General features: G+C 52.0%; 3 protein-coding genes and 1 long non-coding RNA gene across 4 annotated transcripts; 3 read left to right on the top strand and 1 right to left on the bottom strand.

Annotated features, from left to right (window-relative positions):
- The first annotated feature begins 3868 nt into the window (after positions 1–3868).
- On the top strand, positions 3869–6112 carry LOC135187462 (uncharacterized). Its single transcript, XR_010307337.1, has 3 exons — positions 3869–3951; positions 4590–4764; positions 6035–6112. It is a non-coding gene; the product is annotated as an uncharacterized LOC135187462 (long non-coding RNA).
- Positions 6113–12964: 6852 nt separating this feature from the next.
- LOC135187461 (nuclear pore complex protein Nup98-Nup96-like) lies at positions 12965–25631 on the top strand. Its single transcript, XM_064166188.1, has 9 exons — positions 12965–13087; positions 13763–13893; positions 15471–15658; positions 16833–16949; positions 18322–18563; positions 20018–20131; positions 22533–22671; positions 23696–23873; positions 25103–25631. The coding sequence occupies exons 1-9, from the start codon at positions 12991–12993 to the stop codon at positions 25160–25162; spliced, it is 1266 nt and encodes a 421-aa protein (XP_064022258.1). The 5' UTR covers positions 12965–12990; the 3' UTR covers positions 25163–25631.
- An 11922-nt stretch (positions 25632–37553) lies between these two features.
- On the top strand, positions 37554–38622 carry LOC135187509 (C-C motif chemokine 3-like). Its single transcript, XM_064166273.1, has 3 exons — positions 37554–37682; positions 37986–38094; positions 38248–38622. Exons 1-3 carry the CDS (start codon positions 37610–37612, stop codon positions 38336–38338), a joined length of 273 nt encoding a protein of 90 aa, XP_064022343.1. The 5' UTR covers positions 37554–37609; the 3' UTR covers positions 38339–38622.
- Positions 38623–40415: 1793 nt separating this feature from the next.
- CCL13 (C-C motif chemokine ligand 13) lies at positions 40416–41844 on the bottom strand. Its single transcript, XM_064166403.1, has 3 exons — positions 41750–41844; positions 41472–41586; positions 40416–40883 (listed from the first exon to the last, which is right to left on the bottom strand). Exons 1-3 carry the CDS (start codon positions 41823–41825, stop codon positions 40778–40780), a joined length of 297 nt encoding a protein of 98 aa, XP_064022473.1. The 5' UTR covers positions 41826–41844; the 3' UTR covers positions 40416–40777.
- Between the last annotated feature and the right edge of the window lie 19104 nt (positions 41845–60948).

Genomic DNA, 60948 nt, shown 5'->3' with positions numbered 1-60948 from the left:
AGAGCCACAAGGATGATTTGGGGACTTGAGCATCTCCCCTATGAAGAGAGACTGAGAGCTCTGGGGCTGTTTAGTCTGGAGAAGGCTGAGAAAAGATCTGATCAGTGTGTACAAATCTCTGAGGGGCGGGTGGCAAGTGGCTGGGGCCAGGCTCTTTTCACCTGGTCAGCAGCAATAAGACAAGGAGCAATGGATACAAACTGGAACAGAGAAGGTTTCTCCTCAACATGAGGAGAAACTTCTTTAGTGTGAGGGTGATGGATCACTGGAGCAGGCTCCCAAGAGAGGTTCTGGAATCTCCTTCTCTGGAGACTTTCCAAACCCAGATGGATGCAATCTTGTGTGGACTATCCTGGGTGATCCTGCCTTTGCAGGAAGGTTGGACTGGATGATCTCTGGAGGTATCTTCCAACCTCTCATGTTCTGTGATTCTGTAGCCTGATGTTTTTGCTAGGAGAGAGGCCATTGGAGTGAGGTAGCATTACTAAATGTACCTGTAAATAAAATAATGAATAGTGTAAAGGTACTGTAGGCCCCTGCCTGACAGGGGTAGAACACCCCTGAAGAACTATTTAGAAACAACAATTTTTGAAGAGCTAAGAAGACTCTCATGTAGCTCTGTAAGCAATAAATGCAAAGCAGATGGAATGTGTGGCCCTGCAGTTCTCGTTCAGGGAAGTTCCACATTGTGCCCTGTTTGAAATGGTTGTCAAATAAGATTTAACTGAAAGGCAGTCATGGCAAATGCTGGCAGCTGTGGCACAGTGCAGACCCCCGTGCCTATTCTTGGAGAAGTGTTCTGCAGGGCAGAGTCTTTTGGGTATTGAGAGGGATGGCTGCACAGAAGTGAGTCCCTGTGGCCTGGTGTGGATCAAAAGGGACTGGGGACATAATTAGGAGTGGAAGGCTTGTCACTAAACGAGCAATGTCACTAAATGCTAAGTGTCCGTAAATGACAGTGTCACTAAATGAGCAGTGTCACTTAAGAGTGACGTTTAGTTTAATGACACTAAAGTGTTCTTGGTCTTTCTCAGGGCTCTGCCTGTGTATTAAATTGCTTAGTGTAACTTTATAAAATCATAGCATCATAGAGTCATAGAATCAATCAGCCTGGTTGGAAGAGGCCTCCAAGCTCATCCAGTCCAACCTAGCACCCAGCCCTATCCAATCAACCAGACCATGGCACTAAGTGCCTCATCCAGTCTTTTCTTGAGCACCTCCAGGGATAGTGATTCCACCATCACCCTGGGCAGCCCATTCCAATTGCAAATCAAGCTAGGAGCAGATGTTGATCTGTTGGAGGGTAGGAGAGCCCTGCAGAGGGACCTGGACAGGCTGGAGGGGTGGGTAGAGGCCAATAGGATGAGATTTAACAAGGCCACGTGCAGGGTTCTACACTTTGGCCACATCAACCCCAAGCAGCACTGCAGGCTGGGGACAGAGTGGCTGAGAGCAGCCAGGCAGAGAGGGAGCTGGGGGTGCTGGGAGAGAGGAGCTGAAGAGGAGCCAGCAGTGCCCAGGTGGGCAGCAGAGCCAATGGCATCCTGGGCTGGCTCAGGAGCAGTGTGGGCAGCAGGACAAGGGAGGTTCTTGTGCCCCTGTGCTCAGCACTGCTCAGGCCACCCCTTGAGTGCTGTGTCCAGTTCTGAGCTCCTTAAGTCAAGAGAGATGTTGAGGTGCTGGAATGTGTCCAGAGAGGAGTGATGAAGCTGGTGAGGAGCCTGGAGCACAGCCCTGTGAGGAGAGGCTGAGGTAGCTGGGGTTGTTTAGCCTGCAGAAGAGGAAGCTCAGAAAGATGCTGTCATGCCTTTTGTAGCATAAGTACTCAGGTGGCTTAGGTCAAACTTGAGGAAGATGAAAAAGAGGAGTTTCAAGATAAGCTTTAAAATCAAAGCTGAATTGTTCATTTCAGGTTTAGGGGGAATCCCTGAGAGGTCCTAAAAATGTTTAACAGGCCCTTTGGGGCTCCATTTGGAGGCAGCAGTGGCTTTAGGACAACTTCAGTTTCTGGACAAAGTAAGTAATACATCTAAACTGCCTTTTTAGTGCTTAAGGTATTGAGGTGCAGCTTCTAGAGCTTTGTAAGATTATTAGTTGTGCCAACACTGATGTGGAGGTACTGCTGTTTCCTGGGGTGGAGAGTTAGGGGTGGTCCTCTACAGCAGAATATTCTGTTACCAGCCTGCTGGCTTCCAGCTCTGCTGTTAGAAATGACATTTTTTTCCCCTAGAGTTTTCTTCCCATTTCCAAGCCATTTGCTAAATGAAATAAAGACAATTATCACTTAGTCAAATATTTGGGTTTGAATTTTTAAAATCAGGTTTGCTTTAGTACTGACCTTGTTGTTTTATTCCTTTTTTAAGCCTTTGGAACTGGTACTAGCATTAACACTACTTCCAGTCCTTTTGGGAGTACGACTGTCCCTCTTTTTGGCCCTCCTGCTTTTACTGCTCCAACTGGCACAACTCTTAAGTTTCGTGTAAGTCCTGGATTTGCTTCTTAATTGATCTTGCTGACTGCAGGAAACATCACCTTTGGCAGTTACTTGTGTAAAGCACTGTCTGGATCACTGAACTGAAAGAAAAGATGAGTAGTTCATCTGCAAGGCTCTGCACAATCTGATCTAGTGGAGGATGCACTTGCTTACTGCAGAGGGAATTGGACTGCATGACCTTTGGAAGTCTGTTCCAACCCAAACCATTCTGTGATTCTGTGCTTCCATGATTCATCTGCAAGTGCACAGTGTTGTGAAACAATCTGAAAACTTCCCCCTTAGTGGAACTGTTGCAGGGGAGGTGGAATGTGTAGTGAACTGCCACGAAATTGACTTTCTCTGTTCTGAGTTTTGTTGGCTTCTCAAACACGGTGGAGTAATGGCCCTGTTTAGACTTGCTAGGTTTACAGCTGGGTTAAAGCTGAAGAGGTAATGCAGCTCTTAAAATTGAACCCTGTCAGAAAGGTAGGAAGTGCTACAGAACTCAAGGGGATCAACACCAAATGCTGACAGCTAAGAGGCATCTTGGAACGGGTTGGAATAAATAAAGCTCTCTTATAAACCATGATGGCTTTGGAAATGTAACCTGAAAAGTGGAGACTGATCCCCTGTGTTTCCTGGATGAGTTCCCTTGAAGAGAGGATGGGATAATGTGCTGAAAGCTCTGTGGCCATTGAAAATGGAGGGTGGCTCAGAAAAGAAGCCATCATGGAAATGGGACAACTGATATCTGGTGGAGAGAGGTCTTTTCCCCAAATACTTGTCCAGGCAAATCACAGCCTTTTTCCTTTCTGCATGCAGCTGATTCAGCAGACAGAGACTTTGTTATTTTTGGGGCGTAGGCAGGACTGTGATGATAGCTGTGGCAATCCAAGTGCCATTGATAGACACTTTCATAACACAGAAAATGGGGGAGAATGAAATCCATGCATAGCTGGAGGATTTGTATCACAAATTTAGGTGAAGTCCTTTTAATCATAGAATCATAGAATCATAGAATCAACCAGGTTGGAAGAGACCTCCAAGATCATCCAGTCCAACCTATCACCCCGCCCTAACCAATCAACTAGACCATGGCACTAAGTGCCTCATCCAGTCTTTTCTTGAAGACCCCCAACTGAAAAACGACTTGCACTGCCCTAAGTGTTACAAGGTTAAATTCCACTACTCATGGCTGCTGAAGGTGCTTCAACACTGCTGAGACCACAGCTGCACAGGGAAAGGGAATACACTGTGTCAGGTGCCAGGCTAAACTTAGCCTTTAAGAGGGTCTGCTGGGAGCATACTAAGTGTGCTAATGGAATTTTCTCTGGATTTTAAGCATGATATCTTTACTTCTTCTCTTGCAGCTACCAACCAGTATAGATATTGTGTCAGTAGGTGGACTTAACACTACGATTACTATGAGGCATCAGTGTATTACAGCTATGAAAGAATATGAGAAGAAGTCTCTGGAGGTCAGTCAGCATGTACTCAGGCTTGCTTATCTTGTTTGCTGTTTAATGGAGGTTTTTTGGACTGTGGTAAGTGTATTCTATGCTCCTTCGTGCAAGAACAGCTTTCAATATCTGCAATGCTCACAGGAAGGTGACTTCAGCAAGTAAAACGTTTATTGCATCACCATATGGATTGTGTTTGGTCTTAAAAACTTAACAGTGCTGTTTGTGAAGGGCTGAAATTCCATCTCACCGTGTACCAGCAGGGTGAGAGACCCTGTTAGGAGCATTCCTGCACTGCTGAGAAGGTGGCAGAATCTCTGACAGAACTCAGATGTTTAATAACAGACTCACATTCCCAAGGATTTCACACTGAAGCCTTTCTGTTCAGGTTGACTTTCGTGATACTTCAAAACAGATTTTCTTCTCAAAAGGTCTGAAAAAGCTCTAGAAAAGTAAAAGTGAAGTCCAAACTTAAATCCAACTTTAGGTCCTGTTTGTGGTGTCCTCTTCTTTTTAGGAATTTCGGTGTTGTAGCTTTTCTTGACTCCTTCATCCAGGAGTTGGCTTGAATGCTGTATAAGCATGGTGATGGCACTGTTCTCACCTCATCCTGTGTGAAAAGAACATGTAAAGAGAGTTGGCTTCTCCTTTGCTAGGAACTCCGTTTAGAAGACTACCAGGCAAACAGGAAAGGGCCTGTAACGAAAACAACAGGAGCAGATGTGGGCTTGTTTGGACCTTCTGCTACAAGATCAGCTACAGGGCTTTTTGGCACTTCTACAGCTACCAAAGGCTTTCCACATGGACAGAGTAAAGCAGCTTTTGGAACCAGTAAGTACTGTCTGTGCCCTGCCATTGCTGTGGCTGGCTCTGCAAGTAACTCTGTTAAGCTATTTAAAATTCTATGATGAAAAAAAGATGAGGAAACACTGGTGGGAGCCCAGAATTTTACTAGCTTTATTATCAACGTTCACTGATTGGGTTCTTTGCCATAGAATTTTCTGCTGACTTACTCTTCAGGGACTGCAAGCTTCCTCTGCATCCCCAAGTTTTGCTGGAAGACAGCATCTGCAAGTCAGCTGGTTCACATGGACAAGTAAAAACCATTGGAAGAAAAAAACACTGGGATGTTGCTAATGATCAGCAGGATGATGGCATCAGTTGGTTAATGGTGAATCATTCTTCTCCTGCTAACAAGAGACCATAAATTCCCTGGAGACTTTGCCAGGAGCTCTTCTCCTCAGTAGACCAGGGTTGGGATGTGGACATCTTCTGTTTTGTGCTTTCATGCTTAGTTTTGGTATCCTTAGTCAAAAAGTAAATCCATGTATGAAATAACTAAATGTTTGTGGGGTAGTTGCAGGCCAGTTGCATCAACCAGTTAGCATGCTTTTTTGAGCTTAGTCTAAAACAGAGGTCAAACAAATTCTAATGCCTTCTGCTGCAAGCCTAAAGGAAGTAGGTATTTGTAGTTGTGGAATGAAGACTGCAAACAGAAGGTCAAAATCCTAGGAACAGAAAGGCTGCAGTGTTGGGTTGGAATTGTATCTGTCCTTAGTGACCAGCACTGCTGGTCTTAGTCTCAGGGCTTGCCTGAGGCCTGCGTGGGATGAGCTGAGCTGCCTCTGCTTGGGAAAAGTCCCACATATGGGAGCCCATCCCATATTCCTCTGCTCCCCACAAAGGTGTGGTTCATTCACAGGGAGAATGAACTGACCATATGAAAGCTGGCATCTATTTGGGCAGACATGTCTGTGAGGGAATTCTTGGGTGTTACGCTCACACTGACCTCAGGACAAGGAGAACCTGGTGAAAAATCTAAACCAAACTGCATCCATCTGAAGCAGTGTGCAGCATGTGGACCTGGCACTTATGGACTCGTTTTAGTGTTGACCCTTCATTGCTGGGTTGAAGGTTGGGCTGGATGATCTTGAAGGTCTTTTCCAAGCAGATAGATTCTGTGAAGCCTGTGTGGGATTGATGACACTGGGTGTTTTGCTGTTCCATTGAACAAAGCATCTTTTTTCCTGTTGGAATGTGGAGTGTGGAGATGTGCATGAATCCTTAAGTGAGTTTTATCCATTGTGTTTCCATGTTGTAGGTAAAGCAGGCTTTGGATCAGGAACCACAGGGACTCCTTTCCACCAGCACTCTCAAACTACAAGCCTCTTAAGCAAACCATTTAGTCAAGCCAAACCAACTCAGAGCACTGCCTTTTCATTTGGGAGCACCTCTTTAGGGCAGGCAAACACAAGCACAACGGTAAGATAAATTGTTTTAACCCTTCAAGGTGTAAGTTGTGGTACATCTACTGCAGCTAGACACAGGAGGCTGTAGTAGAGTGAGCTCCAATTGCAGTGTGGCTTCAGGAAGTGAGGGTTCAGAGCTTTGAATGCTGCCCTCTGAGCTGGCAACATCTTGCCAATGCAAAAAAATTCATTCATGGTAACTGGACAGCAATACAGCTTTTGAAAAAGCAGTCTTCTCTCTATCCATTTAGATATTTCCACCTCTGTTCCCATGGATAACAAAGCAGTTCCATTATTGATACCCTGTGAGAATTCACTACATGTTCTGTGCTTCCTGGTGACTAAAGAGCAGCATTTCTGGAGCTTTTGCTAGAAAGATGCCACAGAAGTGTAACTTACTGCATAGCCTGGGGCTTTGGCTCCAAATAGATTATATTCTTTCTGAGTGTGTTGTGACTTCTCCCAGAAAATCCTGTGGCATGTTTCTTCATCTCCCTTGTGCCAAGTGATGAAGAAACTCCTTTTAAGCTTCCAGCATAACTTTTAACTATTTTTTTTTTAATTCCTAGTTCTTTTTTTGGCACTAATTTCTTGGAGCATGGCTAAAGCTTCTGAAATGCTTTTTCTTCCCTCAGCAAAAGAGATAATGTTGTAGCACCATTTTATTAGTCAACTTTATGTGATTCTATCAGCACTAGACTTGGGAAAGCATTGCAGGTTTGTCTTAACTTAGCATTTGTTTGTAGGGTCTCTTTGGGGTCAGCCAACCCACACAGCCTGGAGCCCTTTTTGGAACACTTACCAGTACTACTGCTGGTACTGGATTTGGAGCTGGAACTCGTATTTCAGGACAAAGCTTTGGTGCTGGCAGTTCGGTATGTCTGTGCCTCATCAGTAAAGCAGCTGCAAGTCCTCTAGCTGGAGTCTCACCACCATGAAAAGTGGTGTTGCTTTAAGAGTTAAGATGCCTAAGGTGCAAAAATGGTGTGGTTCTGTGTAACCTGAGGGACACAGTATAAGCATGTGTGGTAGAAGTAGTGTTGCAAGAATGATTTTCATTAGCAAATAGTCTCCAGAGTGGTAAAAGAGAGCAAAAGAGCTAGAACATCTCACTGCTGGTGTATTGCTAGGTGTGTCCCAGCCTGAGTTGTGGTGGTGACTTAACAAAAAATGACTTATTTTTTGATATTCAGTCATTTTGGTTGTGATAGAGTGAAAATTGTGGAATCATTTAGGTTGGAAAAGGCAACTTAAGATTTTTGAGTCCAGCCATAACACTTGTGTTCAGAAGGCACTTGCTGTGTACTAGAGTGTGTGGCCTGCAGGTAGCGCAGCTGTTGAGAGTCTGGGTTGTGTGCCCTAGGTTGTGGCTGGCTTTAGTTCTGCTTTGTTCCCTACAGTGAAATGCTGCTCATTTCACAGAATCATAGAATGTTAGGGGTTGTAAGGGACCTTGAAAGATCATCCAGTTCAACCTCCCCTGCCAGAGCAGGATCACATAGAGCAGGTCACACAGGATCCAGGTGGGGTTTGAATGTCTCCAGAGAAGGAGACTCCACAACCTCTCTAGCCTGCTCCAGGCCTCCAGCAACCTCACAGTGAAAAGGTTTTTCATTATGTTCCTGTGGAACCTCCTCTGCTCCAGCTTGCACTCACTGTCCCTTGTGCTGTCATTGGACATCACTGAACAGAACCTGCCTCTGTTCTCCTGACGTTGCCCTTCACATCTTTATAAACATAAATGAGGGCAGCCCTCAGGCTCCTCTTCTCCAAGCTCAAGAGCCCCAACTTCCTCAGCCTTTCCTCAGCAGGGAGCTATTCCACTCTCTTCAGCATCTTTATGACTCTGTGCAGTTCCTTGAGGCCCTTCTTGAACTGAGTCATCCAGAACTGGACACTGTATTCCAGATGTGGCCTCACCAGGGCAGAGTAGAGGAGAAGGAGAACCTCCTTTGACCTACTTGCCATACCGCTTCTAATACACTCCAGGATGCCATTGGCCTTCTTGGCCACAAGGGGACATTGCTGGCTCATGGGCATCCTTCTGTCCACCAGGACCCCCATGTCCCTTTCCCTTACACTGCTCTTCATCAGGTCAGCCCCTGACCTATACTGATCCATGGGGTTGTTCTTTCCCAGATGTACGACTGCACTCATCCTTGTTGGACTTCATAAAATTTACCCCTGTCCAATTCTCCAGGTCTTGGTGAATGCCAGCACAGCCTGAGGGGGTGTCAGTCACTCCTCCCAGTTTGGTGACTGTCCTCTGTGCCCTCATCTAGGCTCCTGATGAATATATTGAACAGTACCAGTCCCAGTACCAGTCCCAGTACTGACCCCTGAGGGACTCCACCAGATGTAGGCCTAACTGAGTCCTCATCAGCCAAAGCAAACTCTTCTTTTATCCTGTCTTGCTTTGGGGCTTCAGGGGTCTGGGGCTCCTGAGGACAGTCTCCAGCAGTCTAGGTATAGGCTTCATTCAGTAGCTCTGTTTTTTTATCCTCTGTCACTAGGGCACCCACCTCATTCAGCAGTGAGCCTGCACTGCCTCTAGTGTTAAGTGTTGCCTGCAGTGCATTTGAAGAACCCCTTTCTGCTGTCTTTGACTTCTCTTGCAAGGTTTAATTCAAAGGAGGCCTTATCTTTCCTAGTTGCCTCTGACAACAGTCATATTCCTTCCAAGTGGCCAGCCCCTCCTTCTGTGATCTGTAGGCTCTCTTCTTCCACTTGAGTTTGCCCAGCAGTTCCCTGATTAACCGTGTGGGTTTCTTGGATCCCTTTCTTGATTTCCTACTCATTGGGATGCGGTGATCTTGACTTGGAAGAATGGGTCCTTGACTGTTAACCAACCATCTTGGGCCCCTTTAACTTGTAGTTCCCTGTCCTGTGGGATTTCTCCTAGCAACTGCTTGAAACTACCTGAAGGGAGGTTGTAGCCAGGTGGGGGTTGGCCTCTTCTCCCAGGCAACCAGCAATAGAACAAGGGACACAGTCTCAAGTTGTGCTGGGGGAGGTATAAGCTGGATGTTAGGAGGAAGTTCTTCACAGAGAGATTGATTTGCCATTGGAATGGGCTGCCCAGGGAGGTGATGGAGTTGCCATCCCTGGAAGAGTCCAAGAAAAGACTGGATGAGGCACTTAGTGCCATGGTCTAGTTGACTGGATAGGGCTGGGTGCTAGGTTGGGCTGGATGAGCTTGGAGCTCTCTTCCAACCTACTTGATTCTATGATTCTATGAAAAGGCCAAAGTTGGCTCTGCTGAAGTCCAGAGTTGTGAGTTCTTGTACTGTCAGTCTGTCAGGTTTCCAGATTGATGTTTTCTCCCTTTCAGACCCTGTTTGCAAACAAGCGTGCTGGATTTGGAACCACCACGACGAGTGCTCCCTCATCTGGGACAACCACTGGCAGCAATGTCCTTGGTAACAAACCATCTCTGACTTCAGGAACCAATACAAACCCTTCCCATCTTGGTACATATGCAAAAAGTGAGACTCAGTCACACAAATTACATGGCATGTACCCCACCTAAGTGATGGTGATTCTCAAGTGAGCAACTTGCAGTAGGAAAACCTCTTTGGCTGCTGTTCTCTTGCCGCTAATCCCTGACTGAGAAGGAAGGGAGCAAAGTGCCGCTTAGAATGAGCACTTAAGAGGAGGTGGAAGCTGTGACTGAAAATTGCTGAAACCACAGAACTGGGAGAATGTAGAGTTCTGTTAAGAGGCTATAAATGCCCTCTGGCAAGGAGGGCATCTGTGAAGGAATGCTGAAGGACCTAGGGTAAAGCCAGTGATATCTGTAGCTTGATGACAGAGATAAGGAGATTTTGCACTGAAATGAGAGTAAAATGAAACAGTTTGACTTTAAGTGGTAGCTTAAAGTCCTGAAGAATTGGGTCTTACACAAATGTTGGCCTCTGACAATAGTGTTGGGAGAAGTATTGTGGGATGTGTGTGACTGAGCAGGGTGAATGTGCAGTGACAGTTCAAATCAATGAGAGTCTTCTTGGCACTTCTGTTGAAATCTGCTGTGGTGTTTTTTCTTTACTTGGAGAGCAATAAAACTGTATTCTGGCAAGTGAGCAGAAGTGGTTGTAGGACCTGGCATCTGTCTTTAAAAAAAAAAAGTATTTTAATGTTAGCAATCAAGTCTAAAATGCAATTAATCTGCCATAGCAGCCTGCTGGCACAGAGAAAGGGGAGAAATTGTCATGCTCTCAGGCTGCCAGGGCAGCACCTCAGCAAAGGACAGTTTGCTTCTGGTTATCAGCCCTGGGCAAACTGTTACCACAGGATTTGTGAAAGTTGCTTCTAAGTCCCCTGTTCGTAGAATCATAGAATCAGCCAGGTTGGAAGAGAGCTCCAAGCTCAGCCAGCCCAACCTAGCATCCAGCCCTGGCCAACCAACCAGACCATGGCACTAAGTGCCCCAGCCAGGCTTGGCTTCAACACCTCCAGCCACACAGACTCCACCACCTCCCTGGGCAGCCCATTCCAATGCCAATCACTCTCTCTGCCAACAACTTCCTCCTAACATCCAGCCTGAACCTCCCCTGGCACAACTTGAGACTGTGTCCTCTTGCTCTATTGCTGGTTGCCTGGGAGAAGAGACCAACGCCCACCTGGCTCTTCTGTTCTCTCCAAGTTCACTGCCACCTCAGTGTTGTATTTTGATGCTGTGTGATGGAAAACAATGCTGACTGTGGTGCATGTTTGCAATTTGCCTGTGCTTCTTGCAGGCAACATGGAGTTTGGTTCTGATGTGCTCCTGCTGGTTCATGACTGGAGTTCTCAAGATGAATTCTATCTTTGCAGACTAACCAGCCATAGGATGGTTTCATGGTCTTTAGTTTCAGAAGTACTCTGTCTGATATTAGACTTGGATTGTACTTAGCTACAGCCAGAGATAGGTCTTTATGCTTATGTGAGCCTGAGTGAAGCTAGTGATGCTTATTTATTGAACCACATTAATGAACTGCTGGATCTGCTCTTGAAAGTTTTGGTGTCAGCACTGCTGGAAATAGTTGATGTGGAAATAAGCTTTGGAATAGGGTTTGGAACAGGTGAACAGTTTAGCAGATTACTTCCCATTAGACTAGGCAGAGTCCTCAGGGTTCTGCACTTTGGCCACAATAACCCCAAGCAGCACTATAGGCTGGGGACTGAGTGGCTGGAGAGCAGCCAGGAGGAAAGGGACCTGGGGGTACTGATAGATAGTAAGCTGAAGATGAGCCAGCAGTGTGCCCAGGTGGCCAAGAGTGCCAATGGCATCCTGGCCTGCATCAGGAACAGTGTGGCCAGTAGGACAAGGGAGGTTATTCTTCCCCTGTACTCAGCACTGGTCAGGCCACACCTTGAGTACTGTGTCCAGTTCTGGGCCCCTCAATTCAAGAAAGATGTTGAGGTGCTGGAACATGTCCAGAGAAGGGCAACAAAGCTGGTGAGGGGCCTGGAGCACAAATCCTATGAGGAGAGGCTGAGGGAGCTGGGGTTGTTTAGCCTGGAGAAGAGGAGGCTCAGAGGTGATCTTATTACTGTCTACAACTACTTGAAGGGGCATTGTAGCCAGGTGGGGGGTGGCCTCTTCTCCCAGGCACCCAGCAATAGAACAAGGGGACACAGCCTCAAGTTGTGCCAGGGTAGGTCTAGGCTGGATGTTAGGAAGAAGTTCTTCACAGAGAGAGTGATTGGCATTGGAATGGGCTGCCCAGGGAGGTGGTGGAGGCACCATCCCTGGGGGTGTTCAAGCAAAGCCTGCATGAGGCACTTAGTGCCATGGTCTAGTTCACTGGATAGGGCTGGGTGATAGGTTGGACTGGATAATCTTGGAGGTCTCTTCCAACCTGGTTGATTCTATGATTCTATGATTCTATGAATACAGCCTTGGTATCACATGCTAGCTCTAATGCAGTAAAAGCCATAGATGTTTTAGTTGGAAACCCTGCATATCAGTCTCAAATCAGAACCCAGCAGAGTGCTGAATAACCTTTCAGAAGATGTAGGCAGCATTGCTTGCTGTGCTAGTTTGAAGCTAGCTAGAATGTTTTGGTGAGAAGAACTAGATTACAGGCTGTGAAAAGGAAACAATGGTGATGTCTACTTCCCTCATAGGCTTGCTGAGGTCTATAAGAATAAAACCAAAACATAGATAAGGGAGTCTTCTCTCACTTCTGCTGGGGCTGCTGGCTGAGCTGCATCTCAATCTCTAACCTCACCCTTCATTTCTTTTCTAATCCACTTTGCTTCCTAACCCCCTGGCTGAGCCTGCATTCTTCCTTGGGACTGGGGTAAGGTTGAGAGGGGTAGGGGGCAGGTGAAAGGGGTGGTTGAGAGCCCCTCCTAGGGGCTCAGGTTTCTGGGAGGGCTGTTGTGTTTCTGTATTACCTTTTTCCCTTGTCTATTTCTGTCTATGACTGTCTGTACTGTAAATCTCTGCTTGTATATTGTGCTAGCTGTAAATATAAGCTTCATTCATATTTCCAGAGCTGGCTGAGTCTAGCCTGGATGATTTCTATAAGTGTGGGGGGGGCAGGGAACACCCAAACCATCACACTTGCAGTGGTGGCTGATGCCTCAGGAAACTGATGGTGTCCTCTGTGTTCAAAGCCTCTCTTCTGCTCCTGTGAATCTCAAGTGTCTGCAGCATTCATGAACATGTTGAATGTGTTTTGCAATTCAGTAAATATTTGCTCTTTTGTTGTGGGATAAATTGGATTGTAAGATTGTCAGAGTGCTGTAGTAACTGCCAATCATCTCTCCTGCAGCAGCTTCTGGGGTGGGACAGACGTCTTTGTCTGGAAACACCCAGTCTATGCTTGGGGTAACACCAAGAACAGGAACCTTTGGAGCACCAGGATTCAGCACATCAACAGCTGCTCTGGGCTTTGGAACCCCTCAGCCTGCTGTAGGTAAGTGTGCATTATCCTGAGTTTAGTTGCTGTCTCTGTGGTTTCAGATGTGCCTAAATGTAAGAGCACATCCCACCCAAATGCTTAGGAAGAAAACAAAGTGCCTGAGCCTTTACTGAATCACAGAATCACAGAATTCAGTTGCTGTAGGTCGCTCAAAACACTTCAAAGTGTGAACACTTACAGAATGTTAATGGGAATTAAATTAGATGCTAGAAGACAGAAGACAAAATAAAGAGACCTTTGTTGTAGAGAGAACTCTGGCCCAGTAGTTTCGATTGCTATAGCAAGGATAGCAAAACTTTGCATCACAGATGTATTTTTTTTCTCTTCCTTGAGGGATGTTTCCTAAGTCAAATGTATTAGTTGAAGGTGTTGGCAGGCCAGGCTCATTCTGCTGATGTACACATGGCCTCAGCTTTTCACCATTAAAACCTTCCTGAATTGGGCTGCAAATTTTAATGAAGGAATAGAATCTGATTTTTAACTTGAGACTGCTGCAGAAATGGGGACTGAAGAACAGGGGAAAGGAATGCTGAAGTTTGTCTAGAGATCTGAACTGCTCTGAGGAGAATCTCTGATGGGAGGGATGTCTTTTCTATCCATGGATGTCTTTCTTTCTTGGTTGCAGCAGTAAAACTGTTGAGATGTTAAAGAATGATGTTGTTTTTGTAGCACTGCCAGACCCAAATGTCTCAGCTGCCCAGCAAGCCCTCCTTCAGCAATATCTTTTTACCTTGATTTACTCACCTTATGGAGATTTGCCACTCTTCAGGAGCCCCATGCCAGGCCCAAAGAAGGAAGAGGTGAGAACATGTAAATATGAAACTCACTTTCTGGGTGAGATTTAAAATGACTTTAACTTAATCTGTGCTCACAGTCTTCGCTGGAGTGTGCAGTGAGTAGCAAGGTCAGTTGCCATCTGTGTACTCTGCTGCTGCAGTGGCTTTTTCTGCTCTCCATGACACAAAGTGCTTCTGCTGTGGCTTTGTTTACTGCTTTTGGCTGCTTCAGGGCATTGGCTTTGGAGTTCTTGTTAAGGTTACTGCTGCTAGCTGGGAATAAAAATGGGTAAATGCTTGGATTATTTTTGGTGCTTGACTTGACCTTTGTTTATGGCTTCTCTTATGTCAATCTCTGGCAAACCATACCCTGTTGATTTGTTTTAAAATACAACAAACACTTTCCAGACTTCTCAAGAGCTAAGGCAGGTTCTCAGTGGCTGCTGCCCCTTGGACAAATTCTAGGGGCTAGAAATTACTCCTGTCCAGCTTCTGGAGTCCAGCACATTGTTCCAGAGAGACCTAGGGGATCTGCTTCCCACACTGATGGAGGTAGCTGTTACTTTCCCATATGCAGGAGTTATCAGTGCTGAAGGTGAGCTTGTACCCCAAACTCAGGGTGTGCTGATGCAGCCAGCTGTGTAGACACAGGTGAGGAACTGCCATCAGCAGCACCATGGGGAGCACTGCAAGGACTGTTAGATCCTGGCCTGTACAGCCATATTCCCTTCCTCCTCTTTGGCTAAAGGTTGAAGTTCCCCAGTGAAAGCACACATGGTCACTCTCTAGACATGCACATTTGTGGCTCTCTTGAGCATTAGCATGGCCCCTCTGTCCATCCAATAGCCCTGCCCACAGGGCAGGCTGGTCTAGCTTGATCCTTGCTGGATCACATAGCAGCAGGTGCTCATACACTCGTTGCCTGGGCATGGTGTGCTCACAGATCCCTTGGTATTGGCACAAGTCCTCTGCCTCTCCCAGATCCATGCCAGCACCCAGAGCCTCCTACTTGTAGGCTAGTCCATCTTGAAGCTTGTCAGCAGATTACATGAGCATCCCTCCTGCATGAGCTCTGGAGACAATGCAGGTGCTCTGCCTGCCCCCCACCGCTAAGCAACTGCACCTAGGCACAAAGGCCATTGAGTTGTGGTCCTGTTCCAGTAGATATTGCTGAGACTTTCACTTGCTGTAGTTAACCCAGTAGCTACAGCTGGGGCACACACCAGTCCCAGCCTGGAGGCTGGAGCAGAGCACTTGAGGCTTTCTCTTGCTCCAGCAGAGCCCTGGTAGACTCCAGCAGCTGTCCGCAGACTCACTTAGCCTGGACAGGAGGTTTGGGTTGGTTCTCTGCAGGGCTGTCTCTGTAGGTTGCTAGTGGCTCACCCATGAGTGACTGGAGACTTTGGGCCTTTGGCATTGTTTCCATTACCTGTTGTCAACCAGCTCTGGGTCTCTATTTTGGTTTATGGCTCCCCTCTTTATTCTGCTTTGCATTTAAGAGGTCCTGGAGTGGACAGCCATAACAAAACAGGCATCTCACCACCCACAAACCCTTACAGGAAGTGGTGTGAAAACTCCAATTCTATATCTTTTTATTTCAGAGGCTGGTAACAGCTAACCCAGCAGCTGAGAAGGCCTTAAAGACATGCACTACCTACAAGCTGAATCCACGTCCGGAGCCCAAAGTGAGGCCAAAAGCTTTGCCATCATCTGCCTTTGCTAAGTCTTTCTCTGATGGTCTTGATGATGATGATGAGCCATCCCTAGCCAGTGGTTCATTCATGCCAAGGTCAGTTTTGCTTTTGTGCATGCTGGAGGGAGGAGGTATTAACAAGAATCTGATCAAATTAAGTAAACTCCTGTAGAGTGTCCTGAGTTCTAGGACTGTTTTATGGCATGGTTCAAATGTAAGTGGTGATAAAGGTTATACACAGGTTTTGTGTAAAATGAGAGTAGGAATGTTGTCTTCAACTGCTAAGGCCAAATAAGGTGTAAAATGAGGTCATCTCTCTGCTGGAGCAGCAAAGCTTCTATAAAGCCAGGAATATTACAGGGAAAGCTAATACAGTGTAATACTTCCTGGTGCTAAAGTAGAAGTACCTTGAAATTTGCTTATGACTCAGGATGAGGGCAGATTTCTGACTTGTACACAGCTTGGTGCTGGCTTTAGTTCAGATCTTTTTGTGAGGAATGAGTAATGGTGCTGTGCATCTGCCTACTGAAAGCTTTTGGGTTCAGTCCTGAAGGAGCACCAGTGGCAATCCCATTGAAGAGGGGATTGGAAAGCTTTGGGGGTTTAGTTTGAAGTGATAAGAAAACCCCCAACGCCTGGAGAAGGTTGCATCAGTTACTGCAAGTACTTCTAAGCATAGGTTTAAATAAAAGGTTCTGTAACTTTTGTGATCTTGATTTGTCTTTAACCTAGCCTGAACCATCTGTTGCTTTTCCAGGCTGAAAGCAGAGAATGACTGTGTTTTATTGAAAAGCATCACAGGAATAAAAGCACAGAACAAAGGCACACTTAACACTCTAATGGCATAGATTTGGAGAGGTCTTCACGTTGCAGGCAGTGAATCCTGGTCTGGTTTTTGATTTGCTCCTGAAGTGACCCTGTAGGAAAGAAGAACCTGCAGCTTTGGGTCAGACTTTCTTTGCAGGGTTCTGTGCTTCTGGCTGGCAAAGCATTGGTTTGTAAAACAGCTCATACTGTGTTTTGCTAAGCTCAAGTTTTAGACCTTTCAATGACTTTCACTTTTCACACTTAGTATCTGAATGGAAATTCCAAAAGCCTTGAGTGGAATTCCAAAAAGAGTATCTCAGAAGCTGCAGGGCTCTTCTAGAAGACTTCCTATGTCCTGAGTGTGGGAGCAGGTCTTCTACAGCTGATTCCTAGTCTCTAGAGCATGTGAATTAAGCATGCAATGAATATATCCATCCAAGCTTCTCTTTGGTGCTTTGTTTAGGAAGAGCATCAAAAGACTGATTTTGAAGAATCTCAAGAGCAGGAGTCTGTTCTCACCTGAGAACCATGAGAATGAAGATGTGGCTTCTCCTTCAGAGTGTCCAGAGAAGGGAAATGGGTATGGTGATCATCATCCAGGTGTTCATACTTAGGAGGAATGCAGTGCCTGTCTCTAAATTACCTTTCATAGAATGACTCTGCTATTTTCAGAGGTGTCGTCTTAGATGTTTGCTGGAAGTGGGTTGACTTATTGTGATACTTGTTTCCTCTTGAACTCTTCATCCTCTGTGGTCACTTCCTGATTCACTCCATACTAAATGAGGAGTTGAAAGAGGAACAGTTTCTTTTCTGGATAAGACTCTCTTTGTTCCCTGTAGCAAGAAGCTAGGCTGATTCTTCATGGAAGTGATAAACCTGACCTTGAGGTGAGAAGAACCTCTCTGTCTGCTCAGTTCTCCTCGGGGAGGAGGGAATTGCAAGGAAGCTCCACTCATCCCAGTGTTTCATAGCAATAACTGATTTTCTACATGTTAAAATGTGGAATCTCTAAGGCCTTCTCTTCCCCTCAAAAGCCTGAAAAACCACTTCCTCTAAAAATCTGCTGCTGTACTTCAGATGGACTTCTTTCTTTTTTTTTCACTTTTTCCTGGTAACCACAGAAAACCTCCTGACCAGATCAGTATTTTTGTGTTACTAAAAGCTCCTAGGAGTAAGAATGGATTATAGGAGTGGGAAACATTAGGACCCCTTAGTCCTGACCTGGTCTTTTGATAATGGGGAAGAGACATTTGTTGGCTGTGTTACCTGCAACTAGGTACAGCAGGCAGCTCTCTGAAGGTGGTGTTTTGGAGTGCTTGTGGCAATAACGTGCTCAGGTTTGACTCAATCATGTTCCTGCAAGAGCTTGTGAGGTCTCTGTTCCTCAAGCAGTCTCAAGGCTGAATTCAGACTTGGTTATTGGGAGACTGTGTCCAGTTGGCTCTCTCAGAACTCCACAGAGGAAGATTCTGCAGCCTCTCTGGATCATTCTTCCAATGCTTGACTGTGCTCATTGATTTCCCTGTTTCCCTCAGACTCTTATTTCTTGTCCTTCTGCTATACATATCTGTGGAGAGCTGGAATGTTGCCTTGGGTGTTGGAAGGCTGCTACTGCACCTCATTGCAAGCCTTTTCTCCAGAGTGAGCAACACGTTTCTCTCAAGTTCTCCTCACAGAACACATTCTCTAGTCCCTCAACCATGGTAGTACCCCTCTACTGGTCTTACCTCGCTCTGCTTTCTTGTAATGGGGGCCCCCAAATTTGATGCAGAGCTGCAAAAGGGGCACAACAGCTTCCCTCAGTCTGCTGACTGCAGTTTGTGTGATGGTCCTGTTTGCTTTATGTGTGAAAGGACAGCAGAATTTGAATGTTGACATGAGCCACTTCAAACTCAACGATTCAACTTTCTCCATCTCTTCATGTTCTCTTTGTCCTTTCCCCCCAATGAAAGCCACAGACAAGATGATGAGCAAGTGGAGGAAAAGGAGGAAGATCATCACGAAGTGACTGAGCTTTACACTAACCCCATTGTCAAGCCCACCCCACAGACCCCACAGAGCACAGTGCAGGATGCCTTTGTGTCTCTGAGTGCAGGGCTGGAAGGCTGCAGTGTAGAGGCCCCATTTCCTGATGACCACTTTCAGGAGGAGTGCAGAGAGCAGCCTGATCTTGTGCGTCGTCAGCATCCTGCAGGTTAGCCTGTGAGGGGACAGTGGGTGTCTAGTTCCTGACAGCACTTTGTGCATGCCTCATTGAAGTTCTCATTTGCTGGTTTAGACTCCCAGGCTTTTCCCTTCAGAATATAAACACTGCTTTTCTGACTCTGAGCTAGTATAATGTGGTTTTCTGCTGAGCCAATTTGCAGTTACATTTCATCCCTCAGTTTTCTAGTAGATTGATGTGGTGAGATGCATGACAGGGAGGAGGAGAACCCAGCCTATCACTGCTCTGCAGTAGCAAGAGTTAGAAATCTGATGCTTGGTAGTTACCAAGGTGCTAACTGCATCATAGAGTTTGCAGGAAAGGACTGGACTGCAGAATGTAGCTGTGTCTCTCTAGACACATCATCTGTGTGTTTTTAGTTCTCCCATTTCCAGCCTGAGGGCTTAGTGAAACTGAAAAAGGTGAAGGAGGGGGGAGGTCACAGGATCACAGAATGTTAAGGGTTGGAAGGGACCTCTGGAGATCATTGTGTCCAACCCCTGAGCCAGATCAGGACCTGCACAGGAGTGCATCCAGATGGGTTTTGAAGGTCTCCAGAGAATGAGGCTCCACAGCCTCTCTGGGGAGCCTGTTCAGGTGATCCTTACAGTCAAGACATTCTTCCTCATGTTGAGGTGGAACTTCCTGTGCTGTAGTTTCCATTCATTGCCTCATGTCCTGTCACAGGGCACAGGTGAGCAGAGACTGTCCCTGTCCCTTCCTTCCTAACCCCCAGCCCTCAGATATTTCTAAACATTTATTAGATCCCCTCTCAGTCTTCTCTAGGCTGAAGCACCCCAAATCTCTCAGCCTTTCCTAATAAGGTCTTGACTACCTTTCCCTTAACTAAGACTTTGTAGCTGATGAAGAGGTGGGGCTGTATGCTAAGAGTGATCTGGAGAAGATGTAAAGATCCCTACAGACCACATGTGACATCTAATCAAACTAGCAGGTGATGTGTTCAAATGAACCATCTTCAGAAGCCACAGTGGCAAGAAGTTGTAGATGCAAAAACCCTAAAATTCATTAAACAGATGAATAGAGAAAAAAAGTCTTGGAGGCTGTTAAATACAGAAGATCCTGCATCATGCTCAGCAGGTGCCTGAGCCCCCAGATTGTTAAAGCAGCCTGAGTGTTTCTGTCAGGTGTGGCTCTATGTGTCTGCAGTTCTCTTTTCACCCACACCTCTGCTTCTGGCCTCTGATGACAGGTGCTGGGCTGGAAGAATCAGGCCTGGCAGTTGTCTTAAATCTGCTGTCAAGGCTTAAATCTGCTGTGGAGTTAGGGCACTGATTTCTCTGTTTTGGGTGCACTGATTCTTGGCTCATTTAGGACCTTCAGTGGTCCAGACTTACAAAAGGGATAGCATAAAACTAGGGGGAGTTGAAATGCTGAAGTTGAGAACTTGCTGTCCAACCCAGCTCTCACTGAGTTTTCTGTTCTAGGGATTGTTCTAACAAGAAGTGGCTATTACACCATCCCCTCCTTGGAGGACCTTGCTGAACTGACCAGTGACAGCAATGAATGTGTTGTGACCAACTTCACCATAGGCCGCAGAGGTCAGCACCAGCAGCTTTGCCAGTAGCTGCAAGCTCAGACTGTGATTTTAAAGCCATGAAACCTAACTCTTGAGTTCCATGCCCTCAGCCTTATAAGCAGTGTCTTGGCATGGTGAACAACTCCCATCAAAGGCCTGTCACGTTTTAGACTGGTGGCACTAACAACCTGTGTTGTGGGGTTACTTGAGAAGCTTCAGTATCACACAGAGTCACACAGAATTAACTAGGGTCCTCTGAGATCAAGTCCAACCTATTACCCAACACCTTCTAATCAACTAAACCATAGCACCAAGTGCACATCCAGTCTCTTGTTAAACACTTCCAGGGACAGTGGCTCCACCACCTCCCTGGGCAGCCCATTCCAGTGCCAGTCACTCTTGCTGGGAAGAACTTCTTCGTAACATCCAGCCTGAAGCTGCCCCTGACACAGCTAGAGGCTGTGTCATCTCATTCTGTCCCTGGTTGCCTGGGAGAAGACTAACCTCCACCAGGCTCCAACCTCTCTTCAGGTAGCTGTAGACAGCAGTAAGGTCCCCCTGAGCCTCCTCTTCTCCAGGCTAAACACCCCCAGCTCCCCCAGGTACTCCCCATAGGGCTGTGCTCCAGCCCCCTCACCAGCCTTGGTGCCCTTCTCAGGACATGTTCAAGCACCTCAAACTCTTTCTTAGACTGAGGGCTCCAGAACGGGACACAGCACTCAAGGTTTGGCCTAACCAGTGCTGAATATAGGGGATATGAATATGAAAAGAACAAAAGCACCTGCAGCTTCGTTGCTGTTCTTAAATCTCCAAGCTGTGAAATCCAGACTTGATGAACCATTGGTGCAAACCTGAATTGTGGTTGCTTCCATCTTAGTTGCTGGCTGCACTGGAGCTGGGTGAGCTCTAGCAAAGAGCCTTCAGTCCAAACTGCATTTCTTGGTGCTTTCATGTATAAAATATCAACAATCACAGGGGCTGCACTGGTTTTTAAAACACTTTTTCTGAATAGGATAGAATCCCAGAGTGGATCTCCAAAAGTCATCTAGTCCAACCCCTCTGCAGTCAAGCAGGGACATCCTCTGCTAGATCATAGAAGGGTTGGAAGGGACCACAAGGATCAGCCAGTTCCAACCCCCCTGCCATGCCCAGGGACACCCTACCCTAGAGCAGCCTGGCCAAAGCTTCATCCAGCCTGGCCTCAAACACCTCCAGCCATGGGGCCTCAACCACCTCCCTGGGCAACCCATTCCAAGCTCTCAACACTCTCATCACCAACAACTTCCTCCTCATGTCCAGTCTAAATCTCTCCACCTTCAGCTTTGCTTCATCTCTCCCAGTCCTGTTGCTCCCTGATAGCCTAAAAAGTCCCTCCCCAGCTTTTTTGTAGGCCTCCTTCAGATACTGAAAGGCCACAGTAAGGTCACCTGGGAGCCTCCTCTTCTCCAGACTGAACACCCTCAACTCTTTCAGTCTGTCCTCATAGCAGAGCTCCAGCCCTGTGAATACCCTTGTGGCCCTTCTCTGGACACGCTCCAGCATCTCCACATCCTTCTTGTAATGAGGGCTCCACAACTAGATGGGGTCTCAGCAGAGCAAAGTAGAGAGGGAGAATCACCTCTCTCCTCCTGCTGGCCACACATAAGATCAGGTTGCCCAGAGCCATGTCAAGCTTGACCTTGAATATCTCCAGGGATGGGGCCTCAACTACCTCTCTGAGCAACCTGTTGCAGTGTTCCAGCACTCTCATGGTGCCCAACCTGTTCCTAACATCCAAACTAGATCTCCCCAGCTCTGGTTTGAAACCATTGCCCCTTGTCCTATCATAACAGGCCTTTGGAAACAATCTCTCTGCAGTGCTCTAAGTGCTGTAAGTACACTTTGTATTTGTGTGAGCAGTGTGAATAGTGAAATGAGAACAAAAAAGCTTTCTGTGCCAGAGAATTGCCTATAACAAAGCTGATAGCACATCCCCACTATTTTCACAGTATCATCAAGGTTGGAAGGGACCTCACAGATCATCAAGTCCAACCCTTTACCACAGAGCTCAAGGCCAGACCATGGCACCAAGTGCCACGTCCAGTCCTGCCTTGAACAGCTCCAGGGACGGCGACTCCACCACCTCCCCGGGCAGCCCATTCCAGTGTCCAATGACTCTCTCAGGGAAGAACTTTCTCCTCACCTCCAGCCTAAATTTCCCCTGGCACAGCCTGAGGCTGTGTCCTCTTGTTCTGGTGCTGGCCACCTGAGAGAAGAGAGCAACCTCTTCCTGGTTTCCCACTGGGAAGGAGAAGTCTCTGAAACCTTTGTTCTCAGACATGCTGGGGGGAAGGTGAGGAAAGCAGGAGCCTAGCAGGAACGGAACATCTTTGGCATGCCATTTTTTTCGTGGACAAATTGGGCTATTTTGGGTTGCTTTGCAGGTTATGGATCAATTTACTTTGAAGGAGAAGTCAACCTGACTAACTTAAATCTGGATGACATTGTGCATATCCGCAGGAAGGAGGTGGTTGTTTACCCCGACGATGAAAGAAAGCCACCTGTTGGGGAAGGATTAAACAGGTGATGTTTGCCTGTGGCTTGTGTGGGGACAGTGGCTAAAATGCTCTCTGTAATGTTCAACAAGGACAAGTGCAGAGTCCTGCACCTGGGGAGGAATAATAAACTGCAGCAGTCCAGGCTGGGAGGTGATCTGCTGGAGAGCAGTCCTGTGGAGAGGGACCTGGGGGTGCTGGTGGCTAACAAGTTACCCATGGCACAACTATGTGCCCTTGTGGCCAAGAAGGCCAATGGCATCCTGGGGTGGATCAGGAGGAGTGTGTCCAGCAGATCAAGGGAGGTTCTCCTGCCCCTCTACTCTGCCCTGTTGAGACCCCATCTTGAATACTATGTTCAGTTTTGGGCTCCCCAGTTGCAGAGGGACAGGGATCTGCTGGAGAGGGTCCAGTTGAGGGCTATGAGGATGATGAGGGGACAGGAGGACATGGCTGAGGAGGAGAGGCTGAGGGACCTGGGGCTGCTTAGTCTGGAGAAGAGAAGACTGAGAGGGGATTTGATCAATGTTTATGAGTATCTGAGGGCTGCCAGGAGGGGGGGACAGGCTCTGCTCACTGCTGCCTGGGATAGGACAAGGAGCAATGGGTGTAAGTTGCAGCAAAAGAGGTTCTGCCTCAACACAAGGCAGAACCTTCTTGATTGGAAGGGTCCCAGAGCCCTGGCACAGGCTGCCCAGAGAGGTTGTGGGGTCTCCTTCTGTGGAGCCTTTCCAGGCCTGTCTGGATGTGTTCCTCCGTGATCTGTGTTAGATAGGATTGTCCTGCTCTGGCAGAGGGGTTGGACTGGATGATCTCTTTGGGTCCCTTCCAATCTCAGACATCCTGTGAGCCTGTGAATGTAGACAATCTCCTGTGTCTGCAGGCAGCTACCAAGAAAAGTCAGGGCTGTGTGTTCAGTTGGCAGCGTTCTAGAGTTAAAGGTTTCTTAACTGCTTTGAGCTCCTCCCTTCTATTTTCAGCTCCTCTCTGTGACCTTAATGGCTTTGCCTCAAAGCCTCATTGTCTTTTACTCTGTTGTCTGGCTTTGACAGACGAGCAGAGGTTACCTTAGATGGAGTCTGGCCTACAGATAAAACATCTCGTTGTCTGATAAAGAGCCCTGAGCGACTGGAGCAGATAAAATATGCAGGCAGGTTGGAGTCCTCCTGTCGGCGGCAGGGAGCTGAGTTCGTGGAATACCGCCCAGAGACTGGATCCTGGGTGTTTAAGGTAACATTTTTGCTCTGGTTGTAAAAAATATCTGAAGTTGTCTGAAGTTAGAATCATCTGACAGCTTAGAATTCTGCTGCTGTACTCAGCACTGCTCAGGCCACACCTTGAGTGCTGAGTCCAGTTCTGGGCCCCTCAGTTTAAGAAAGATGTTGAGGTGCTGGAAGGTGTCCAGATGGGACATTGTAGCCAGGTGGGGGGTGGCCTCTTCTTCCAGGCTACCCTGCAATAGAACAAGGGGACACAGTCTCAAGTTGTGCCAGGGAAAGTATAGGCTGGATGTCAGGAGGAAGTTGCTGGCAGAGAGAGTGATTGGCATTGGAATGGGCTGCCCAGGGAGGTGGTGGAGGCAGCATCCCTGGAGGTGTTCAGGAAAAGACTGGATGAGGCACTCAGTGCCATGGTCTGGTTGACTGGCTAGGGCTGGGTGCTAGGTTGGGCTGGATGATCTTGGAGGTCTCTTCCAACATGGTTGATTCTATGAAGGGCAGCAAGGCTGGGGAGGAGCCTGGAGCACAGCCCTGTGAGGAGAGGCTGAGGGAGCTGGGGGGGTGCAGCCTGCAGAAGAGGAGGCCCAGAGCAGATCTCATTGCTGTCTACAAGTACCTGAAGGGAGGCTGTAGCCAGGTGGGGTTGGGCTCTTCTCCCAGGTGCCCAGGGACAGAAGGAGAGGACACAGCCTGAAGCTGTGCCAGGGGAGGTTTAGGTTGGATATTAGGAGGAATTTCTTGATATAGAGAGTGTTTAGCATTGGAATGGGCTGCCTGGGGATGTGTTGGAGTCCTCATCCCTGGAGGTGTTTAAAAGGAAGCTGGATGAGGCACTTAGTGCCAGGGTTTAGTTAATTAGAAGGTGCAGGTGATAAGTTGCACTCAACGATCTCCAAGATCTTTTCCAACCTGCTTAATTTTTCTGGTTCTTAAAATCCAAAAATTTGCTAAGCTCCTGTAAACTGTCTCAGATCTCTCTGTAAACTGTCTCAGATCTCTCTGTAAACTGTCTCAGATCTCTTTTCTGCAGTGCAAACAGTCCTCACCCAAATGAGCAAATCTGCTTTGCCTGAAGCCCTGCATGCAGCAGCTGTTCTAGACAAAAGCTGAAATTTTAGCAGGTGTCACAGCTGCTGTGTCAGGTGGATGGTTCTGCCAGCTCGTGGTTTTCAGGCTCTCAGAAATGGATTCCTGAGATCTCTTTTGCAAGGTGTGATGTTTGCATTTCTCATCACACAGGTGCCACACTTTTCCAAGTATGGCTTGCAAGATTTGGATGAAGAAGAACATCCTTTGTAAGCAGACACAAGGAAGGCATCCTGGCACTGCTGGGAGAGAATACACTCTTAAAGCCAGGTGTTAGTGGTGAACATGTATGAATTTTTTGAAGAAACAAGTCATAAAGCAGAAAGCTTTTTACCAAAACTGGGTTCTTGACTGCCTTGTTCCTGAAAATAAATGTTCAGCTCTTGAGGTGTGCTGGAAGGATGAGCAGGGGGAGTTAGATGGTTGAGATGGGTAGGACATACTGAGAATCTTTTGGTGTTGTACATAAGCAGGCTTTCAGTTTCAGCCTTAGGTGATCTGTGACTGCAGGGAGAGGCTGTCACGACCCAGGAGGTGGAGATCATATCCATGTCCTTCTCGTACCAGTAGATAACCCAAGGAGCAGTGGTGTTGCTTTACAGCTGTTTGTGTTACTTCAGTTCTAATGCCCAATGACTTGATGATTATTTGAATGGCATTAATAAATTTCTGGACTTCACAATTTGGTTGTCCAAGTGCCAATTGAGTTTGGAGTAGCCCAGACCACGAGGGAAATACAGTTTCCAGATATGCTCCACCAATCTCAGCTGCAGTATATACACTTTGAGTGTGAATCATCCATGTCTGGATGTCATAGTAGTGTTTGTCATGGTTAACGTAGCTGGACAGTGTGGCCAGCAGGAGCAGGGAGGTCATTCTGCCCCTGTACCCTGCACTGGTTAGACCACACCTTGAGTGCTGTGTTCACTTCTGGGCCCCCCAGTTTAGGAGGGACATTGAGATGCTTGAGCGTGTCCAGAGAAGGGCAACGAGGCTGGGGAGAGGCCTTGAGCACAGCCCTACGAGGAGAGGCTTAGGGAGCTGGGATTGGTTAGCCTGGAGAAGAGGAGGCTCAGGGGAGACCTTATTGCTGTCTACAACTACCTGAGGGGTGGTTGTGGCCAGGAGGAGGTTGTTCTCTTCTCTTCTCTCAGGTGGCCAGCACCAGAACAAGAGGACATAGCCTCAGGCTGTGCCAGGGGAGATTTAGGCTGGAGGTGAGGAGAAAGTTCTTCCCTGAGAGAGTCATTGGACACTGGAATGGGCTGCCCGGGGAGGTGGTGGAGTTGCCGTCCCTGGAGCTGTTCAAGGCAGGACTGGACATGGCACTTGGTGCCATGGTCTGGCCTTGAGCTCTGTGGTAAAGGGTTGGACTTGATCTATGAGGTCTCTTTCTACCTTGGTGATACTGTGTGATGCTGTGACAGAGCAGGAGAATCATAGAATGGTCTGGGTTGGAAGTGACCTCCAAAGGTCACCCAGTCCAAACCCCCTGCAGTCAGCAGGGACATCTTCAACTAGATCAACTTGCCCAGAGCTCTGTCCAGCCTCACCTTGAATGTCTCCAGAGATGGGGCCCCAACCACCTCTACAGGAACCTGTTCCAGTATTCCTCTACACTCATGTTGCAGAACTTGTTCCTAAAACATCCAATCTAAATCTCCTTTTCTCTCATTTCTCACCATTGCCTCTCATCCTATCACTACAGGCCTTTGTAAACTGTATCTCTCCATCCTTCTTGTAGGCTGCCTTCAGGTACTGGAAGGTTGTTATTAGGTCTCTCTGGAGCCTTCTCCAGGCTGACCTACCCCAGTTCTGTCAGCCTGTCCTTGTGCTCCAGCCCCTGATTATTTCCATGGCCCTGCTCTGAACCCACTCCATCAGTAATAAGCCTCCTGTACAGCTGACACTTGATTTCCAACCAGAATATCTGCTCTGAGCTTTTCCACTGTGCCAGGTCCACGCTGTTCCCTTAGGAGTGGCTGCTGCCTGTTTGTTGGAATGGATTCTCTTGGTATACATTAGTGGAGTAGCACATGCTCCGTGCCTGGGAGCTGGTAGGTTGCAACAGATACATCCAAAATGAAAAGGTACCTCTGTAAGTGGAGAACATGGCTGTTATTTTACTGCATGATAATTGAGATATATCAACATGAGTGTCTTGAGATCAGTGCTTGATCCCAACTGCTGCCAATTCCTCTGCCATGGCTGTGTTTGGAACACAATGATATTAACGTCTGACTGGGGCAATCAAAGCAGTGTCAAACTTTATCAAACAGCTTCTAGAACCTTTAATTAATGAATGAGTTTGCTGTAGCAGTTTTTAAAGTGACAGTATAGCATTGTCCTCAGCCTGATTTAATCATTGGATATCACTTTTCCTCCTTAAGAGAATCCATTTCAAAGGTTAGAGTCAGTCAGGATGCTAATTCCTACACTTGTCCAAAAGAATTGTGACCAGACCATCATCTACACCACCATAAGCTAAAGAAGAACAGGTCCTCCTGTTTGGTAGTCATAATTTCTCCTCTTCCTAAGTAAAATCAAAAACTCCATCTGCTGTATCTCCTGCTGCCCACTGAGGTCTTGGTGTTGCCAAGGACATGGCTTCATCCATGTGTTTGTCAGAGGCACTGCAACCAACTCGGGTGGGTGGACAATTGTTGTCAGTGATCAAATGCCATTCTGAGACACTGCCTCCTGAGTTTAACTCCTCAGGACAGTCAGGTGCTAGGAGTAGGAGATTGCAAGCTGGTGAAAGCCTTTCTTGGTAATCTTCTAGAAAAGCCAGGATGAGGCACTTGGTGCCATGGTCTGGTTGACTGGATAGGGCTGGGGGATAGGTTGGACTGGATGAGCTTGGAGGTCTCTTCCAACCTGGTTGATTCTATGATTCTATTCTATTCTCTTCAGATCAAATCAGTGGGCAGCCAGTCACCAAACTCATATCATTGGCCAAGTTGCAAGAACATTTGTGACAGGGAGTAGGATATTGGTCAGCAGGCACCATATAAATTCCACTTGTCCTGCACAGGATAAATCTTCAACATGTATGAGTTTCTTGTTAAATTAATAAGCTTCTGAGCACCTCTGCATCATCTGCATCTTCTGCCAGGGCAAGGAGACAGCTGGTGGCACTGCAGACAGTGGCCAACAACAGCTTGTCCCATCTGCTCAGGTCATCCAGCAGCAGGATGGACTGGAACAGGGGGGACAGCAGCAGCAGGAGGTGAGGAGCAGCTTTTCTCCCTGACGCAGTCATGGTGGAATGTCAGTTGAGTGCCAAGGACAGGATGGGATGGTGTGGGACAGGACAATGAGCTTCCCTCTGCTGGGGCCAGCTGCAACACCACACAGCTGCAGCCTCATCATCACCCTGTGTCAGAAGCTGCTGCTGGCAGGTCCACAGCACACATCTGCTGGTGGGAGCCAGGCTACCTTTACAAATCCCCCTCTCAGGTCTGCAAGGTGAGCTTCTTTTGCAACGTGTGGCAGCCCCCACTGACACACTTGGTGCACCTGAAGGATGGGCCTGGCTGGCTCAGCAGCATGGGCCCAGAAGCAGCAGGAGAGGCAGCCAGCAACCTGCAGTCTCCTGCCCCATGGAGCCCATGGTCTTGTCTGGAGTGCTGAGGAAGAGGGGCACTGCCTGCCTTTCACTCCTGTGGCACAAGAGGAAGCAAAGGCATCAGCTTCCATCCTCGGGCAGTAGGCCACAGTGGCCAGGCAGAGAGCCTAGCACATGCCCACACAGCCCCACAAGCTGTGCCATGGCTCTGCACCTGGCCTGGTCGCCTGGTGAGCAGCACACAGGCCATCCTCCCTGCACAGCAGGACCACACAATCTAGCACAGGTCACAGAGGAACAGATCCAGACAGGTCTTGAAAGTCTCCAGAGAAGGAGACTCCACGACCTCTCTGGGCAGCCTGTGCCAGGGCTCTGGGACCCTTACAGTAAAGAAGTTTCCCCTTGTGTTGAGCTGGAACCTCCTGTGCTGCAGCTTCCATCCATTGTTCCTTGTCCTGTCACAGGGAGCAGTGAACAGAGCCTGTATTCCCTCACCACCAGTCCTCAGATACTTGGAAACATTTATCAGATCCCCTCTCAGTCTTCTCTTCTCCAGACTAAGCAGCCCCAGGTCCCTCAGCCTCTCCTCACCAGGCAGTGCTCCTGTCCCCTCATCACCCTTTTAGCTCTCGCTGGACCCTCTCCAGCAGATCCCTGCCCCTCTTCAACTGGGGAGCCCAAAAATGAAGGCAGTATTCAAGATGAGGTCTCAGCAGGGTAGAGTAGAGGGGAAGGAGAACCTCCCTTGATCTGCTGAACACTCTCTTCTTAATACACCCCAGGATCCCACTGGCCTTGGCCACAAGAGCACATTGCTGTCCCTAAGCATTGATGAAAGCATTTAATGACTTGGAGCTGAAAGACTGAAAGGAGTGGGCAGGTAGATGAAGGGAGCTTAAAGCAACCATTCAATATTGATTACTCACCCTTTCATCCAGGAGAAGAAAGGGACACCTACGTGTTTCAAACCATTTAAAGAGGGAAATTGTGCACTGGAGGGAAATATTTTGACAGAAGGCAGCCAGAAGGTCTCATCAAAGGCAGAAAAGGGTAAGAAAAGAGGGAAGTGATTGCTATGAGATAAGCCCAGCACTGGCAGTTTAGAGGATGGCTATTATTAGCCTGGTTTCATGGAAATGGGGCTTTTGCCATCTGCTGTCTGGGTCCAGGAGGCAATGGGAGCTGATGTCTGCAAACTCAGAACTGAAATCCTTTCTTGCAGTGAGACAGCTGCTGTTTTGCAGCCCAGTGATGCAGGTGGGCACACAGAGGAGCTGTAGGTCAGTGCATCTGGGAGAGCAGCAGCCGTCTGCACTTGCAAAGCCAAGCCCAGCTCTGGATGAGAGTGTGATGGTTTGGGAGTTACCCACTCCCCAATTAAGAAAATCACCCAGACTAGACTCAGACAGCTGGAAATGAAGGAATGAAGCTCTATGTACAGCTTAGCACAACATACAAGCAGATATACACAAATATATGCAGTAATATACACCTTGAAAGTAACACAGAAACACAGTACCCCCCCCAGGAAGCAATCGAAGGCCCCAGAAGGGCTCTCAACCCAAACCTCCCTCCCCCTTCCTCTTTCCCTCCCTTCAGAAACAACCAGATCGACCCACACACATCTCACCTGATCAATCTGGAGATCTGAGGTGAGTATCACAGTATCCCAGTATCCCAGTATCATCAGGGTTGGAAGAGACCTCACAGATGATCAAGTCCAACCCTTTAGCACAGAGCTCAAGGCCAGACCATGGCACCAAGTGCCACGTCCAACCTTGCCTTAAAGTGCCCCAGGGACGGCGACTCCACCACCTCCCCGGGCAGCCCATTCCAGTGCCCAATGACTCTCTCAGGGAAGAACTTTCTCCTCACCTCCAGCCTAAATTTCCCCGGCACAGCCTGAGGCTGTGTCCTCTTGTTCTGGTGCTGGCCACCTGAGAGAAGAGAGTAACCTTCTGGCCACAACCTCCCCTCAGGTAGTTGCAGACAGCAATAAGGTCTCCCCTGAGCCTCCTCTTCTCCAGGCTAACCAATCCCAGCTCCCTCAGCCTCTCCTCGTAGGGCTGTGCTCAAGGCCTCTCCCCAGCCTCGTTGCCCATCTCTGGACATGCTCAAGCATCTCAATGTCCCTCCTAAACTGGGGGGCCCAGAACTGAACACAGCACTCAAGGTGTGGTCTAACCAGTGCAGAGTACAGGGGCAGAATGACCTCCCTGCTCCTGCTGGCCACACCATTCCTGATGCAGGCCAGGATGCCACTGGCTCTCTTGGCCACCTGGGCACACTGCTGGCTCATGTTCAGGCAGGTATCAGTCAGCACCCCCAGATCCCTCTCTGTCTGGCTGCTCTCAGCCACTCTGACCCCAGCCTGTATCTCTGCATGGGGTTGTTGTGGCCAAAGTGCAGCACCAGCACTTGGAGCTATTGAAGCCATCCCCTTGGACTCTGCCCATCTGTCCAGGCGGCCAAGGTCCTGCTGCAGAGCCCTTCTGCCCTCCAACCCAGCCACATCTGCCCCCAGCTTGGTGTCATCTGCAAACTTGCTGATGACTGACTCGATGTTGTACAGGGATAACCCTCCTGGGGGCAGTGACCTCGAACCTGATTCCAGGTGGGCTTGGCCCCTCCCCAGAGGTGGGTCTGAAGACTAGCAGGTGATTGTGGTTTAGCCTACTCCCCCTTCCCCTTAAGATCCATAAAAGCAGGGGGACTGCTTGCTCTTGCTCTCTCCTGTGCCTTCTTGCTCACCAGAAATCACCATTCTTGTTTCCTGCTGCCCTTTGTCTCACCACGTGGCCAACAAAACCCATTGCAATCAAATCTGGTTGTGTGTTCACATGTTTTGTGTCTTGTTTTTCCTTCCCCTACACCTTAGTAACTTCCCTACCTCATCTACCTTTTATTTATTGTTAAACTTTTTCTTCTTTTGACTCCCAAATCACAGTGAGATTATTTATTTGGGCCCTGCTTTACCTTTCCTCTCTCTCCATCTAATTCCTTTTCATTTGAGAAAGAAGGGGGAAGAGGGAAGGGCATCCTATGAATTGTCATTGGTTCTGCCTACTATATTTGAGTCTCTGGGGGATTTAAATTAGAACCAAGACAGATGTCCAACAGAGACAACAAAGAGCTTAGAGGGAAAAGGGGTTAGGTGGATTAGAGAGTTAAAGGCAGTCAGCCCCAGAGAGCAGACTGCCAGAAAGAAGGCACAGCCCCAAGTGAAGAGCTGAGCAGTGTGTGTGTGTGTGAAGTGCCTGTCTTAGCTGTATTTTGAACATTTGTGTTTCTCAGCAGGAAACTGAGGGATATAAATTACTGTTGGGTTGGGTTTTTAACTTTCTTCTCACAGCTAAGGATTTCTCTCAGTAAAAAATTAGCCTCAAGCCAGCACAGAGAGAGTTTCCCTCCACTCCAGATCAGGAGTCCCAAAGCTTTGGCTTCCATCACCTTCCTGCGTAAACCTGTTCCAGTGACTCACTGTCCTCATGCTGAAGAACTTCTTCCTGCCATTTAATCTACATCTCCCCTCCTATAGCTTGGATTCGTTCCCCCCACTCCTTTCACTACCCAGCACCCTTAAAACTAGCTGAAGGGAGGCTGTAGCCAGGTGGGGTTGGGCTTTTCTGCCAGGTAAGCAGCAACAGAACAAGGGGACACAGTCTCAAGCTGTGCCAGGGGAAGTATAGGCTGAATATTAGGAGGAAGTTCCTGGCAGAGAGAGTGATTGGCATTGGAATGGGCTGCCCAGGGAGGTGGTGGAGTCTGTGTGGCTGGAGGTGTTGAAGCCAAGCTTGGCTGGGGCACTTAGTGCCATGGTCTGGTTGCTTGGCTAGGGCTGGGTGCTAGGTTGGGCTGGCTGAGCTTGGAGCTCTCTTCCAACCTGCTTGAGTCTATGTTTCTCTCTGGCTTTCTTGTGGCCCACTTCACCTCCTGGAAGGCCACAATAAGGTCACCTCAGAGCCTTCTCTTCTCCATACTGAACAGCCCCAACTCTCTCATCCTGTCCCCATAGCAGAGCAGCTCCATCCCTCTGCTCATCCTCATGGCCCTTCTCTGGACTTGTTCCAGCACCTCCAGATCTTTCCTGTTATGCTGTGCCTCAGGTAACATCTGGAGCAGCTCTTCAGCATCATGCCTGGGGCAGGATCCACAACAGTGGACAGCCACATGTGGCACATTGAAAGTCCCACAGCAAGGCCCTGAGCTGCCTTGCACAGGGCAGGGAAACTGAGGCACAAGCACATTTACTTCCCAAGCTCTGCTCATCAAGCTCCATGGTCACAATTTGGGCTAACCCCTCCACACACACACACATATCCCTGAGGGTCCCTGTGCATGATTTATGTCCCACCATGTTTCAGGGAAGGTGAAATTCCCACCTAGGCCATTACTCATCCCTCTCCAAACAACAGTCTCCATCCTTGTAGCCCCTTCAGGTACTGGCAGGCTGCTATTAGGTCTCCCCAGAGCCTTCTCTTCTCCAGGCTGACCAACCCTAGCTCCCTCAGCCTGTCCCCATCGCAGAGGTGCTGGTCAAGCTGTGCATGCAGGGTTCAGTGATAGCTCCCTGCAGGGTGATGCTGAGGGCTGGTCTGTGTTTTTTTTTCCTTGTAACCTCCAGCCCCAGGACCCCTTTGCATAATTTTTATCAATGATGAGTGTCACTTCCCAGACGGATGTTGCACAAAGCCCTGTGGTTTTCTCTGCACTTGCATGAGATCATGGTGGGAGCAGTTCCTTGAATTCCTTTCTGCCTGTGTTTACTTCTGTTCATGCTGAAGGCAGAAAGGCTGCCACGATCCCCTTCAGGGCTGCAAGGCACAAGGCTCCACGTGCCTGGCAGCCTCTCTCAAGAGAGATGCAGGAAGCATTGCACTGCCCTGCTTTAGGGTCGCAAGCACAGCCTGCTTCTGCCAGCTGGCAGGGCCTTGTCCTCAGGGTAGGCTCTTTGCAAAGCTGGAGATGATTTCCTACAGCCAGGTGCAGATTGAGGCAGTTAATATATGTGTCTGCTTTTCTTAGTGGGCTTGGGGACCAGAAGTGTTGCTGTCCTCCCACAAAAACTGAGGTCATCCCTTGTCTTCTAGTCTAAATGCATCCCAGGACACTGACTGGCTGCCCTGGCTGGACACACAACTCTTGCTGCTCTTTCCTCACTCTTCTTCTATCACTTATTTCTTTAAATAAGTTTGATTCATGGACCACTGGATGGATAAAGAATTGGCTTGGTGGCTGCACCCAAAGGGTGGCTGTCAATGGCTCCATGGCCAAGTGGAGGCCAGGGACAAGCAGAGTCCCTCAGGGACAGTCCTGGCACCAGGCATGTTCAGCATCTTTGTGGATGCCATGGACAAAGGCACTGAGGCACCCTCAGCAGATTTGCCAATGGCACCAAGCTGTGTGGTGTGGCTGACAGCTGGAGGGAAGGTTCCATCCAGAGGGTCCTGGGCAGGCTGCAGAAGTGTGCCCAAGCCAAGCTCAGGAGGTTCAACAAGACCAAGGGCAAGGTCCTGCAGCTGGGTCGAGGCAATGCCAAGCACAACTCCAGGCTGAGCAGTGAGTGGCTGGAGAGCAGCCCTAAGGAGGGGGACTTGGGAATGCTGCTGGAGGAGAAGCTCAGCAGGAGCCAGCAGTGTGCACTTGCAGCCCAGAAAGCCAAGCAGAGCCTGGGCTGCAGCAGAAGTGTGGCCAGGGAAGGTGATTCTCTCCCTCTACTGTGCTCTGCTGAGACCCCACCTGCAGTGCTGCATCCAGTGCTGGAGCCCCTGGGACAAGAGGGCTGTGGAGATGCTGGAGAGTGTCCAGAGCAGGGCTAGAAGGATGCTCAGAGGGCTGCAGCTGCTCTGCTGTAAGGGGAGACTGAGGGAGTTGGGGCTGTGCAGTCTGGAGAGGAGAAGGCTCCCAGGTGACCTTCTTGTGACCTTTCAGTATCTTAAGGGGGCTACAAGAAAGCTGGGGAGGGTCTTTATAGGCTGTCAGGTAGTGATAGGCCTTGTTGCCCTTCTCTGGACACCTTCCAGCACCTCAACATCTCTCTTGAATTGACCAGCCCAGAACTGGACACAGCACTCAAGGTGTGGCCTGAGCAGTGCTGAGTACAGGGGCAGAAGAACCTCCCTTGTCCTGCTGCCCACACTGCTCCTGGGCCCAGGATGCCATTGGCTCTGCTGCCCACCTGGGCACACTGCTGCCTCATCTTCAGCTACTATCTATCAGTACCCCCAGGTCCCTTTCCTCCTGGCTGCTTTCCAGCCACTCAGTCCCCAGCCTGTAGCACTGCTTGGGGTTGTTGTGGCCAAAGTGCACAACCCTTCACTTGGCCTTGCTATATGTCATCCCATTGGCCTCTGCCCATAATGCAGGCCTTAGTGTCATGTTTGCTTGGCACTGACTCCCCCTGTCCCCTCCTGCTCCGTGTGAGTTTGTCCTGCTAATCAGCAGAGATTCAGAAGTGGCCACAGCACTGACTCAAGTGGAAGGGAGGTGAATCTCTGGGGCCTTTATCTTTGACTGCATCTGCCTTATCTATCTCTGTGGCACTTGGGGTTTTTTTTCCCCTCTTCTCAACTATGTGCACCAAATTTGGAGCCTGTTGGGTCCTTGCCCATAACCTCTTGGTTTGCTTATGCAAAGGCAAGTCAAAACAAGGTGGCACCTTTGGGTCCTTTGCTTCCCTTCATCGTTAAAGGGCTTTTATTGTGTTATTGTTCATCAGATTTGAGTTTGCTGGGGTCTTCTGGTTTCCTCTGCTTCTTCCCCTTTCCCTCCTGAATTTCTGCTGGATTAGAAAGTCAGCTGCTTGCAGAGGTCTTCCATGGCAGGAGTAATAAACCCCTAAGTCATTTCTTCACTCTCTCCTTACATCATTTAAACTCTGTTCTTATCCCGAATGCTTGGGCTAGGGGCTCCTTGAGGTCCCTTCCAAACTGGCCTTCTGTGAATCTGTGAATCAGTTCCTGACTACTTAATTCCTTCAACAAAAGCTCTCTGCTTTTGCTGAGCTGCAGTTTTGTGCAACTCACGGAACCCCTCTCAGTTCCAGTTAGAATGGAAAGTGTTTCATCAGCATCCAGTCAGGAGTCTCATCCGGCTCTCTTCCAGATAAAGAACTGAAAGTGTGACCAGCCTCTTCTGCAGCACAGAGGAAACACTTTCACCATTTCCATCAGAGAGGAGCCCTGCAGGGCTGAGATTTGCTGTGCTCCCCAGCAGGTGAGGAGCTTCCCTCTCTGCTTGCTGCTAAAAGCAGTGCCCACAGCTCATCACACCTCTGCTTGTCATAGAATCATAGAATCATAGAATCAACCAGTTTGGAAGAGACCTCCAAGCTCATCCAGTCCAACCTAGCACCCAGCCCTATCCAATCAACCAGACCATGGCACTAAGTGCCTCAGCCAGTCTTTTCTTGAAGACCCCCAGGCACGGTGCCTCCACCACCTCCCTGGGCAGCCCATTCCAATGAAAATCACTCTTGCTGGGAAGAACTTCTTCCTAACATCCAGCCTGAACCTGCCCTGGCACAGCTTGAGATTGTGTCCCCTTGTTCTGTTGCTGGTTACATGGGAGAAGAGCCCAACCCCACCTGGCTACAGCCTCCCTTCAGGTAGCTGTCGACAGCAATGAGCTCTGCCCTGAGCCTCTTCTGCAGGCTGCACACCCCCAGCTCCCTCAGCCTCTCCTCAAAGGGCTGTGCTCCAGGCCCCTCCTCCAAACACCTTCCAGCACCTCAACATCTCTCTTCAATTCAGGAGCCCAGAACTGGACTCCGCACTCAAAGTGTGGCCTGAGCAGTGCCAAGTACAGGGGCACAAGAACCTCCCCTGCCCTGCTGCCCACACTGCTCCTGATTCTCTCCTTCTGCAGACTGAGCAGGAGGACTTCCCTTACAGGCCATCCAATCCTCACTGTTTCTGCAGTGTTTCCAGCATGGAAGTTGGACTAGATGAGCTTTGGAGGTCCCTTCCAGCCCAAAGCATTCAATGGCTCTGTGAGAACACTGCCTTTGGCCATGTCACCAGCAAAAAGGGACAAACCTGAGACCCCCGGTGCCTTCAAGGTCAGGACAATCTTGTTCCTGCATGATCCTTTCTCTCCTAGGTGTCCATCCAAGCATCAGTGCCCCCACTGGAGATGGACATGTGTGCAGCACAGGGACTGCACATGGTCTGGTTGATTGGACAGGACTGGATGATAGCTTGGGCTGGATAAGCTTGGAGGTCTCTTCCAACCTGGTTGATGCTGTGCCTAGGTTCTGTATCTCCACTGGAGCAGGGTGTGCAGTGGTCTGTGTGGCCCCACGAGGCATCAGCTGGGGCTTGGCTCCTGGCAGTGGTTTCCTGCAGCAGTGGCTGGAGGTGCCCATGCCATGGCAGTGCAGCTGGGCTGAGCTGTCCATGGAGCAGCTCCTCAGGCCCCTGACGCCGTTGCAGAGCAAATCCCTGCCTGGAGCTTGCTGGTGCTGCCCAGTAGTTCTTCCCTGAGAGAGTCATTGGACACTGGAATGGGCTGCCCGGGGAGGTGGTGGAGTTGCCATCCCTGGAGCTGTTCAAGGCAAGGTTGGACGTGGCACTTGGTGCCATGGTCTGGCCTTGAGCTCTGTGGTAAGGGGTTGGACTTGATGAACTGTGAGGTCTCTTCCAACCCTAATGATACTGTGATACTGTGATGCTGTGATGCTGTGATGCTGTGTGATACTGTGGCTGCCTGCTTGGGCGCTCTGGCCACAAAGCTGGGTGCCACAGCCTGGCTGGTGGCTGATGAGGCCATTGCAGCAGTGGCAGGGGTGGTGTTGGGGCTGGGGCTGTGACCCGTCCCCGTCGGGCACCCAGCTGCAATGTGAAAGCAGCAGGCCCGTGGCCAGCACTTCCCCTGCTGCGGTTTCCCTGCCCTCTGCAGCTCAGCAGATCCGGGCCGTCTTGCCATGATTTCCCTGGTATTCTTTGCTCATCTCTCTTCCCTGAAGCCCGGTGCCCGCCCAGCGGCTGGGGATAAAAGGAGGGCACTGCCTCGGGGCTCAGCATCGCCCGGAGGAGAGACCTGCACCTCCCAGCTCTAGCCCCGCTCGCAGCTGCCTGCACTCCCGCAGCACCATGAAGGTCCTGGCAGCTGCCCTGCTCGCTCTGCTCCTCGTTCTCTGCTGCTCCCCGTCTGAGGCCCATCTCGGTGAGTCCAGCAGCGCTGCTGCATCCCCCCCGGGGCTGGCTGTGCCATCTGCCCGCAGGAGCTGAAGGGGCAGCCGGGCACTGCCAGCCCTGCCAGCGGGGACCCTGGTGCCTGTGGGGAGGGTTGGGGGCAGCAGACCATCAGCAGCGTTGAGCAGCAGGCTTGCAGCCAGGGCTGCCCTGGGGGGCACTGCAGGACAGGGGATGCGCAGCGCTGGCAGCCCTGAGCGCTGGTGGGGGGCAGAGCCTGTGCTGTAGCCTGGAGCCTCACCGCGGCTGTCTGCCCGTCCTTCTGCCCTGACAGACGGCGTCCCCACCACCTGCTGCTTCAGCTACCATCCGCGCCGCGTCCCACCGAGCCTCATCCTCTCTGCCTACACCACCAGCAGCAACTGCGCCCAGCCGGGGGTGATGTAAGTACCCATCCCTAGTGGGGGCGGTCGGGATGCGGTGGCTGGGGAGGTGCCCGGAGATGCTGGGGACGGACACAAGAGACGAGCCCTCGGCTGGCGACCTTTGGGCTGCTGCCTCGGCCAAGCAACCCAACAGGAGCTCTCTCCTGGCAGCCTGGTGACCAAGAAGAAGGAGCTGTGCGCCGACCCCCGGCAGCCCTGGGTGCAAGAGCGTCTGAGGCGCTTCCAGTCCCTGCAGAACTGATCCCTCCCTGCTGCCTCCCACCGCGGCTTCCAGACCCCCCAGCCCTCAAGACGACCTCAGCCTTCTGCCACGGGAACCTGGATTCTATTTAACTTATTTAAGTTAAATTATTGTATCTTTTTTTTTGTTTGTTTGCTAAGAAAAGAGAAAATGCCTTTGAAAAAAAGAAGTTGTTGAACTGTAGGAAAGTGTTAACTTAAAGGAAACTTATTTAAGCCAGGTCAGTGTAGTCTGTTCATCCTTTGACAGGAGTCACTTCTGATGGGTAAATAAAGTGTTTGTGCTGTCAACCCCTCTGGGTGTCTCTGTGAAGTCTCTGATGGAGCCCTGCTGCGGGAGAGGGTGAGGAGCAGGGTGCCAGGGAGGAAGGTTGGGTGGAGGCAGGAGCTTGCTGACTCCACAGCCCTGTGGGAGCAGTTCAGAAGTGCTGGGTCTAAGTCCTGAGGAGGAGGACAGGAATTTTCTGCTGGACGAGCATCTCCTTGCCACATAGAAGCATAGAATCAGGCAGGGCTGGAAGAGAGCACAAGGAGCAGCCAGTGCCAACCCCCCTGCCATGCCCAGGGACACCCTACCCTAGAGCAGGCTGCACACAGCCTCAGCCAGCCTGGCCTCAAACACCTCCAGCCATGGGGCCTCAACCACCTCCCTGGGCAACCCATTCCAGCCTCTCACCACTCTCCTGCTCAACAACTTCCTCCTCACCTCCAGCCTCACTCTCCCCACCTCCACCTTTGCTCCATTCCCCCCACTCCTGACACTCCCTCACAGCCTCAAAAGTCCCTCCCCAGCTTTTTTGGAGCCCCCTTCAGATGCTGGCAGGCCACAAGAAGGTCCCCTGGGAGCCTCCTCTGCTCCAGCCTGCACAGCCCCAACTCTTTCAGTCTGTGCTCACAGCAGAGCTGCTGCAGCCTCTGAGCATCCTCCTGGCCCTGCTCTGGACATGCTCCCACACCCCTGGGGTATTGCCTATGCCCCTTGAGGCAGCACCCACACCCCTCATGCCTGCTCTCAGCCTGCATCTCCTATGGCACCTGCTGTTGCACCTGATGTTTGTCATGGAGCAAAGCTGGAGTGGGCAGGTTCAGCCTGGATGTGAGGAGGAAGTTGTTGAGCAGGAGAGTGGTGAGAGGCTGGAATGGGTTGCCCAGGGAGGGGGTTGAGGCCCCATGGCTGGAGGTGTTTGAGGCCAGGCTGGCTGAGGCTGTGTGCAGCCTGCTCTAGGGTAGGGTGTCCCTGGGCATGGCAGGGGGCTTGGAACTGGCTGCTCCTTGTGCTCCCTTCCAACCCTGACTCATTCTATGACTCTGTGATTCTATGGTCTACTGTTGGCTGCCCTTTGAGTGCCTCTAACAGTGGCAGTGCCCATCACTGTGGCAGTGCCCATCACAGTGGCAGTACTCATCACTGTGGCAGTGCCCAGCACAGTGGCAGTGCTCATCACAGTGGCAGTGCCTCTCACAGTGGCAGTGCCCATCACTGTGGCAGTGCCCATCACAGTGGCAGTGCCTCTCACAATGCCAGTGCTCATCACTGTGGCAGTGCCTCTCACAATGCCAGTGCTCATCTCTGTGGCAGTGCCCATCACAGTGGCAGTGCCTCTCACAATGCCAGTGCTCATCACAGTGGCAGTGCCCAGCACAGTGGCAGTGCCTCTCACAATGCCAGTGCCCATCACAGTGGCAGTGCCCATCACATCTCCTCAGGGCACCCCTGCAGCGTGAGCTGTCAGTGGGGCCTGACCAGGTGCTGAGGGGCAGCTCTGATGGAGTTTGGGCCAGGGGTCTCCATGTGCTAGGACAGCTGAGGAGCACGGGAAGGCTTCTCCTCATGGCTTGTGCCTGCCTCTTTGCCCTCTCCCTGGTCGCTTCCCCACAGCCCGCATGGGCACGGCTTGGCCCTGCACCCCCCTGGATGCCCTCGCAGACACATGGTTGGTGCTGCAGCTCTTCCTGGCCCCTGTCTGACTGCAGCACTTTCCCATCAGGTAGGACTGCAGGGTCTGCCCCCCCAGAGACACTCCCACAGCCAGCTGCTCGCACACGTGAGTGAGCTCAGGTTTAATTCCCTTCAGCTGTTGCACGAAGAGCAGGGGTGGAGGTGCTCCCCCTTCCCCCTCTGCTGCTGCCAGGCTGATGGGCACAGCCCCACTGGCAGGCTGCCGTTGCCTGTGAGGGGTACAGGCAGCTGCCTACCTGCAGAGCAGGGCTGAGAGCACAGGGGCTGGCAGCAAGCCTGGACCCCAGCACCCTGCAGGGTGGACAGATCCTGTCCCAGAGGGGTGCCAGGGGTGGCAAAGGCCCTTTGCCTCGGAGGAGCTGGTGAGGGTGGTCACAGCATGTTGGGGCAGTCTCCAGGTGTGAATCCTCTGCCAAGGGGCTGCCTCCAGTGTCCCATCTCCCACGGAGGGGGCTCCCTGCAATGCCTCCGGCTGCCCTGCTAGCTGGGGATGGAGAAAGAGCTGACCTGGAAGCTCTGCTGGTACTTCTTCACCCAGGCCCTGCTCGCCTGGGTGCAGATCTCCTTCCCACTTTTCACCCTGAAGCTGGGGCAGAGAAAAGAGAGAGTCAGCAGGGAAGATGGAGATCCCAGGGCTGAGTTTCTGAGGGGCTTGGAGAAAGAAAGGATCAGGACTAGAGCCATCAGAGCCAGGCACAGAGGCTGGCAGGGTCTAGAGGGGCTTTAGCCAACTCCAGGGCTGGGTTTCTGAGGGGCTTGGAGAACCAAAGGATCAGGACTGGTCCCATCAGAGCCAGGCACAGAGGCTGGCAGGGTCTAGAGGGGCTTTAGCCAACCCCAGGGCTGGGTTTCTGAGGGGCTTGGAGAACCAAAGGATCAGGACTGGTCCCATCAGAGCCAGGCACAGAGGCTGGCAGGGTCTAGAGGGGCTTTAGCCAACCCCAGGGCTGAGTTTCTAAGGGGCTTGGAGAAAGAAAGGATCAGGACTGGAGCCATCAGAGCCGGGCACAGAGGCTGGCAGGGTGTAGAGGGGCTTTAGCCAGCCCCAGGGCTGGGTTTGTGAGGGGCTTGGAGAAAGAAAGGATCAGGACTGGTCCCATCAGAGCCAGGCACAGAGGCTGGCAGGGTGTAGAGGGGCTTTAGCCAGCCCCAGGGCTGGGTTTAGGGTACTCACATCACGGCTTGGTGAGGGCACTCGGGGCTGGTGGGGTAGCAGGCAACGATGTTGTCCCTCTTGATCCTGCGGGTGTGGAAGTTGAAGCAGCACTTGTGGGGCACGGCTGGGGCTCCTGCTGGGACAACACGAGCTGGGCATAGCCTGCAGATGCCCACCTCCCACCCCAGCCCTCCCACTGCTGGCAGAGGGCAGCCCCCCAGCACCGCACAGAGCTGTCCCTGTCCCCTAGCCCAGGGGCAGTGGGGGGGCGGGGGGGTGGGGGTGGCAGTGCTCACTCTGAGCCAGGCTCTGGCAGTGCAGCGCCGCGAAGAGGAAGAGGAAGGCACAAAGCATCCCTGCCGCCTTTGCCATGCTGTGTCTGCAGGAGGGCTGCTCGCTGGTGCCGGGGCAGAGCTGCCTTGTGCCAGGGGCCGGGCTGAGGGCTGGCTTTTATGGACAAGCTGCCTTCCCCCCGGGGCCAGCAGCTGGGGGGGCAGAGGGAGGGAGGAAGGACCTGGTCCCTTGCCAACGGCCCAAATCACAGAGGATGAGCAATGCTCATCCCCTGCCAGCACAGCCCTGGGAAGGGAAAAGAAAACCCCACTTGATCCTGGGCTGTGCTTTTGGCCCCCTGATGGGTTTGAGAGTTTTTCTTGAGCTCCTGTTTCCACATTCCCATTCCCCCCACACAGGCTGTGTGCCCTGTGGCAGGAGCACCAAGGTGAGCAGGAGGGTGTGGGACCTCCCCTGGATGGCATCAGGGCCTGGCTTAGCAGCCTATAGAGTGCCCAGCACAAACACACACTCCCAGTGGGCCATGCCCTCCTTCTGCACTGCAGAGTTCTGCTTCTCAGCACTTTGCATCCCAGCCCAGGGAGCAAACAGTCAAATACCAGCCCAGCTCCTACAAAAAGCCCCAGAGAAATAGCTTCTGTTTGGTTGCACCAGTGATGTACACAGCTCTCTGCTGGTTTTTGGGGTGCTGGCCCCATTTCCCTCCCCCCAGCACCAAGGCAGACTCTCATGTTATTAGCTGCGTTGAGCTGGGAAAGGCAGAGGCCAGTTTGAGGCTTCCCCAGCAGAATTTGCCTGAGAGCAGCTGTCCAAAAAGCTTCCCCTCCCCCCAGCCCTGGAAAATGCCGAGGCACATCCCAGCTGCCGGCAGCTGGTGGGAAGCAGTGTGGGGTGCAGATGCCCACGCCCAGCAGCCACGTCCTGCTGCATGGAGCTAGGGATGCCAAGGTCACCCTCTCACTGCTTTGCCCATCCTGGGTTGCAGCCCCGTGGTGGAGATTCAGCTGGGGAGGGCAAGAGGTGCTGGACCAGGCAGCAAGCTGCTGTGATCACAGTATCACAGTATCACAGCATCACAGCATCATCAGGGTTGGAAGAGACCTCACAGATCATCAAGTCCAACCCTTTAGCACCGAGCTCAAGGCCAGACCATGGCACCAAGTGCCACATCCAGTCCTGCCTTGAACAGCTCCAGGGACGGCGACTCCACCACCTCCCCGGGCAGCCCATTCCAGTGTCCAATGACTCTCTCAGGGAAGAACTTTCTCCTCACCTCCAGCCTAAATCTCCCCTGGCACAGCCTGAGGCTGTGTCCTCTCGTTCTGGTGCTGGCCACCTGAGAGAAGAGAGCAACCTCCTCCTGGCCACAACCACCCCTCAGGTAGTTGTAGACAGCAATAAGGTCTGCCCTGAGCCTCCTCTTCTCCAGGCTAACCAATCCCAGCTCCCTCAGCCTCTCCTCGTAGGGCTGTGCTCAAGGCCTCTCCCCAGCCTCGTTGCCCTTCTCTGGACACGCTCAAGCATCTCAATGTCCCTCCTAAACTGGGGGGCCCAGAACTGAACACAGCACTCAAGGTGTGGTCTAAGCAGTGCAGAGTCCAGGGGCAGAATGACCTCCCTGCTCCTGCTGGCCACACCATTGCTGATGCAGGCCAGGATGCCACTGGCTCTCTTGGCCACCTGGGCACACTGCTGGCTCATGCTCAGGCAGGTATCAATCAGCACCCCCAGATCCCTCTCTGTCTGGCTGCTCTCAGCCACTCTGACCCCAGCCTGTATCTCTGCATGGGGTAGTTGTGGCCAAAGTGCAGCACCCTGCACTTGGAGCTATTGAAGCCATCCCATGGGAAGAGAGAGCCAGCTCCATGGCAGCACTGCATGAGTCCTTCTCTCTTCTCTGCTCCACAGCCAGTTCCCAGAAGTCAGCCTCAATTCCTCTGGTTCCAGGGCTGTGGTTATGTGATGCCACAGGGCTGGTGGCCGTGCACAAGGAGGGGGAGCCATGGGTTCGTGTTTCCATGCCTGGCTGGTGGAGCAGAGGCCCTTCTCATCATCCCAGTTCCCATTTCATCACTCCCCTGAGATACCCTGGGGAGCAGAGGAAAGCAGATGCCCCTGGTCCTGCTCCAGTGCAGCTGCCTGGCTTGCTTTTCCCTTCTGAGATCTCTCCCTCCCTCTTGTCCCCTTTCTCAGTGAGGAGCTTCTGGGCCAGCTGAGGTGAATGTGGCCTCTGAAGGGGAGAAAATGTTCCCAGTGAAAAGAAAACGAAACAGAAACAGCAGGCAAACAAAAGAGGCTTTCCTGAGCTGGGAAAGGCCCCTCTTAAAGACTGGGAAAAACAGGAGAAACACTGGGATTGATCAGGCAGGGGGATTCCAGTGATGACATTCCTGGCACCTCTGGCCTTGGCTCTGGATCTGCCCCACAGGCTGAGCAGACCCTGCAGGTGGGGGATTTTGGAGAAGAGAGGATTTGCAGCCCAGGCTGGCAGCCCCTGAGCACTCCCCAGTCCCTGGGGCTCACCTGCACCTCAGGAGGAATTGCATCCCACTTCCCTTCCCCACATGAGCCAGGCTCTGCTGGCTGTGCACAGACCTGGCATCAGAGCCAGGATGGCTGTGGGGAAGAGTCAGAGGCACAACCAGATTCTCTTGGAGGTCTTCATGAGCTTAGGAGAGGAGAAACTGCTCCTCAAGCTGTCCAGCTCATCAGCTCAGAATCACAGAATTAAGCAGCTTGGAAAAGACTTCTGAGGTCATCAAGTCCAACCTAGCACCTGACACCTTCTAACTAACTGAACCCTGGCACTAGTGCCTCATGCAGCCTCCTCTGAAACTCCTCCAGGGATGGGGACTCCATCACTCCCCAGGCAGCCCATTCCAATGCCAGTCACTCTCTCTGCCAGGAACTGCCTCCTCACATCCAGCCTAGACCTGCCCTGGCACAGCTCCAGGCTGTGTCCCCTTCTTCTGCTGCTGGCTGCCTGGCAGCAGAGCCCAACCCCACCTGGCTACAGCCTCCCTGCAGGCAGCTGCAGACAGCAATGAGCTCTGCCCTGAGCCTCCTCTGCTGCAGGCTGCACCCCCCCAGCTCCCTCAGCCTCTCCTCACAGGGCTGTGCTCCAGGCCCCTCCCCAGCCTTGCTGCCCTTCTCCAAACACCTTCCAGCACCTCAACAGCTCTCTGCAATTGACCAGCCCAGAACTGGACACAGCACTCCAGGGGTGGCCTGAGCAGTGCTGAGCACAGGGGCACAAGAACCTCCCTTGTCCTGCTGCCCACATTATTGCTGCTGCAGGCTCCACTGTGTTTGCTGCAGAGAAGGGCACAGGACATGGACAGAGCCTCCTCTGTGATGAGCAAATCATGCTTGGGGGTGGCCCCATGAGTCCTCCAGCCCCACACACAGTCTGGGCTGAAGCCCACCCTTTTTCTTTTCTTTTCTTTTCTTTTCTTTTCTTTTCTTTTCTTTTCTTTTCTTTTCTTTTCTTTTCTTTTCTTTTCTTTTCTTTTCTTTTCTTTTCTTTTCTTTTCTTTTCTTTTCTTTTCTTTTCTTTTCTTTTCTTTTCTTTTCTTTTCTTTTCTTTTCTTTTCTTTTCTCTTTTCTTTTCTTTTCTTTTCTTTTCTTTTCTTTTCTTTTCTTTTCTTTTCTTTTCTTTTCTTTTCTTTTCTTTTCTTTTCTTTTCTTTTCTTTTCTTTTCTTTCCTTTTCTCTTTTCTTTTCTTTTCTTTTCTTTTCTTTTCTTTTCTTTTCTTTTCTTTTCTTTTCTTTTCTTTTCTTTTCTTTTCTTTTCTTTTCTTTTCTTTTCTTTTCTTTTCTTTTCTTTTCTTTTCTTTTCTTTTCTTTTCTTTTCTTTTCTTTTCTTTTCTTTTCCTTTTCTTTCCCTTTCCCTTTCCCTTTCCCTTTCCCTTTCCCTTTCCCTTTCCCTTTCCCTTTCCCTTTCCCTTTCCCTTTCCCTTTCCCTTTCCCTTTCCCTTTCCCTTTCCCTTTCCCTTTCCCTTTCCCTTTCCTTTCCTTTCCTTTCCTTTCCTTTCCTTTCCTTTCCTTTCCTTTCCTTCCTTCTCTTCCTTCACAGTGAGCTCCTTCCAGCACTCACAGCTCTGCCTTTGGACTTGGCTGCAGAGCACAGTGAGGAGCAGAGCTGCTGGAGGCAGGCCACCAGACTCCATCTCCAGCTGACCCCCCTCTCAAGGCCATGTTGTGTGGTCCTGAGAATCACAGAACCAGAAGCTTTGGTTTCAAATGGATCTCCAAAGGTCGCCTAGTCCAACCCCCTCTGCAGTAAGCAGGGACAGCCTGGACTAGACCAGGTTGCCCTAGAAAAACTGTGCCCCAGCCCCAGTTTCAAACACATTTCTCATGCTACAGCAGTGGTGAACAGACTGGAAGAACCTGCAGCCACATCTCCAGGCTGGCACCAGCCTCACATCACTCTCACTCATTGAACCTGGGTGCAGCAAAAGGCCCACAGCAATGCTCCCTGGCTGTGGGAATCTGGAGCCCAGTAGGAGCTGTGGCATCATCTGGCTTTCATAGAGTCACAGTCAGCCAGGCTGGAAGAGAGCTCCAAGCTCACCCAGCCCAACCTAGCACCCAGCCCCAACCAACCAACCAGACCATGGCACTAAGTGCCCCAGCCAGGCTTGGCTTCAACACCTCCAGCCACACAGACTCCACCACCTCCCTGGGCAGCCCATTCCAATGCCAATCACTCTCTCTGACAACAACTTCCTAACAACATCCAGCCTAGACCTGCCCTGGCACAGCTTGAGACTGTGTCCCCTTGTTCTGTTGCTGGGTGCCTGGCAGCAGAGCCCAACCCCACCTGGCTACAGCCTCCCTGCAGGCAGCTGCAGGCAGCAATGAGCTCTGCCCTGAGCCTCCTCTGTTGCAGGCTGCACCCCCCCAGCTCCCTCAGCCTCTCCTGATAGGATTTGTGTTCCAGGCCTCTCACCAGCTTTGGAGAGCCCTGGGGGGAAATATCACAGGGATCCAGGGCTTGGTCCTGGGATGATTCAGCAGAGCATGGTCCTAATGCCCATTACCCACTGCTGCCACCCTGCCCTGCCACCCAGCCTGGAGGTCATCCAGAGAGGCCAACAAGTCCCTAGTGTGACTCTTTAAACGATTTTTACCTCTAATTCCTGAGTGCAGAGGATTTTGTGAGCATCTTACTTCCTTTAGTGCAGTTTATTCTTACCACCACCACCACCAATAAGTGCTGCTTCTTGCCTCTCAGGTCACTGGGAAGGTGCAGCCTGCAGAAGTCAGGGTGCAGAGAAGGAAGCAGAGAGTTTGTCTGAGTTTTAATCAGCTTTCCAAGCAAGGTCAGTCCAAGGCAGCCAAGATCCTGAGGCCAAAGAACATGAGGAATGAGTCAGGCAGCACAGAGAGGAGGGACACCAGGGGAAAGTTCATCCAGGGACAGCTGAGAGAGGATGAAGCTGCAGGGAACAGACCACCCCCATGGGTATCACAAAGCACCTTTCCTGGAGAGGGACCAGCATGCCAGAGGAAAGGGTCCCTTTGGGCACCCTGAGCCTCTGAAGCACAGCTTTAGGTTGAAAACCTTTCCCTTTGGGGCTGCTTCCCTCCTTATGAGGCACAGGGCAACCTGCATCTAACCTCCTGGTACTGGCAACTGGGAAAGAGGGGAGGGAGCTGCCCCAGCACAGCTACCAGACAGGAGCAGAACATGAACTCCAAAACCAAGAGAGGGCTCCAAAACCCCAGAGTTCTGCATCAAAAGGCCACACTTTGAGTGCTGTGTCCAGTTCTGGGCTCCTGAATTCCAGAGAGCTGTTGAGGTGCTGGAAGGTGTTTGGAGCAGGGCAGCAAGGCTGGGGAGGGGCCTGGAGCAGAGCCCTGTGAGGAGAGGCTGAGGGAGCTGGGGGGGTGCAGCCTGCAGCAGAGGAGGCTCAGGGCAGAGCTCATTGCTGCCTGCAGCTGCCTGCAGGGAGGCTGTAGCCAGGTGGGGTTGGGCTCTGCTGCCAGGCAAGCAGCAGCAGAAGAAGGGGACACAGCCTGGAGCTGTGCCAGGGCAGGTCTAGGCTGGATGTTGTTAGGAAGTTCCTGTCAGAGAGAGTGATTGGCACTGGAATGGGCTGCCCAGGGAGGTGGTGGAGTCTGTGTGGCTGGAGGTGTTGCAGCCAAGCCTGGCTGGGGCACTTAGTGCCATGGTCTGGTTGGTTGGTTGGGGCTGGGTGCTAGGTTGGGCTGGCTGAGCTTGGAGCTCTCTTCCAACCTGCTTGATTCTATGATTCTAAGATAGTTTGGGGCCACAAATGACTGTTCATTTTCACAAGTATTTTCTGAAATCACCAGCCCAGGGAGGAACAAACACCAATGGAAGAGGAATTCATCTCTCCTGGGAGGAACAAACACCAATGGAAGAGGAATTCATCTGTCCTGGGAGGAACAAACACCAATGGAAGAGGAATTCATCTCTCCTGGGAGGAACAAACACCAATGGAAGAGGAATTCTTCTCTTCTGGGAGGAACAAACACCCAATGGAAGAGGAATTCTTCTCTCCTGGGAGGAACAAACACCCAATGGAAGAGGAATTCATCTCTCCTGGGAGGAACAAACACCAATGGAAGAGGAATTCTTCTCTCCTGGGAGGAACAAACACCCAATGGAAGAGGAATTCATCTCTCCTGGGAGGAACAAACACCAATGGAAGAGGAATTCATTTCTCCTGGGAGGAACAAACACCCAATGGAAGAGGAATTCTTCTCTCCTGGGAGGAACAAACACCCAATGGAAGAGGAATTCATCTCTCCTGGGAGGAACAAACACCAATGGAAGAGGAATTAATCTCTCCTGGGAGGAACAAACACCCAATGGAAGAGGAATTAATCTCTCCTGGGAGGAACAAACACCAATGGAAGTGGAATTCTTCTCTCCTGGGAGGAACAAACACCAATGGAAGAGGAATTCTTCTCTTCTGGGTCCATGCCAACTTATGTTCCTTCTCCTGGCACCGCTCCACGGTGGGGGAGCAGGACTGGTGTGGCTGTAGGAGCCCCAGCACAGCTGCCTGCTCCCCTCAGATGAGTCATTCCTGGACCTTCTCCTAGAATACTTCTGCAGATGCTCCCCCAGGGTGGCTGTGGGAAAACTTTTCCTCCTGCTGCCCTGCTGGGCCTGCTGCTGGGAGGCTGAAAGTGAGCAGTGCTGGACGTTGCACCAGCTGTGGGGGTGAGCCCTGCTGGTGTGGGGATGGTGAGGGCTGGGTCCCACTGGCCCTGGCTGCTTTTGGGGACCCCTCATGTCAGTGACCAGACCATGAGTCAGACAAGGTGCTGGTCCATGAGACACCTGTGGCAAGGCTGGATGGGTGCCTTGGCTCTGCCAGAGTGGGCAGGGTGGGCAGAGAGCAGGATCTGGGCTGCTGGCAGGACCTGGGGGGCTGGCAGGATTTGGCTCACTGGCAGGATCTGGGACACAGCAGCAGTGGAAGGGATTCTGCAGCCCTCCAAGGCTCAGCTGATGCTTTTCCTGTGTTAGGCAGAAGATGTCAGTGCTGCCCAAGGAACAGCCACTGCTGCTCTCCCACAGCATCGCCCGCCTCGGCCCGGGTGTGCCTTCTGCAACAGGGTGCCCAGGGAGGCAGTAGAAGCCTCATCCCTGGAGGTCTCTGAAGCCAGGCTGGATGTGGCTGTGAGCAACCAGGTCTAGTGTGAGGTGTCCCTGCCCATGGCAGAGAGGTTGGAGCTAAAGAGGTCCCTTCCAGCCCTGACCATCACCCTGATGCCCACAGTCCAGGGTGCTCCCTGGGTGCCCCCACCAAGAGGGCCCCACTCGAGCTTCTGGCCAGTGGAGCTATAGCAAGAGCAGCAGGTGTCAGCCATGCCCATGGCCTCAGCTTCTTCTGCTCTGGAGGCATCACTGGGCCCTTGGATAGCTCCAGTCCCATGGGAATCAGCTAGGGAGATATCCAGGGGGTTGGAAGAGGAAGATGGAGAGGAATCAGCTCTGTCCACACATCTCTTGGCACTGCCATCACTGCTGCTGGCTGCCCTCTCAGTCCCTGACACAGGGCCTTGGGCACTGTCCCACACCACATCCTGGTCCTCAAGCTGGTGCCACATGGGTTTGATGGGTGGAGCACTGATGGATAAAGAAGTGGCTTGCTGGCTGCACCCAGAGAGTGGCTGCCAATGGCTCCATGGCACAGTGGAGGTCAGGGACAAGTGGAGTCCCTCAGGGATCAGTCCTGGGGCCAGGCTTGTTCAGAATCTCTGTGGGTGCCAAGGACAGTGGCATTGAGTGCAGCCTCAGCAGGTTTGCTGCCCACACCAAGCTGTGTGGTACAGCAGCCAGGCTGCAGGGCAGGATCCATCCAGAGGGACCTGGGCAGGCTGCAGAGGTGGGCACAAGCCAAGCTCAGGAGGTTCAACAAGACCAAGAGCAAGGTCCTGGAGCTGGGACAAGGCAATGCCAAGCACAACTCCAGGCTGGGCAGTGAGTGGCTGGAGAGCAGCCCTGAGCAGAGGGACTTGGGGGTGCTGCTGGAGGAGAAGCTCAGCAGGAGCCAGCAGTGTGCACTTGCAGCCCAGAAAGCCAAGCAGAGCCTGGGCTGCAGCAGCAGAAGTGTGGCCAGGGAAGGTGATTCTCTCCCTCTACTGTGCTCTGCTGAGACTCCACCTGCAGTGCTGCATCCAGTGCTGGAGCCCCTGGGACAAGAGGGCTGTGGAGATGCTGGAGAGTGTCCAGAGAAGGGCCAGGAGGATGCTGAGAGGGCTACAGCAGCTCTGCTGTGAGCACAGACTGAAAGAGTTGGGGCTGTGCAGGCTGGAGCAGAGGAGGCTCCCAGGGGACCTTCTTGTGGCCTGCCAGGATCTGAAGGGGGCTACAAGAAAGCTGGGGAGGGACTTTTGAGGCTGTGAGGGAGTGTCAGGAGTGGGGGGAATGGAGCAGAGCTGGAGGTGGGGAGAGTGAGGCTGGAGGTGAGGAGGAAGTTGTTGAGCAGGAGAGTGGTGAGAGGCTGGACTGGGTTGCCCAGGGAGGTGGTTGAGGCCCCATGGCTGGAGGTGTGTGAGGCCAGGCTGGCTGAGGCTGTGTGCAGCCTGCTCTAGGGTAGGGTGTCCCTGGGCATGGCAGGGGGTTGGCACTGGCTGCTCCTTGTGCTCCCTTCCAACCCTGCCTGATTGTGTGACTCTCTGGTTCTCAGTGGTGTGCAGGTGACAGGGCAGCTCTCCTGCAGCTGGCATCCCTTGAGAGGGGAGATCAGATGCTCCATGCTGGACAAGAGATGCTGAAAGGAAAGAAGCTGGGAATGAAAGAAATGGGTGGGGGTGGGGAAATACCCCTCAAAAGAGTGTTGACAAGTCTGGAGGCTTCTGGGACCTTGAGTGACCAGAAAAATAACACATCAAAGCCCTCACATAAGTCTGTAGATAGATAAAAACTCTGAGCCAAAATGTTCTATGAATATTTAACTACCATCAATATTTAATTAGCAGATAGAGAAACATTAAGAGCAAAGGGATCCATCCTCTGCCTGGGATCCATCCTCTGCCTGTGCCCCAGCCCCTCTCTGTGGGCTCAAGGCAGCAAAGAGTGGCAATGTGCTGCCTTCAACCTAGCTTGGTGCCAAGACTGGGGCACAGGGACCCCAAAGCAAAGCCAAGGAGCCTCCTAAAAAGAAAGACTCTGCTCTCCTGGCTCCTCACTGTGGGACTGGGGGGAAAGGGAGGGAGAAATTGTGCATGACCTGGACACTGCCCCTTTGAACCAGCTGTCCAGAAAAGGTCTGCAAAGAACTCCTGTCAGAGATCCAGGATGCTGTAGGCAGAGCAGCTTTGACCCCTGGCACCATGGGGTCCCCCTCTTTGTGAGCAGTTAGAACCACAGAATCATTTCAGGTTGCTAGGCTATATCCCAGCCTTAGCTCGGGGCAGAAACAGCTGTTGGCATTTTGTGCTTGCACACAAACTCATAAAGGGAATGTGTGAGAATCATGGAATCAGGCAGGGTTGGAAGGGAGCACAAGGAGCAGGCAGTGCCAACCCCCTGCCATGCCCAGGGACACCCTACCCTAGAGCAGGCTGCACACAGCCTCAGCCAGCCTGGCCTCAAACACCTCCAGCCATGGGGCCTCAACCCCCTCCCTGGGCAACCCCTTCCAGCCTCTCACCACTCTCCTGCTCAACAACTTCCTCCTCAGGATGGCTGCCATGAGTGGCAAAAGGAGCAGGGAGCTTCTGCAGAGCTCTCCTGAGGGATGCTCAGAGCCATGCTGGGGGAGTTCTTTTGGAGGGCAGTGCTGCTGGGGGTTGCTCAGCCTGGGGTGCTCTGCAGGGCCTGGGGGCAGGAGCTGTCTCCCCTGGCAGGGACATTGGAAGTGACTTCAGCCCCTGTGCTGGGTCCATTCAGCTTTTGAGCTGTGCTCATCCTTCTCCAAGCCTGAGCTCATTCTTCTGTTCTGGTGCCTGCAAATCTCTCTGCCTCTTGGCTGGAGCTGGTAGGGCAGAAAGATGCCTGCCTGCCCCCCAGGCTGCCCCCCAAACTGCTTAGCTGGGTGCTAAAGCTTCACCATCAGTGCCCAAGCACTGAGGTACTGGAAGGTGTTGAGAGAAGGGCAGCAAGGCTGGGGAGGGGCCTGGAGCACAGCCCTGTGAGGAGAGGCTGAGGGAGCTGGGGGGGTGCAGCCTGCAGCAGAGGAGGCTCAGGGCAGAGCTCATTGCTGCCTGCAGCTGCCTGCAGGGAGGCTGTAGCCAGGTGGGGTTGGGCTCTGCTGCCAGGCAGCCAGCACCAGAAGAAGGGGACACAGCCTGGAGCTGTGCCAGGGCAGGTCTAGGCTGGATGTTGTGAGGCAGTTCCTGTCAGAGAGAGTGATTGGCATTGGAATGGGCTGCCCAGGGAGGTGGTGGAGTCTGTGTGGCTGGAGGTGTTGAAGCCAAGCCTGGCTGGGGCACTGAGTGCCATGGTCTGGTTGGTTGGTTGGGGCTGGGTGCTAGGTTGGGCTGGCTGAGCTTGGAGCTCTCTTCCAACTTGATTCATTCTATGATCCTAAGCCATGTGCACCTGAGCATCCAATCCACTGTTGATCCCTAATGACTAGGGAGTGGCAGGAGGGAAGGAGATGGGCACTCCATGTGCCACTCTGCCCTTCTCCTAGCCTGTGTCCCCATGTCCCCTGTGTTGGGGAACCTCAGTAGCCTCCAGCTCAACCACATTGCTCCTTCCCTTCAAGGGAGGGTGGTACTGGTTAAGGTTTGCCCCAAAAGCCAATCAGAAGTGTGACCAGCAGGATGAGCAAGGGGATTTTCCTGCTCTGCTCTGCTCTGCTCTTATCAGTCACCAACTCTAGCACTGTGCCCAGCTCTGAGACCCCAGCACACAAAGGACCTGTTGGAGAGGATCCAGAGGAAGGTCACAAAGGTGTGCAGAGAGCTGAAGCATCTCTTCTACAAGGGCAGGCAGAGGGAGTTAGGTCTGTTCAGCTTGGAGAAGGCTCCAGGGAGACCTTGGAGCAGCCTTCCAGTACCTGGAGTGGGCTACAGGAAAGCTGGAGAGGGCCTGTGGTGAGAGGACAAGAGGCAATGGCTTGGACTAGAGCAGGGTAGATTTAGATTGGGCTTTGGAGCCTAGGAAGATGATCTTTGAGGGTGCTGAGACACTGGAATGGGTTGGCCAGAGATGCTGTGGATGCCTCATCCCTGGAGTTGTTCAAGCCCAGGCTGGATGAGGCCTTTAGCAACTTGGGCTAGTGGGGGACTGGAAGTAGCTGATCTTTGAGGTCCCTTCCAACTCAAGCCATTCTCTGATTCTGTGGCTGATGATTCTGCTGGGCCACTGCACACGGATGGGCAATGGGGGAAGGAATGGAAAGGTCTCTCCTTGGCCATCCCTGAGGCTGGAGGGAGAGCTGGAGGGTCCCACTACAGCTCAGCCCGGGGCTTTGGGTCCCTCTCTCCTATGCTTTGAGCTTATTTCCCTCTCTGGTAGCTGCCTTAGCTGGAGGGCAGCTGGAGATGGCAGTAGAAGCCCAGCAGTGAGAGGATTTCCTTGCTGCTGAGCCAGGCGAGGTACGGGACAGGCACATCTGCAGCATCTTTGCAAGCACCAAAACGTCCCAGAAGCTCTTCCCAGCCCTTTCCCAGCAGGACTGCTGCTTGTGCACATCTCAGAAGCTCTTCCCAGCCCTTTCCCAGCAGGACTGCTGCTTGTGCACATCTCAGAAGCTCTTCCCAGCCCTTTCCCAGCAGGACTGCTGCTTGTGCACATCTCAGAAGCTCTTCCCAGCCCTTTCCCAGCAGGACTGCTGCTTGTGCACATCTCAGAAGCTCTTCCCAGCCCTTTCCCAGCAGGACTGCTGCTTGTGCACGTCTCAGTCTCTTCTTCTCCCAGCAGCACAGTCCCAGTTCCCTCAGGCTCTCTTCCTAACAGAGCTGTTCCATTTCCTTCAGCATCTTTGTGGCTCTGTGCTGGACTCTCTCCAGCAGTTCTATGTCCCTCTTGAACTGAGTGGCCCAGAACTGGACACAGTACTCCAGATGTGGTCTCAGCTGGGCAGAGTAGAGGGGAAGTAGAACCTCTCTTGACCTGCTGCCCACAGCCCTTTTAATCCACCTCAGAATGGCATTGGCTCTCCTGGCCACCAGAGCACATTGCTGGCTCATGGCCACCCTCCCATTCACTAGGATCCCCAGGTCCTTTTCCCCTTCACTGCCTTCCAACAGGTCAGTCCCCAAGCTATCCTTCTCCCTGGGGTTGTTCTTTTCCAGGTGCCAGACTTTGCCCTTGCCCTTGTGGGATTCCATTCAATGTCTCCCTGCCCACCCCTCCAGCCTGGCCAAGTCTGGCTGAATGCCAGCACAGCCTGCTGCTGTGGCAGCCACTCCACCTGCTTTGGTGTCACCAGCAAACTTGCTGACAGTGCTCTCTGTGCCCTCATCCAGATCACTGATGAGCATATGGAACAGAACTGGTCCCAGTACTGAGCCCTGTGGGACTCCACTAGTCACAGGCCTCCAACTAGACTCCATCCCATTGACCACAACACTCTGGATTCTTCCCTACAACCAGTTCCCAATCCACCTTATTCCCCGATGACCCAGACCACACTGCCTCAGTTTAGCCAGAAGGAAGAAGTTCTTCCTAGCAAGAACTGGCGTTGGAGATGCTGGAGTGTGTCCAGAGCAGGGCCAGGAGGATGCTCAGAGGCTGCAGCAGCTCTGCTGTGAGCACAGACTGAAAGAGTTGGGGCTGTGCAGGCTGGAGCAGAGGAGGCTCCCAGGGGATCTTCTTGTGGCCTGCCAGGATCTGAAGGGGGCTCCAAAAAAGCTGGGGAGGGACTTTTGAGGGTGTGAGGGAGTGGCAGGAGTGGGGGGAATGGAGCAAAGGTGGAGGTGGGGAGAGTGAGGCTGGAGGTGAGGAGGAAGTTGTTGAGCAGGAGAGTGGTGAGAGGCTGGAATGGGTTGCCCAGGGAGGTGTTTGAGGCCCCATGGCTGGAGGTGTTTGAGGCCAGGCTGGCTGAGGCTGTGTGCAGCCTGCTCTAGGGTAGGGTGTCCCTGGGCATGGCAGGGGGCTTGGAACTGGCTGCTCCTTGTGCTCCCTTCCAACCCTTCTATGACCTATCAGAGGATATCCCCTGCACAGGGGTTGGACCAGCCGACTTCGGGCGATCCCTTTGCTGCCTGCTTGCCTACTGCACTAAGCTATTACAGCATCCCAGTATCATCAGGGTTGGAAGAGACCTCACAGCTCATCAAGTCCAACCCTTTACCACAGAGCTCAAGGCCAGACCATGGCACCAAGTGCCACGTCCAGTCCTGCCTTGAACAGCTCCAGGGACGGCGACTCCACCACCTCCCCGGGCAGCCCATTCCAGTGTCCAATGACTCTCTCAGGGAAGAACTTTCTCCTCACCTCCAGCCTAAATCTCCCCTGGCACAGCCTGAGGCTGTGTCCTCTCGTTCTGGTGCTGGCCACCTGAGAGAAGAGAGCAACCTCCTCCTGGCCACAACCTCCCCTCAGGTAGTTGCAGACAGCAATGAGGTCTCCCCTGAGCCTCCTCTTCTCCAGGCTAACCAATCCCAGCTCCCTCAGCCTCTCCTCGTAGGGCTGTGCTCAAGCTGTAACTAAGAAACCTCCATCCTTCAATCTCCAGCTGGGCTGAGCCTAGCCTGGGTGATGTTCTTAAGCCTGGGGGGCAGGGAACACCCAAACCATCACACGGGGCGCACAGAGCTGCCGGCTCCTGTGCCGTGCGGCGATGCGGCGGCGGCGGCGGCGGCGGCGGCGGCTGCGGGTACCGTATCTGGGCCATTCACCACCCGAGACTTTTAGCGCCCGGAGCAACGGCATGTACTGCTGATGAGTTCTTTCTGCTCCAGTAATTACAGCGAGGAATTTGTCAGAACGAGCTCTCTAAAACCTTCTTGCCTTGTTCCGATTTTACCTGGAGTGTAAAAAGTCATTAGCATGGGGGGAGGGGGGGGGGGGTGGGGGGGTGGGAACTCAACCCCCAAAGCAGGGGAGGCTGCGCTAAGCCAGCAAGGCAGCCTGATCGCTTTGCATCACCACGCAATCAATAGGCACACTCAAACCAACCCCCCTCCCACCTCCCACCCCGACCAAACAATCACCACAAACGAGAATCAAACAACCCAAGCAACCTCCTCCCCCTCCCCAAAAATTAAACCCCGAGGATCCCAGACAAACAAAGCCCCCATAAACCAGAAAAACGACCAACCAACAGGCAAACCCCAAACCTGAGCCAATCCCCCCCTCCTCAAAGGGGAAAATAGATCTAACTGCGTGTTTCTGCCTGTCTGCTTTACCCAGATGGAGTTTGCCACGCTTGGAATTAGAGGGCAAGTGGAGAAGGTAGCAGGCAGGAGGGCTGCTGAAGCCTCCTCTGCCAGCTGCTGGCTGCACCTCTAGGTGCTGAGGCATGCAGCACCCCTGGCCACTGGTGCCCTCTGGGATGGCAGAATCAGAGAATGAATCAAGTTGGAAGAGAGCTCCAAGCTCAGCCAGCCCAACCTAGCACCCAGCCCTGCCCAACCAACCAGACCATGGCACTAAGTGCCCCAGCCAGGCTTGGCTTCAACACCTCCAGCCACACAGACTCCACCACCTCCCTGGGCAGCCCATTCCAGTGCCAATCACTCTCTCTGACAGGAACTGCCTCACAACATCCAGCCTAGACCTGCCCTGGCACAGCTCCAGGCTGTGTCCCCTTCTTCTGCTGCTGCTTGCCTGGCAGCAGAGCCCAACCCCACCTGGCTACAGCCTCCCTGCAGGCAGCTGCAGGCAGCAATCAGCTCTGCCCTGAGCCTCCTCTGCTGCAGGCTGCACCCCCCCAGCTCCCTCAGCCTCTCCTCCCAGGGCTGTGCTCCAGGCCCCTCCCCAGCCTTGCTGCCCTTCTTCAAACACCTTCCAGCACCTCAACAGCTCTCTGCAATTGACCAGCTCAGAACTGGACACAGCACTCCAGGGGTGGCCTGAGCAGTGCTGAGCACAGGGGCACAAGAACCTCCCTTGTCCTGCTGCCCACACTGCTCCTGAGCCAGCCCAGGATGCCACTGGCTCTGCTGCCCACCTGGGCACACTGCTGGCTCCTCTTTAGCTGTCACCCAGCACCCCCAGCTCCCTCTCTGCCTGGCTGCTCTCAGCCCACTCTGCCCCCAGCCTGTAGCACTGCATGGGACAACTGTGGCTGTAGTGTAGAACCCTGCACTTGGACTCATCAAAACTCAATGCATTGGCCTCTGCCCATCTGCCCATCCTGTCCAGTTTCCTCTGCAATGAGTCAGCTCTGCTGTTTAAAGCAATTTGGGTTTCACCCACAGGTGCCCTTGCAGGAGCTTGTCTTGTGCCTACAAACCCAGGTTCATTGGGGATGTGCAGCACAGCTTGGGATGGCTCCTGCCAGCCTGAAGCTACAGCCACTGACAGTGTTCTGCCATCCCTGGACAGTTTTCCTGTGCTAAACTCACCTGGATGATGTCCTGGATTCCCCAGAGCTGTGAGCATCCTGCTGCAAGGCATCAAGCCAAGGATGGGGAAAACCTGCCCTGATCCCATCACCACCTGAAAATAGAATCATTTGTGGTTTCAAAGCCTTCCAGCTCCTTTGGGCTCTGGTTTCAGGGATATTAGCAGATGTCAGGAAGTGTCTGGGGAACTCAGGCTTGAAATGAACCAGGGAGCAGCAAAAAAAAGTCATGCCAGTAGGAAAAAGAGGAGCTGAGGTCAGAAGAAGTTGTGAAGCAGATGTCAGCACCCTCTTGTTGTTTTCAGCAGGGAGCTGCAGCTTTTGGGTTGCCAGCAGCAGGAGCAGAGCCACTCTGGGGCAGGGGGATGGGTGGGATAGGTGGGAAACTCCTTTTCTTTCCATTTTCCAGCCAAAAAAAACCCCCCAACAACCCCAAAAAAACTCAAAACCAAAACAACCCCAAGCAAAAAATGGAGCAAAATGCATAGTGGAGCAAAGTGGATTTCCCCTCCTGGCCTCTTCTCAGTCTCCCTCTGGGGGATGGTGGCTGCCTGGGTACCACATCCACCCCTGATGCTGCTTCACCACTGTTCTGCCCGTGGGATTTCTCACCCTCTGGGGCCTTTGGTGGTTCTGGATAACAGGAATTGTTGGGTTTGTTTGTTGTTTTGCTTTGCTTTGGGGTATTTTTTTAAGACATTTGCATGCTGGGCTCTAATCAAAGCATTTATGATCAGGTTCCTGCCTGATGAGTCTGGGGCAGGCTGTGGATGGAGTCGACCTGGACTTCAGCAAAGCCTTTGGCACCTTCTGCCAGAACAAGCTCCTGGCACAGCTGGCAGCTTGTGGCTTGGATGGGTCAAGAATTGGATGGAGAGTGGTGGTGAATGGTGCCACATCCAGTTGGCAGCTGGCACTGGTGGTGTGCCCCAGTGATCAGTGCTGGGCACAGTCCTGGTCAATGTCTTCATTGATGATCTGGGGCAGGGAATTGAGTACAGCATCAGTAAGTTTGCAGATGACACCAAGCTAGGAGCAGCTGTGGAGCTGTTGGAGGGTAGGAGAGCCCTGCAGAGGGACCTGGACAGGCTGCATGGGTGGGCAGAGGCCAATGGGGATGAGACTGAACAAGGCCAAGGGCAGGGTTCTACACTTTGGCCACAACAACCCCAAGCAGCACTACAGGCTGGGGACTGAGTGGCTGAGAGCAGCCAGGCAGAGAGGGAGCTAGGGGTGCTGGCAGAGAGGAGCTGCAGAGGAGGCAGCAGTGTGCCCAGGTGGGCAGCAGAGGCAATGGCATCCTGGGCTGGCTCAGGAGCAGTGTGGGCAGCAGGACAAGGAAGGTTCTTGTGCCCCTGTGCTCAGCACTGCTCAGGCCACCCCTGGAGTGCTGTGTCCAGTTCTGGGCTGGTCAATTGCAGAGAGCTGCTGAGGTGCTGGAAGGTGTTTGGAGAAGGGCAGCAAGGCTGGGGAGGGGCCTGGAGCACAGCCCTGTGAGGAGAGGCTGAGGGAGCTGGGGGGGGGTGCAGCCTGCAGCAGAGGAGGCTCAGGGCAGAGCTCATTGCTGCCTGCAGCTGCCTGCAGGGAGGCTGTAGCCAGGTGGGGTTGGGCTCTGCTGCCAGGCAGCCAGCAACAGAAGAAGGGGACACAGCCTGGAGCTGTGCCAGGGCAGGTCTGGGCTGGATGTTGTTAGGAAGTTCCTGTCAGAGAGAGTGATTGGCACTGGAATGGGCTGCCCAGGGAGGTGGTGGAGTCTGTGTGGCTGGAGGTGTTGAAGCCAAGCCTGGCTGGGGCACTTAGTGCCATGGTCTGGTTGGTTGGTTGGGGCTGGGTGCTAGGTTGGGCTGGCTGAGCTTGGAGCTCTCTTTCAGCCTGCTTGGTTCTGTGATTCTATTCTATTCTATGATTCATTTTCATTTGGCTTAAATTAGATTCTAACTTTTGGGAAGCCCTTTGGTGGGAGCTGCTTGGATCTCAGCATATTCCAGCATCCCCAACAGTCACTCCAAAGAGAAGTGACTGCAGGGCACAGCATCTCTGTCTGCTGATGTAAAACCCAAACCCTTCAGATTTCCTCCCCTCTTATTTACTTTCATGAGTCACCTGACAAAATCCTGTCAAGGCTGGAGATGTTTTTGGTGTCACCAAATCTGTTTATCAGGCCCAGATGTCCTGGGCAATGGGAGAATGTTTTATCCTCAGTGTTATCTCCTGCAGACAGAGTCACTCTCAGGTGCCAGGCAGGTGTTTTGGTGCTTAGATGGGTATCTGGAGAATGATGTTAATAAGCAAGCCAGCAGGTAAAACTCTGAGCAAGACAAAGCTCAGCTTCTGCTTTTCCACTTCCTTTCCCTCCTCCTTGAGTTATGTTGGAGTGCAGAGGTCCTTTGCTAGACCTTGAAGGGTCCTGGTGTGCAGTTTGCAGCACCTCTGATTAATATTAATTACTTCCCCTTATTAACACAGTGATGAATCACAGAAACATAGAGTCATGGTTGGAGGGGAGCACAAGGAGCAGCCAGTGCCAAGCCCCCTGCCATGCCCAGGGACACCCTACCCTAGAGCAGGCTGCACACAGCCTCAGCCAGCCTGGCCTCAAACACCTCCAGCCATGGGGCCTCAACCACCTCCCTGGGCAACCCAGTCCAGCCTCTCACCACTCTCCTGCTCAACAACTTCCTCCTCACCTCCAGCCTCACTCTCCCCACCTCCACCTTTGCTCCATTCTCCCCACTCCTGACACTCCCTCGCACCCTCAGAAGTCCCTCCCCAGCTTTTTTGTAGCCCCCTTCAGATGCTGGCAGGCCACAAGAAGGTCACCTGGGAGCCTCCTCTGCTCCAGCCTGCACAGCCCCAACTCTTTCAGTCTGTGCTCACAGCAGAGCTGCTGCAGCCTCTCAGCATCCTCCTGGCCCTGCTCTGGACACTCTCCAGCATCTCCACAGCCCTCTTGTCCCAGGGGCTCCAGAGCTGGATGCAGGACTCCAGGTGGGGTCTCAGCAGAGCAGAGCAGAGGGGGAGAATCCCCTCCCTGGCCCTGCTGGCCACACTGCTGCTGCTGCAGCCCAGGCTCTGCTTGGCTCTCTGGGCTGCAAGTGCACACTGCTGGCTCCTGCTGAGCTTCTCCTCCAGCAGCACCCCCAAGTGCCTCTGCTCAGGGCTGCTCTCCAGCCACTCACTGCCCAGCCTGGAGTTGTGCTTGGCATTGCCTCCACCCAGATGCACTTTTCTCCCCAGGCTCTCTGTCTG

This window comes from Pogoniulus pusillus, chromosome 27 (genome assembly GCF_015220805.1).
Source record: "Pogoniulus pusillus isolate bPogPus1 chromosome 27, bPogPus1.pri, whole genome shotgun sequence".
NCBI classification, from domain to species: Eukaryota; Metazoa; Chordata; class Aves; order Piciformes; family Lybiidae; genus Pogoniulus; species Pogoniulus pusillus.
Note: the sequence above shows the minus strand (reverse complement) of the source record. Positions and strands in the feature narration are given on the sequence as shown.

Coding starts and splice junctions, on each gene's coding strand:
- LOC135187509 (XM_064166273.1), top strand. CDS start 37,610: ATGAAGGTCCTGGCAGCTGCCCTGCTCGCTCTGCTCCTCGTTCTCTGC. Junction 37,683..37,985: donor CCCGTCTGAGGCCCATCTCG/GTGAGTCCAGCA, acceptor CTGCCCTGACAG/ACGGCGTCCCCACCACCTGC. Junction 38,095..38,247: donor TGCGCCCAGCCGGGGGTGAT/GTAAGTACCCAT, acceptor CTCTCCTGGCAG/CCTGGTGACCAAGAAGAAGG.
- LOC135187461 (XM_064166188.1), top strand. CDS start 12,991: ATGCTTGGGGTAACACCAAGAACAGGAACCTTTGGAGCACCAGGATTC. Junction 13,894..15,470: donor CAGGCCCAAAGAAGGAAGAG/GTGAGAACATGT, acceptor TTTTTATTTCAG/AGGCTGGTAACAGCTAACCC. Junction 18,564..20,017: donor GCGTCGTCAGCATCCTGCAG/GTTAGCCTGTGA, acceptor TTTCTGTTCTAG/GGATTGTTCTAACAAGAAGT.
- CCL13 (XM_064166403.1), bottom strand. CDS start 41,825: ATGGCAAAGGCGGCAGGGATGCTTTGTGCCTTCCTCTTCCTCTTCGCG. Junction 41,587..41,749: donor CTGCCAGAGCCTGGCTCAGA/GTGAGCACTGCC, acceptor TTGTCCCAGCAG/GAGCCCCAGCCGTGCCCCAC. Junction 40,884..41,471: donor TGCCCTCACCAAGCCGTGAT/GTGAGTACCCTA, acceptor TCTCTGCCCCAG/CTTCAGGGTGAAAAGTGGGA.